Genomic DNA, 72,089 nt, shown 5'->3' with positions numbered 1-72,089 from the left:
ACCATTTTACAAGTCCTTAACATAGATGGAGGACCAGATTATTATCCAAAGGCCTGCTGGAACAAAGAAGTTTTAGCCTGCTTCCGAAAGCCCATCAAGGAGGGAGCCAGTCTAGCTTCTCCAGGAAGAGAGTTCCAAAGCACTGGAGCAGCCACCGAGAAGACCCTCTCCCATGTTCCCACCAAGCGCGCCTGTGAAGATGGTGGGGCTGAAAAAAGGGCGTCTCCAGAAGATCTCAAAGCACAGGCAGACTCATAATGGAGAATACGGTCTTTCAGATAACCTGGACCCAAGCTGTATAGGGATTTATAGGTCATAACCTATAAATTTGAATTGTGCCCGGAAACAGACTGGAAGCCAGTGGAGCTGTTTCAACAGGGAAGTTGTCTTCTCCCTGTAACCAGCCCTGGTCAACAATCTGGCTGCAGCTCTTTGAACCAGCTGGAGTTTCTGAACACTCTTCAAAGGCAGCCCCACGTAGAGCACGTTACAGTAATCCAATTGGGATGTAACTAAAGCATGTGTTACGGTGGCCAGGTCCGACATCTCTAGGAATGGGCGCAGCTGGTGCACTAGCTTTAACTGTGCAAATGCACTCCTGGCCATCACCGAAACCTGGGCATCCAGGCTCAGGGCTGAATCCAGAAGTACACCGAAGCTGTGGAGCTGTGTCTTCAGGGGGAGTGACAACAGCACAATGACAACATTGTGACAACAGCAACAGTGGCTTCTGTGCTGCACCTACCCAGTTTATCTGTTCATTCAGTTTCCAGACTCATAGGCAAGGCTCAGGGCATGACAGAAGGCCAGTAAATTAAACATGGAAGGGGAGGGAGGCCCTCAAATTTAACTGGGCAAAGAGATATTAGCAGGCTCCTCCATGCCGAAATAGCTCCATTCAGAGAGAGGCAACAGTGCCTGTCCTATCCATCGCTACTCTTCAATTCCCCATGACATGGATGGGCGAGGCCCAGCCAGGGGAGATCAGTTGAGTGGCAGCAATGCAAATGGTAGAATGTAGAGCTGGAAGGCGCAATGAGGCCAGGTTTCTGACAGGACAGGACAGGCAGCACCACAGGCTATTAGACCTTTGGTTTCATAACCTGTGGTCTTGTAAAGCATCCCTCACTGACTGACTATGCAAATCACTGACATCCCTTCCTCTTCCATATCTGGCATGGGCCCCTGGCTGAGTTCTCTTTAATTTAAAGCAAACCAATGAGTTGTTTCCTGGCCCACAGGTGAGGTCAGGTGTGCGTGTGTGTGTATGTGCAAACAAAGGAACATCACATACATGGGAAGTGGGAGTGGGGTGTTGCTTGTAAGGACAATTCCTGCCAGTCCCAGAATCACAGGGGAAGATAGACTCCTTATGTACACTGGCTTTTGTGGCATAACCCCCACAATGGAGATAGCAGCAGATGTCCTCGGAGAGGATTCGAAAGCGTTAAGGCCTTTGCTGAATGTTTTCAACCGATTTGGGCTTTGCTGGGTGTTTTCAAACCATTGTTCCTGTATTTAGGAAGTAGGGCTGTGCACCGCCTCGGATCCGAACCCCTAATCCGAAGCGGATTGGGGTGGTTCGGACCCTTCCAAACTGGATCCAAGGTGGTTCAGGCGAAGGCCAAGGTGGTCCAAACTGAAGCCAATTGCCTCCGAAGCTTCGGGCTGCCTCGGCGCTTCAGAGCCAGACCCGCCCCCCACGGCCCCACCAGTCTCTGTACCTGCTGCCTCTGCCACCATCTTTCTTCTGGCAGCTTCCGGTGCTGTCACCAGAAATGAAAGGAAGTAGGCCACGTGATTTTCATGCAGCCTACTCTCTTTCATTTCCAGCAGCACCAGAAGCTTCCAGAAGAAAGATGGTGGTGACAACGGAGGCAGCAGGTAAGCCTTTGACTGCCAGCTAACTACCCATAGATGATCAGTACAGTTCATACAAAGCAAACACCAAAAATTGTTCTAGGCAAATTCAATTTTGGTTTTGTACTAAGAAGAATGAGTAAGGGATTTTTTTTTCTTGATCTATTTTATTTTATTTTATTAAAAATATACATATATTTTTTTTAATATATGTTTCTATACCACTTTTCAGCCTCAACAAAAGGCCCCCACGAAGTGGATAAAAACAAAAGCAGAACATAATTGTTATGATTTTATTAATTACTAATATTTGTTTAATTAATATTAAAAAGCCATGTTTTTAAAATAGCCCAAATTATGAAAACAGCCTAACCAAAAACGATCAACCTGAGAGGTAGACAACATTAAGAGCACACCTAAAAAAGGGCAATTTTGGGTGCAATCCCATTCCTGTTTAGACAGAAAAAAGTTCTTCAACTCCCAATACCAGTATTGCTGGGAAGTGTGGGGCATTTTTCAGCATAAGATATCATCCTAAGCAAGCAATTCTGTGGTCTCTTGGAGAACAGCAAGAACCATAGGATACTTTGCAGTCTCCCTCCAGAGGCCAGAGACACTCTGTCCTGCAACCACTAGCATCATCACACCAGGGGTTAACATGCTTCCTACCTCGCTTTTCTGCCCATGTTTTCCTTCCTCAAGTTACTTCCTCTTTCAAGAAGAGGAAGTACCCAATGAACACAAGGCCCATTGAGTCTGCTGTTCTAATGGCGCTGCTTCTCCTGCACACAGCAGGAGAGAGCAGCAATGCTGAGTTTTTAAAAAACCGGACTTAATGAGGGTTTTTTGTTGTTGTTGTTGTTGTGCGAAGAAGGCCAGAAGGGGCGGAAGGCACATGAGAGGCAGACAAAATCATGTGAAGGACCAGAGCAAACTCTGTGAGTGCCCAGTAACGAGCGTGCAATAAAACGCTCATTGGATGGAGCTTAATGGGTGGGGGGTTCTGAGATCCAATCCCTCCTCCAGCCCTCATGGAGCCACCATGGAAAAAACTGTGGCACCTGCTTTTGAACTTGCTTCAGCGAGGTAAAAATGAGGGCAGGGTGGTGGTGGGGGAGGTGAAGGCTGTGATCCAAAGTATCCTGTGGTCTCTCCATCGTGCGTCCCCACCCACTGCAGTTGAGTAAGCTAGATGGGCTCAGGGACCCATTGACCTAAGTTTTAATTTTGTTGTTGTTGTTGTTGTTGAAGGAACAGCAGGTGAAATTGCATGAGGCCCAGCAGGGCATAAGATATTGTGATGCCTCCTAGATTGGAGACTTTCCTTCTAATGGAAGTGTAATCCACAAGATTGCACTCTCTCTGAACTTTCCAAAAGCTGGCAAGAGAGGCCTTCTGGGTTCCAGAGCATAGCTACCACTACAGAAGATATCCTGTCTCATGTACTTATCAGCCACAGTGCAATGGGATGTGGAGTGGTAAGATGTGGAACAGAGCTCCCCTAAAAACCTTAATAGGTGAGCAGAAGCATACAGGAACAGGTGATCTTTGAGTATGTGCCAAAAAAGCATTTTGCTCAATCACTTCTGTTTCCACAACTATATAGTTATATATATAGAATATATATAACTATATATTCTACTATACATATGTAGAACATGCCAGGAAAATAGTCTATAAAGAGGATCAAATAACTGCATTTCTACTTGATTTAGGAATGATTTAGTAGCCCTCATTTATGATTTAGGAATGATTGAGTTGTCCTAATTCAGTGGCCCAATTAAAGCTGCTTTTACAGAAAGTTATTAATTCGTGAAAGTCTCCTGAATTAATCGGCCAAACAAAGTGAAAACATGGGTTTAACATGACCAGCGGGCATTCCGTTTATTTATTTGTGTATACTTCAAAAACTCAATGAAACATTTAAGGTATTGGCATGAAACTTGCCACACATATTAAGAACACAGTAAGAAGCAGAGGCAGCAAACTAGGCTCCCCGGAAAAGTGCCAGGTTACAAGCAAGGAATTCAGCTCTGGAAAAGACTCCCTTTTATAGTCAGTTTCACCAGAAAGCTTGCTAATGAGTTGCAGCTGGGCAGGGTTGGCCCTACCATGAAGTGGTAGGAAGTGGGCACAGCAGGCAGCAGAATATGGGAAGAGCAGCACTCTCCCACTCCAAAGGGCCTGCCATTTCTTGGTTCTACTGGCTACCTCCATGGCTGGCCATGCAGGCAGCCGGCAAAACCAAGAAGCTGCCTCTTGCTCAACCACGCACCCCCGGCCTGCATGCGCGCCCACCCCGGTTGTGTGCCTTCCAACCCTGCTGGCCAGCCAGCTTACTACTTCTTCTACTACTACTATTTATTTCTTACCCGCTTCTCCATTTTGATCGAGGCGGGGAATAACAGTAAATATAACATACATGAAACTGAATTAAGAACATAATATACATTGTTAAAACATTCTAAAAACATCCTAAAATTCCACTGGATAGGCCTGCTGGAAGAGATCAGTCTTGATAGCTTTCTTGAATGCTAATAGACTGTCAAGCTGACGAGTCTCCTCCAGCAGGCCATTCCACAGTCTGGAAGTAGCAGAAGAGAAAGTCCTCTGCATAATACCCGTCAGCCTAACTTTGACTGACTGAAGGCAATTCTTCCCAGAGGACTGGATTGTATGAGAGAAGGCGATCCCGCAGGTAGCCTGGACCCAAACCATGTAGGACTTTAAAGGTGATAACCAACACTTTATACTTTGCCCAGAAACTAATTGGCAACCAGTGAAGAGATTTTAAAAGTGATGTAATATGGTCACCCCTAGGTGTACTGGTGACCAGCCTGGCTGCCATATTTTATTTATTTATTTATTTATTACATTTATATACCGCCCCATAGCTGAAGCTCTCTGGGCTTTTTACATATTTTGAACTAGTTGAAGTGTCCGGACTAGGCACAAAGGAGCGCATTGTGGAGCGCATTGCAGAAGTCAAGCCTCGAAGTTACCAGCGCGTGCGCTACCATCTTTAGGTTTTCCGACTCTAGGAAGGGGCTCAGCTGGCATATCAGCTGAAGCTGATAGTAGGCTCTCCTGGACATCGCATCTATCTGGGCTATCATTTGGAGCGATGGATCCAGAAGCACCCCCAAGCTGTGAATGCAGTCTTTCAGGGGGAGTGTAACCCCATCCAGAACTGGTTGACACACCTCCAAACCCAGGTTCTGGCCTTTGACAGCGAGCACCTCCGTCTTGTCTGGATTCAGCTTCAGTTTGTTTTTCCTCCTCCAGCCCATTACCACCTTCAAGCATTCATTCAGAGGAGACACACTATCCTTAGCTGACGCTGTTGTTGAAGGCATAGAGAAATATATTTTGGGTGTCATCAGCATACTGATAGCACCCCGCCCCACTTTTCCTGGTGAGGACATGTGCACCTACCTTCCCAGTGTGCTGCCTGTAAGGACTTTCCACCTTCAGGAGCTGTGCGAGGTCAGTTCCAAGATCTTTTGCACGACTCCTGAAGGCAGAAATAGCTTAAGGATAGCACGCTCATGAGGCAGACCCATGTGTCTGCAGCATGAAAAGTAAGCAACTTGGCAGCAGGCAGGCACACAGATCGGGGCTGGGGGCTGGGGGTGAGGAGGCACCGGTGGTGCATCAGTGGTGGCATGGCAAGTCCCCACTTTAGGCAGTGACCTGCTTGGGCCAGGCCTGCAGCTGGGAGTTGGGTGTCCCAGCTATGACTGCAATAAAACTAAGCCAAGGGGCTAAGCTTCCCCACTGAAAGCAATGTCTTGGTGTGCTTCCAGTACTTGTGTATCTTCCGTGATCCTGACCTTCTGCCTTGGAAACTAAACTTTCTTTGGCCTTCAGACTGGACCTGACTTGCCTCACCTTTGCCTGGATACTGTGCTCAGAGCTTTGCCTGGCATGACTTTTGGACAACTCCGTATCAGCTGGCTGTGATTAGAAGCTGCCTTGAAGAGGCCATTATCTGTCATTACTACTTCTGCTGGCAGGGCTCCCAGCCTAATTAAGAAGACTGTGTTTGGAAAGGTTGTTTGCTGAGACCAGATATAATCCTTCCTACTTGGAATAGTGAGTATTCCCTGCTATTTTGCCAGCAAGCTCTAGGGGTAGGGAATTCACAAACGTCTTTGGTGAATTTTCTGGCAGGGAAGTATTCTTAGGCTTGGGGCTGGACTCACCCACCCAGAATGGCCATTAGTTTCTTCATAGGCAGGAAGGAACTTAGAAGGGCTATAAAAGGCTTTTTGTTTGGGAAGAGACTTTGGCTGGTTTAGCAATGGTGTTCCTGGCACTTGTATAGTCCAGTGTACTCTTTGGTTCTGACTTTCAACTTTGTCCTGTGGCTCTATACCTGACCTGTTTTTCAAAACTGGACATGGAGATGGTGATCTGAAAGTGGGGGACCTCACATCAGTCCCTTTGTCATCATCAGAACACTGCTTGTCGGGGTTTAGACTTACAGCAGCTTTTCCCCCCTGCAAGGGTGAGGGACCTATTAAGATGGTCCACTCCCGGAGACTAATGGATCCAGATGGTTTCCAAAGGGCTCTGGGGAGTTTTCCAACTGATAGGACTGGCTCTCCGGTCGAAACCCTGGTTGATCTGTGGAATGCAGAAATGACCTGGGTGGTTTACACCATTGCTCCTGAGCACCCTCTCCTGAGTAGAGCTTGTACGGCTCTGTGGTATACCCCAGAGCTGAGAGCGATGAAACAAAATAGGAGACAGCTTGAGGGCAGATGGAGAAATCCTAGTGGATGCAATCAAACACTGGTAAGTGCCTATGGTAAGGTATATTCAGGGGCAGTGAGGGTGGCAAAAAAAAAATACCTTACTGCCACTATTGGATCATCAAACTGCCATCCAGCAGAGCTTTTCAGAGTTATCTGGGGACTATTACACACCAGCCCCAAGGACACTGTAGAACCATCTGAGGCCCACTGTAATGAATTCGCTAGGCAGTTCCAGAATAAAATCTTTGGCATCTGCAAGGACTTAGACTCCAGTGTTATAGCAGGTGAATCTAGTAAGGTATCCAAAGCACAGCCTTGTCCTGTTTTCTTGGATGAGTTTCAGCTGGTACAGCTCGAGGACATTGACAAGGAACTTGGACAGGTTTGTGCAACCACCTCTGTATTGGATCCTTGCCCCTCTTGGCAAATAAAAGCTAGCAGGGATGGAATGGCCGGCTGGGCCAAGGAAGTGATTAATGCCTCTCTGCGAGAGGGAGTGGTCCCAAGCCAAAGGGCCTTGGATGAGATCGGTTATCTGGAACTGTTTCAGTCAGGTTTCATGCCTGGTTTTGGCATGGAAACAGCCTTGGTCACCATATATGATGACCTATGTCAGGAGAAAGACAGGGGGAGTGTGACTCTGTTGATTCTCCTTGATCTCTCAGCAGCTTTCGATACCATCAACCATAGTATCCTTCTGGAACAACTGGCTGAGTTAGGAGTGGGAGATACTGCATTGTAGTGGTTCCACTCCTACTTGGCTGGTCAACTCCAGAAGGTGGTGCTTGGGGAACATTGCTCGGCCCTGTGGATTCTCCAGTATGGAGTTCTGTAGGGGTCAGTCTTGTCCCCCATGCTGTTTAACATTTACATGAAACAGTTGGGTAGAGTCATCTGGAGTTTTGGCTGTGGGGCGGTATATAGATGTAAACAACAACAATAATAATTTAATAATTTAATTTTATGCTTTTCATGGTTTTAATTTTTGTGAACCACTCAGAGCTTCGGCTATTGGGCGGTATAAAAATGTAATGAATAAAATAAAATAATAAATACATAATTCTCCTCTAGCAACTGCTTTTGGCTTAGCCCTGACATATTTAAACTATCATTGCATAAATTTGTTTGGTTTGCAGTGTTTATTGAGTGGCTGCATTTCTAAGCTTCCCACTAACCAATATTCTCTGTACTAACCATCCATGAATGCCCAGAGCCACAAGCTTCCCTGTAAAGCTTTGTGCTCTCATAGGCAGTTAGTGGAGTAGATGTCATCTTTGGAAAACATGGAAATTTTTGTTCATATAGGGCTTTAGAGGAGTTGAAGTATTACACACAACCATTGTACTAACCCTTATAATAACCATGTATGTCTTAGTATCACCATATTGCAGATGGAGATGAGGCTGAGAGACCACAGCTTGACTAAAGCCATCAGTAAATCCATATCTGAAGTATAACTTCCACGGGGGACCTCCCGTGAGACACCCAATGCCTGCCAGGCCACACCAGCTTTTGAGCTCTTATGATGGGGAGTGACACAAATGTAGGGTGACCATCTGAAAAGGAGGACAAGCTCCTGTATTTTTAACAGTTGTATTGAAAAGGGAATTTCAGCAGGTGTCATTTGTATATATGGAGAACCTGGTGAAATTCCCCTTCATCACAAGAGTTAAAGGTGCAGGTGCCCTTTTAAATCTGGCCACTCTAGTATAGTTCCTGCCCCTTTAACTGTTGTGATGAAGAGGGGATTTTGCCAGGTTCTCCATGACACCTGCTGAAATTCCCTTTTCTATGCAACTGTTAAAGATACAGGAGCCCTGTCCTCCTTTTCAGATGGTCACCCTACTCAAATGTATAGGTAGGTCAGCAAGGGAAGGATGGGAGGAGATAGACGCTTAAAAAAGCAAGCTGCAACCCCACCAACTCCCAAATTCATCAGCTACTACTTAAAATTTCAGCCCCCTGCTGTGAAACACCACGTCACTAAACACTGTCCTACCAAAAGGCCTCCTAAAAGGGAATGGGGTGCCTGCTGAAAATCCCAGTTTGGATTATCTAGTTTGGAGCACTTGTTTGCTTGTTGAACAAGGAAGAAACTCTCCTCAGAAAGCTAAAGCACATCTCGTTTAAAATACCAAGCGCTTCTGTACTTTCCATCTAAGGCCTATGGAGTTGTAACTGTGCAGAATAGTATGGAATAAATGGACAATAATGATGCCGCTAGACTTGGATACCATAGGAGATTCATTACAAAAAGAAGCAGCGCACGTTTTCAACTAGAGGTGGTCTGTCTGTGTCAAGCGTCATGATGTTTATAGTCTGAACTATAAATTTAGGAAATATTGGGATTTAGGAGGAGATAAAGGTGATGAATGTCCTTGTGGGACATCATCACACCTGTCCCTCAGCACCAGCCTCAAAATGAGCAAGGCCTTACAGGAGGAACCCATTGCCAGCCCTACTGCAGGGGATACTGACGCCACTCCCTTGGAAGATGCCTCACTCAGGGAAGCTATCACCCCACCAACTCCAGAACTTGTGAAATCACTATTTAAAATGACAGGATATTCTCAGTGTATAAAGTCAGCATTGTGCTCTAATACAGCCACTAAATGGTGCTGTTTCATTGAACTTTATGGAGATTGTCGAGAGGGGAAGTTTTCAGTTACAAATCATGTGGTTGCCATTGGTTGCTATCTAAAGAAGCCTGTAGCGAACACAGAAAGACCAGAGGGGAAAAGAGCCTCATAAGGATGCGGGTTTTTCCACTTAGAGGTCATTCAGATGGCTTTGGGCACCGGGTGGGTGGGGGAAATCACATTTCCTTACTGGGGCTCTCTTCCTGGTTCTCTTCTGCATTTGAAACAAGCAGAATTACATGAAGAAGAGAGCAGCAATTGCATGGCCTGTGCATTTCAATGGGACAATGCCCTCTAGTGGGCATGTTATAGCACAACCTTCCCCACACACAGCAGGAAATCCTGACAAACTTGACATATCTCAGATGAGTCGGGTTTTCTAAGATTTATTTTGTGACGCTAAAACTGAGAAAAGGAGCAGGAGATGCAGAGGAGGCCGATGGAGACTGATGGCTTTGTCAAAAAGACTTGTGAACATCTGTGAGTGGCCAGTAACGACTGTGCGATAAACCGCTTGTTTAAAGAAGCTCTTAATGTAGAGACGCCCCCAGAAACAAAAGTTAGCAGCAAATATGGGAACTCATGTTCTTTCTAACCCAGACCTTGGTTGGGGAAGGTGGTAAACAAACTGTCCTACCTGTGGGACTAGCCCACCTACCTACCACCCAACAGCGTCAGCTTGCTCCAAAGGCGTGGCCCAGACTGCTATTTAAGAACCAGAAGGTCAAGGCAGCGGCCAAAGGGCCTTGCCCATTTGGTGCCCATTCAGAGCCTGTTGGGGGCTTGTTGTAGTAGAAAGGCTAAAGTTTGTGCTAAAAATAGGGGCAAGGCTAGGGCTTCAAGGGCCATTTCAAATTGTGTCATGACTTCCTCAGTCTGTTTTACCGTTTAATGGTTTTAGACGGATTTCAATTGTTTTTACTGTTCAAAAGTTTGTTTTTAGCTTTTAAAGGTTTTAACTGGATTTTTATTTCCTCAAAACTTCTCAGACACTGAGCTGAGCTGGCAAAATTTATTTTGAGTACAGTCCTTACAAAGCACAGATGTAAGACTTTGGAGATTTTATCCTCCTTAGCGTTTGACTTACCCCAAAGGAAAAGGCAAACAAAAATGTCATCCTTTTTCCCCTTAAAAAAGAGCAGGAAAAGGAGAGGGGGGAAACAGCAGCAGCAGCAGTTAGCACCCATACCAGCGCTTTAGACTGGACTGTGGATTATTCATGGTACAGATCTAAAACACCAATTGAAACAGGGGGAACAAACCTAGCAACTGAAATTGCCTAAGCTGAAAGTTTAGCAGGTCTAACCCCTGGGTCCTGGAGTAGAGCTGATTTACTTCAGCCAAAACTAGAAAGTTCTTTGCTGAAATTCCAAAAGAAATAGCCAAAACATATGGACTAACCCAAGGGTTCAAGAGGGTGATGAGTCCCCTGAGGATACAAATTTTGCCTATTGCGCTATTATAAATAAATGGGATAAGACTTTTTTCCCAGGGACTTTTGGATTCAAAAGAAAGCATGCCTGAGAACCATATTGTCTTAATAACCAAGGAATTGGAGCTAATTAAGCAATCCCTGTCAGAATGCCATAGGCTGCTAACCACTATGGCTGAAATATATAAGGGAGTCATGAGGCCAGCCTGAAATGCCAGAAAGGAAATGGATCCATCTTTGTGGATAAAAGAGGGACATTGGATCAGATTACAGAGTTGGACTGGCAGATTCTGCATCAAAATGAACAACCACCTGAAATATCCAACCAATATGCTAACAATAGACCCAGTGATAAATATAAAGACCTGGATAGGGATGATTACTAGCTTAAAATCTTGACATGGAATATAGCTGACTAAGCAAAGAGACCCTGATATTTTGGATTTCAGATCCCATGATATGATTGCACTAAGGGAAACATGGCTTACTAAAAATATTGTTTTTAATGGATACTTAGGGCTCCATCACATCTACATTTTTCATCCACGGTTTCCCCCTCCATTTCTTCAGTGAGTCAAGCGCTGGGGCACTTTCACATCTGTGCGTTGTTGCGCTTTCTCAGCTCATGTACCTTTTCACCCGGAGCGCTACTATGCCGGTGGAATCTCCCTCCCCTCCCCCTATGTTTGCCCTTCCCCTGCAGTTAATTTTTTAATTTCAAAAAAACATTTCTTTATTTCTGCCAAATACAATAGTACAGCAGCCTGAAACTGCGCAATTACGGTAAAACAACACACTATACTTTCCCCTAGGATCATATTAAACAAACTCCAAGGTAGGGAGGCCGTTTGTACGAAGCAGGAGGGAGTGCATGGGCCAAGACTGTTGCTGCCCCTTGGCTTGGGAAAGGTTTACATGGGAGGGGGAGTGAAGGTTTGTTTTGCTTGTTTCAAAGGGTTTTGAAATCCACTTTTGGTATCCACTTTTTGGAATGCCAAGGGGTGTGCCATCTTCTGGACTATGCCTGGAGGCTGGCCTTGCATCTGTAGAAGGCAGGGCTTGGTCCCTTGCCTTCCGATATTGGCTGAAGGTTGTATTTGCTGATCCATCCCTAAACTATCTTTATCTTTTGCAAAGGGATGTTTTTACCAGTTCATGGTCCAAAGGTTTTATTGTCAAACTGCGTTTGTCTATCTATGGATTTTTTCCATACACAACATTATCCTTTGGCAAAATCTATTGTAGAACAACGGATTAAGGACATTGATTTTCAATATGCTGTGTCAAACGTGCATAGTTCCTGCTCTTCGATACACTTTGATCTAACTTTTGAATTTCCTAGATATGCCAGATACCCAAGTACTGGATACCCAAGTACTGCTATGCTTTTTCTAGGGCTAGATTTAACTGCCTCCCTTCTGCAATATTAGAAGGGCACTATCAGGGCATCCCATATGAGGATTGCTTGTGTTCCTGTGGTGATGAAACAGTTGAATTGTTAGGGCATTTTTTTAAAAAAATGTAGCCTTCACAGGGAGGAGCGAAATAGACTACTTCGACCTTTTATGAGAAAATGCCCTGGAAGGTCATCCCAGTTGAATTTTAAGATGCCTTTTAAATAATGTGCTGCTTTTAATAATTAGTTTTAAATGTTTTAATTAGTTATATGTATTTTATGGTGTTTGCATTTGTGATGTACCCTGCCTCGATCCAGAGGGAGAGGCGGGTAACAAATAAATAAATATATTATTATTATTATTATTATTATTATTATTATTATTATTATTATCTGAACAGTATTTGGAATACTTCCTGACAGGTACAAACAAATCAAGAAAAGGTTTAGTGGCTAAGTTCCTCTTCTCCGTTCAAAGGTCTCGTAAGATGTTTTCCTCACCCCAATTGTAACTTCTATGTTTGTTTTAATCTTTTGTATCAGGTGTTTTAACTATGCTTATATATTTTAAACATGTGTATGTTTTAATAATACACACATACAAATCCGATCCCTCTCTATTTAGCAGCTCAGGGCTCATCTACACCAAGCAGGATATTCCACTACGAAAGCGGTATGAAAGTTATATATAAAAGGCAGGAGCCACACTACTGCTTTATAGCGGTATTGAAGTGCACTGCAGGATCTACATTACTGCTTTATGGTGGTACTGAAGTGCACTGACAACTCTAGGGACCCATGACATGTCTTCACCAAGCAGGATATAACACTATGAAAGTGTTATGTAAGCAGTATATGGTACTGCTTACATATGGACCCCAACAGTTGTCAGTGCACTTCAATATCTCTGTACAGCAGTAGTGTGGCTCCTGCCTTTTATGTACAGCTTTCATAGTGGAATATCCTGCTTGATGTAGATGAGCCCTCAGCTACTAGGAGGAGAGCTTTCTCTGCTGTGGCGCCCCAGCTGTGGAATGAGCTCCCCAGAGAGGTCCACCTGGCGCCTACACTGTATTCCTTTCATCGCCAGTTGAAGACCTTTTTATTCTCTCAGTATTTTAAGAACTAATTTTAACTTACATTTAAATTTTACTGTTTTAATTCTGTATTTTAATCTTATATCAACTTCTGTGCATGGTTTTATCCTGGTTGTGCTTTTTATACTGTATTTTGTATTTGTGTTTTTAGATTGTTGGTTGTTTTATTGTGTTCTTCATGGTTTTAATTTTTGTGAACCGCCCAGAGAGCTTCAACTATTGGGTGGTATAAAAAAGTAATAAAATAAATAAATAAATGTTAAATAGTGATTTAAGGTGCTTGCAGTAGAAGTCATTAGCCCATTCTCTGCTCCCATTATCACTTCATGGTAAGTGTATCTGTGATATGCTAACATTTGGGGGGATTTGCTCTGTATAAACCACGAGACTCTTTGCCTCGGATCCATGTTTTTGCACTGTGGCAGCGCTCACAGGTGGTGGATCCGTGATTTTTCGGGTTCAGTTTGTGGAGGCAGATGTCCTCTGTGATTGGAAGGTGGTTTTGTGGGTGTCCTCTTTTTAAAAAATGAAATCAAGAGGATCCCTTTTTGCTTTCATGTACCCTTTCTTCTTAAAAATACAGGAGTTGCTTGGCTGCTTTCCAATTCTTTTTAACAGACCTTTTTCTCTCTCCGGACTGAAGTGAAACCAATGGAGAAATCCAGCTTTTTTAAATGTAGCTGTGATTGGGTAGCAGCTATTTCCAGCTCCGCACAAAAGATACCATAAAGAGAAGGCTCCCTGGTGTTTACTTTGTGTGAAACGTGGAAGTGTTCCGCCTCGAGTCCATTTTTGGCGGAAAGACGGGATACATATTTAATGAATAAATAGCATAATTTGAGTGTTTGTACATTTAAAGAGTTTGCACATTAAATCCATCTGTATGCTTCTGTAGCCCTTCTTTCAGTCCCACCATCTTCTCAGGCGCTCTCGGTGGGAACATGGGAGAGGGCCTTCTCGGTGGCTGCTCCAGTGCTCTGGAACTCTCTTCCCGGGGAAGCTAGGCTGGCTCCCTCCTTGATGGGCTTTCAGAAGCAGGCTAAAACTTTTTTGTTCCAGCAGGCCTTTGGAGAATAGTCTGGCCCTCCATCTATGTTAATGTCTTATAATTTTGTTGTGTATTTTAAACGTTTATGTGTCCCCCCCACACACACACCAATGTATGTTTTAAACTTTGTAAAGCCGCCTTGCCCAGCATTGGGCAAAAGGCGGGATACAAATAAATATAATAATAATAATAAGAAGAAGAAGAAGAAGAAGAAGAAGAAGAAGAAGAAGACGAAGAAGAAGACGAAGACGAAGACGAAGACGAAGAAGAAGAAGAAGAAGAAGAAGAAGAAGAAGAAGAAGAGAGTTAATAGAGCGAAAGGGTTCTCCGCGCCATTAATCGAGCGTTGCATTTGTCAGAGGAAATCTGAGCTCGCTTGGCTTTTGCTGAGACTGAGGCGTATTTTGTATAGGTAAATTTTGGCTGCCGATATTATTAACCTCCCACCTCTAGTGTGAAATATTTACAAGTGGATCCACGGCAGGTTTTTTGTAAGTTACTCTCATGATGCGACTACACTACACTGCAGAGTGGTTTGAAATTCCAGCCTGAGTCCCAGCGTGCCATCTTCAGAGCGAGCCGTGGGATTCCATCCTAAGACGAATCACTCTACCTTTTCAGAAGTCTATGGGGCTTTCATCCCGCTAGGCAAGATGGCGGCTGCGGACGACGTAAGAAAGAGGCGCCGCTTTCCTATTTTCCTGACGCGATTCCTGTTACGGGGAAGGTGGTGACTGCCGGTTGTGGAGGAGAATGGAGCGCACAGGCAGAAGCCGACAACCCGGGCCGGCAGGGGCCAGGTGCGAGGCAAGGCGAGACGAGGCAGGGGGTGTGGGGAAGGGCCGCCGCCGCCGCCGCCGCCGCTCGGGGCCAAGCTAGGCCCACCCTGGGGAGCGGGGACCGGCGGCTTCTCCGGGGCGGTCGTGCGAGCTGCTGGAGCCAGGAGCTGCCCCCTGAAGCCACGGCCGCGCTCGGAAGGTCCCTCGGGCATAACGGGCACGTGGGGATGTTTGTGGGCTCCGTTGAAAGCCGTGTCAGCTCGTGCATCTGGAAAGGCAACGGAACGGGCCCGAGAAATAGAAATGGCATGAGATGGTTTAATATATCGCTTTCTCTGTGAGATTACTTTAAGTATTAATTCCGATGTGGGGTTTAATAGGTTTGTAATAGGGTGACCATCTGAAAAGGAAGATAGGGCTCCTGTATCTTTAACAGTTGCATAGCAAAGTGGATTTCAGCAGGTGTCATTTGAATTGCATGCAGCACCTGATGAAGTCCCTTCTCCATCACAACAGTCAAAGCTGCAGGAGCCCTGCCCCTCTTTTATCTGGTCATTCTAGTATAGCTCCTTCAGCTTTAACTGTTGTGATGAAGAGCATATCACAGATACACTTACCATGAAGTGATAATGGGAGCAGAGATGTCCTCCTTTTCATAGGGTCACCCTAGTTATTTATTTATTTAAGCATTTTTATGCCGCCATTCAGCCAAAAGAGGCTCTCACGGCAGCTTACAAAAGTATTTCTTGACAGTCCCTGCCCACAGGCTTACAATCTAAAAGACATGACACAAAAGGAAAGGGGATTGGGAGGGAGGAGGAGAGGGGAAAGGAAAGGAAATTCAGGCACTACAATCTTAGTTGCAAAGTTCATCAGTGACACTTGACAGTTGGTAGCAGCAGGGAGAGGGCTCTCAGCTGGAGCTGGACCCAGGCACGATGGAGAGGTGCCTGGCTGCTGCTTCCTCCCTCACTGGTGTCCTCTGCAGAGATAGTTGGTAGGAGGAGGACCTACCAAATAAATAGGTAAATAAATATCTAGTTATAAGTATCTAGTTATAAGATATTCTGGTCCATAATGCCATTTCCCATTTTGTTATTTTAATTGTTGGCTTTCATGTTAGAAGACTTTTTAATCAAGAAAGCTTATTAACCACATCAGCAGGATCTAGGTCTATAGCTTTGTGCAGGCAAGCAAAATTCTACTTGTGGAGGGCAGTGGAGGGCCTCTCCTTCGGCCCCATGGCTTCACCGTAGATCTGTCTATGTTAATAGAGTGTGTGCAGTGGCATTAGAATTGTGTTCGGCTGAACTCAGTTACAGTACTTTATGCAGTCGGGAGCCCCATGCGTTCATGGTTCCTGATCTTATGGAGCACTGTATGTGCATCTGGCTGAGGATGGCTGTAGCACATGGGAAAATTGGGTTTGGAGGAGGTGGGGCTGAAATTGGTGTCCTCTTCTGTTCTTCACAATTTTTTCCTTAATGCCTGAATAGAGTGTATATATTTCAGGAACTGGTGTGGAAGAGCGTATGTGGCAGTGACTTAGTCTGTAAGAGAACAGAGGACTTTCACAGATAGTGGCCATTTAGGGCTCCATCACACCAGCGTTTTATCACACTTTCACCATGCTTGGTTTGCTCTTTTGCAGCGCAGTACTCACAAGACGTCGTGCCTGTCCTGCAGTCATCCTGCCTCTTCCCCTCCATTTTTCATGTTTTCTTAGAGCAGGGAAAGTCCAGTTTATTTCCTCCAGGTGGGATTAAAGCGCTCTTCTGTCCCACATATTGCTGTTCATGTGCCATGTCCTTTGTTGGGTGTGTGTGCTTTGAAGGGAGGTCTTGCTGAGGAAAGAGGAGGGCGGGGTGGTTCTCCTTCTCCAGCATGCTGGCTTATGCTGAGTCGGTTGAACGGGCTTTCACTGCTCCAACCCCATCCTCATTGCCTGCAGAAATGGCACCCAGCCGATGAAACATTGTAAAACTAGACAATAGGGGTGTGCAGAGCAAGTCTTCTCTGCCATGAAATCATAGTCAATGGGAATTAACCAAAATGCTTACAGCTCCCTCATTTTTAAAGATAAAGAGGTGGAACTTGGCACCATGATAGCTCTCAAGTATGGATTTAGGCATGCCAAGTTTGAACAAGATCCTTTCATCGGTTGGTTTTTTTAAATGATTTTTTAAAAAATCCCCTCAAACCATTCACCCACATAAACACACTCACAGCCCTCTTTGATTCTGTGTTAATCCACCCCTGTGCATTTATGGAGGATAAAAGCTCCCTCCATATATGCACAGGGGTGGATTAAAGCAGAATCGGAGGTGTGTGGGTGTGTTTATGTGGGTGAATGGTTTGAAAGGGAAAAGTAACCAATGAAGGGATCTCGTTCAAACTTGGCATGCCTGAAGCCTTACTTAAGAGCTATCATGGTGCCAAATTCCATCTCTTTATCTTTAAAATTGAGGGAGCTGTAAGCATTTTGGTTACGTCATCACATTGGCTGATGGGTCTGGGATTTTCCAAGGTCCTGTTTCATTGGGACTTTGACTGGGAAAAATGGGTGCAGTGATCCTATGTTGTTAAGTGTTATTAATTGGGATTGGGAGAGGGGGGATAAAATAACTGGGATGTACAGTGTGAAAACGGGGGATGCGTTGCGATATTTAAACACTGAAGAAGGGGTGGGGGCAGCTTTGGTGATGATGTTCCAACAAGGCATGGGGAAAAGAGTGTGTGAAAGTTGGGAAGCTGGCTTGACGTTAAGCAAAGAGGTGGTGAAGAAAGTTACCCCTGTGCTGTCAGGAAGACTCTGTGCCTGGCTTAAAAGTCCTCCTTGCTTCCTCCCCTTTGGAGACTTCTGCCTGTGACTCCCCAAACTTTAACTATTGTGATCACTCCAATGTTGGGAACACTCTGTATAAATAAGTACTTCAGGTCCTGAGTGGAGGTACCCACATCCATCATCTGACAAGAACCAATGAAGTGGAGGGAGAAGGGGCGGGGTGGGCGCAATAGCGGGAAAGCAAACAAGTGAAAAAAGAGTCCCCATGTATAGCGACGATTGTGAAAGGGATCAGCGCTTGCCCTGCTAATGAAACGGAGGTCAAAATCACAGGTGCATACCAGGAAAAAAAAGTAGGTGTGATAGAGCCCTTACTGGCCAGTCATACCCTATTCTGCCTTTCTGTGTGACTGCTGTTTTGACTGACTTTGTTTTTTATTCCAGAAAACAGTTTTTGGATCTGCCCTGGGAGGATGTCCTCTTTCCCCATGTTCTGTCATATCTACCTCTGAAGCAACTCTTGAGCCTGCAGAGGGTCAGCAAGGCATTCCAGACTCTAATCCAGCTTTACCTCACCAACATGCGCTGTTTTGATTCTAGCCAGGTATTATGAATTGTGTGTGTGTGTGTACCTGTATTCAGTCCAATGCAGAGTGGATGTGGCTGACGACTAAATTGTAATAAACTGAAACCAAGGGGGTATTGAGTTACCATTCTCTATGTGCAGTTTTAGAGTCCTTGGGTCAAACTAGGTGGAGAGACTTTTCTCGCCCAAACTAACTTGTGGAGGGGCTAAAAGGTTTTGAGCTTCAGCAGTGATTTCATTCAATAATGAATGTGTAAAAGGAAGCAGAGGAGAGAGAAAAATTACTCTTAAGAAAAGAAGTCAGTTCCTATATCTCTGATTTCAGTGTAGTTTAGTCATCGCTCTTCACAGTGATATTTGGGTATATAGAAGTTTTCACACCTGAAAATATTTTTATTGCAGAGATGAGCAATACAGGTGTCCAAACATAAAGTCTGCGTGGGGAACACTGGTCCCAATACCGATCCCCATAGGATCCCATGATTTACTTCCCTCCATCAGGAGAATTGACCATTTATTCCTGTTTTCTGCTTTCTGTTCTTTAACCAGTTACTGATCCATAAGAGGACCTCTCCTCTTATTCCATGACTGCTAAGTTTGTTCAGAAGTCTTTGGTGAGGAACTTTATCCAAAGCCCTGTCTACATTGGCACTCTCAGAGGATTCTAGATTAGTGAAATAGGACTTGCCTTTGCAGAAGCCGGCTATCTCTATGCTGTGTGTCACTTTCATGGCAAAAAACCTGGAGTATAAGCACATTCTTTTTTTGAAACCTCCAAGCTGTAATGGTTGCTCTTGCACAAAGCTCCTCAAACCTATCCACCTGAAACTTGGCAGGCATGATCCCTGCAGAAGGGGCAACTATTCCTGCAAATTCTGTCTATTTCTGCCAAGAACAAAAGGTTATAACAGCAGTCCCCCCCCGCTTTTTTTAAAAAAGTCAACATTTAAAGGCCCATAGTACAAAGCTCTATTTGTCTGAAATTTGGCATGCATAATCCCCTCATAAGAGGTCACTATGCCTTCAAATTCCATTCAAAAAGTTATGTTCATTCACTGATTTCTAATGATAGTCAATGGGTTGCATGAGGATTTGGATTTCCAAGTCAAAGCAGGTGGCCTCCAAATTGGTCTGAGCTGAATTACGCTGTTTTCGGAATTGTTGAATTAGGGTCCATTACTTCAGGGCAGGATAATTAAATCTGATAGTATTTCTAGGGTCTGGCTACTTTTGCTATTGTCGCATCCACATGCCATAATAAGGTCTGATAAAATTTCTGCCTTTAGTTGCTTCATAGTGAAAATGGTTTGTCCTCCTACAACATCATGAAGTCATCAACATAGTCCATAAACACTAGTTTCTGACATGTTTGGAATGGTTTGCATTCTTTTAACAGGACTATTAAATTAGATTAAATCCTTACCTGTGATTGGGGAACTACAGATGCTGCAGTGCTAGGAGCATTTCTGCAGTAGTTGTAACAATAAAATACTATTGTCAGGGGTGCTTAAACAAAACATAATTGTAGAAGGAAGAAAGCAGAAAGTGCAGGGTCAGAGAAGTAGTACCAATGTTGTGACATCAGGGTGAAGTGAACTTTAGACTTCTAGAATACCTTGATCATTCTAATACATTTTCTGTTGAAGAAAAGATGTTCCAGCCTTTGCCCACTTCACACCAACATCTGATCCAAGGAAACTCTTCTTCTGTTCTTCAAATAAAATAATATAGTATACACTAAGTTGGTCATTTGTATGAAGTTGCCCAGTTTGCATGATTTAGACAGCCTGCTAGTATAAAACAGATTTTTAAAGCAATGTGATATGTTAAAAGATGGTTGTGAAAGTCAGCACTGTATTTCTGCCCCATCAGCCCCATGCCAGGACAAACAAAGCCCAATTTAATGCTGGCAAAGAATGGATGAAGTCCTCAGTGTTCACATTTTTTTTAAAAAAAAAGCTCTTTATTTTATGATTTTCCTGAAACATATATTCGATGCCAATTAGCATCAATTAGTTGGCCATAAAAAGAGGGAGGTGCAAGAGGAAGGAAAGAGCTCTTGGCAGGCGTTTCAGATACTACAGTAATCCAGTTTGTCTTCTTGCTTATGACAGGTTGGACCTCACTTTCCAAGAGGTGCATTCTGTATTCTACTAAAAGACAATGAGGTGCTGCAGCAACTGGCCTTACGGAATTGCTCTGATTGGCTCTCTGACAAGGACTTGCTGCCTGTGATTGGTCAAAACCACCTTTTGCAGCAAATTGAGTTGAATAGCTGTGTACAACTCAGCCGGCATGCACTGGTTGCCATCTCTCTGAGCTGCCCCAATTTACGCCAGCTTTCTCTAGCCCATTGTGAGTGGGTGGATAGTCTCTCCCTGCGGAGTCTTGCTGACCACTGCAAGGAGCTTGAATCTCTGGACCTTACGGCCTGCCGGCAGCTGAAAGATGAAGCCATCTGCTACCTTGCACAGAAGTGCAACAGGCTGAAGTCCCTCTCACTGGCAGTCAATGCAAATGTCGGTGACACAGCAGTAGAAGAGATTGCCAAAGCCTGTCCTGAGCTGGAGCACCTGGACCTCACGGGCTGCCTGCGGGTCAAGAACAATTCCATTAGGTAACACATGCACACAGGGAGTAAAGCAATGGCATTTATGTATTTTTTGCACTCGTATCCCACCTTTCTTCTAAGAAGCTCAAGGTGGCATATGCATGGTTTTATCCTCAAAACAACTCTGTGCGGTAGGTTAGGCTGAGAGATGGTGATTGGCTCAAGGTTATCCAGTGGGCTTAGACAAGTGTGGGGTTTTGAGGCCTGGTCACCCCAGTCCTACTCTGTCATTTATCCCACTACACCTCACCAGCTCTCAACTGACTGGCTTTAATCAATATAAACTCTCCTTTACTAAGACAGTAAGTTATTGCTGCCTGTATGCAGACCTCCAAACGCACCTAGTGAGATTCAGCACTGAATAGCCAGCATATTAACATGCTTTGTTTTGACTGAAATCCTGAGCATTCTGGAAAAATGTAAATTTGGTAGAAGGATTGGTGTGGTAATGAGAATAATGAAAAAGAGGAACAGACAGGAGAGGGCTATGATGACAGCCATAGGGAGGGATATGTAAGCAACACACAAAAATCATTTTCATGAATATTACTCAAAAGACTGCACTCTAGGTAACTGCAACATGCAGTTGTTGTTGTTTTTTTAGCAGTTTTCATCAAGGAGTAAATAGACACACACACGCACACACCTTGATTAAGATAAATTCAAATGCATTGCACTTGCCAACCCTTGCAGCTTGGTTTTTTTTGTGTTGCTTCAAGATATTTCTACGGTTGTTATGCCCCGCAATGATACCTGACAGTTATACTCATTCCACTATGGATTTAATAGTAAGCAAAAACAACTTTTTCCTCCTTAGGCTTTTTCCCATTATGAGGAGGGCTAGATCTCTTAAAAATATATTAATATTTGTATGCTGCCTTTTATGGTCAAATCTCCCAAGGTGGCTTTGAACATATACATTCACAATATAAAATCAATATAAATTTAAAACCATAGAACATCATATAAATACAATTGATGAAAAACAAGAAATAATAATTAATAATAATCTCAAAGCATTCAGCCCAGTAAGAACAGTAAAATCAGATAAATATTAACTACAGTACCCCAAGAAGATCCTCATTCAAGAAAAGGCAGTTGTAAATGGGTTTTTAAAGGCTGCTTGAATGCCTGCAATTGTTGGGACATTGCATATTTTACTTGGAACAGACTTGGAGATGAGATTCTTGAAGCCAAATTTGGTGATTAATACTTCAGCAGGGGTTTGGACTTGATAAATTCATCAAGTCCTCCCGTACGGTCTGTTGTAGGCAGGGTCAATTTGATTATGTATTTTAAAATGTGATTTTACACTCTTGACTCAGGAGAAAAATCAAAAGTAAAACATACTGATAACAAAACTTATCTAGAACTTGGAATCCTTCGGCTTCTCAAAAGCAATAGTTATACCAGAGATGAGGGCTTGTGAAATGCTGTACTAAATGTACAGAGTTCTGCAGCTTGAAAGCTAGAATCCTCAACTGCAATAAACTATGCAAGTTCTGTGAGATTGCACATATGTACTTTATTAGAATACTTTGTTTTGGTTGCATTATTATTACTTTGGACCAATTTTCACAGGCCAGGAATGGAGAGGGATCAATAGTGTGTGCCAGGGACATACGAAGAGCAGCATTGGATCAGACTAGTGGGGCCGTCCAGTTCAGCATTCTATTCACACAGTGGTCAACCAGTTGTCTGACTCATGATCCTACATGTGCAAGAGGACCCTCCCACTTCTGTTGCAACTGGTGTATGTAGGCATACCACCTCTGATACTGGAGTTTGCATGTAGCCATCATTAGTAGCCATTGATAGCCTTATCCCCCATGACTTTGTCTGATCTCCCTTTAAAGCCATCCAAATTGGTGGGAATCACTATGATGGAAGATTGAAAAGAAGAACAGAAGAGAGATACAGGCAGTCATAGAATAGCAGAGTTGGAAGGGACCTACATGGCCATCGAGTCCAACCCCCTGCTTAATGCAGGAATCCACCCTAAAGCATCCCTGACAGATGGTTATCCAGCTGCCTCTTGAATGCCTCTAGTGTGGGAGAGACCACAACCTCCCTAGGTAACTGATCCATTGTACTGCTCTAACAGTCAGGAAGTTTTTCCTGATATCCAGCTGGAATCTGGCTTCCTTTAACGTGAGCCCGTTATTCCGTGTCCTGCACTCTGGGAGGATCGAGAAGAGATCCTGGCCCTCCTCTGTGTGACAACCTTTTAAGTATTTGAAGAGTGCTATTGAAAAGAACATCCTGCTCCTTCCCTGGTTACTGGAAACCTCATGCAGCCCCCTCCAAGGATATTTATAGCCATTTTTCTGTATATACTTCTTGTTTTCTTATAAACATCTGGCTATCCTCCCATGGAAATCGCCAATTTTTTTACGGAGATACAGAAATAAGAGTTCCCCAGAAAATCAACTATCTGAGGTGCACTTTCTAAATCTAATTCACTATCTACTTGTTTTAGCTCCTGCCCTGGTTACCCATGCTCGCCTTCTATTCCATCCTGTCCCATTATCTTATCTGACATACTTGTTTTCGTCATTAAGGCCTCTTGCTACTCAACTAAAATAATTCAGGAAAAGTGCGGTGAAAAATCACAGATAAGCACATTATTCGTAGTTTCCTTCTCTTGCCATAGTGAAATAATCACTCTGAACTCACTCCAAAACTCACAAACACATTTACACAAAACTAAAAAAAAGTATTAAAATAGAATATATTAGGTGTGGGGAATAGAGAAAACAACTGTAAGCTAAAAGCTCCTCAACAATATAAAGTGGAGTCCATGTAGTCACCTCAACACTATGGACTAAGTTCATTAGACTTCCACTTTCACCATCAGCCTTAGTCCTTTGGCCGAAAGCAAGGCTCACACCTCTGGCACGTTGAAGCATAATATATTGACTGCAAGACAGGGCCAACACACACCTGAAGGCAGCCTAGGTAGAGCAGCTTCTCCTAACAGTCCTCTCCCCAAAAAGCCTCAGGTGGACTCTAGCCTAATATATTGTCTGTGGAGGGGTGGAGCAGGGCAAATGTGCACCTTTTGGCTTACTGATGCTCAGCATAAAACAAGGCTGGTGATGAGCTGCAGGAAGTCACAGTCTCAAATACGGTTTAAGTGGTGCTTGTGAGTGGAGGAGTGGGTGGTGATAGCCCTACTGTGCATCTACTGCGCCCGACGGTTTTACTCCTAGCTTCATATCCCTTGATCTGTAATAATAGGAGCAAAAGGATTTTGAATTATTGGTGAAGACATCTGCTTTCCGATCAAATTAAATTTGCCTAATTACATGATTACAGATTTCTTGTACCAGAACTGGCTTTTTACAGCTGGATTTCACACCTGTTTCAACCTTAAAACTTAAACTGCCCTAATCTCTACCAGCCTTGCTGGTGCATATGGAGCTGCCTTACAACAGATGAATTATTGATCTACTCAGTACTGACTACTCTGGCAGTTGCTCTCCCGCTACCTGAGATCCTTTAACTGCAGGTGCCAGGGATTGAATCCAGGATTCTGCAGGTGCCAGGGATTGAATCCAGGAACTGCAGGATTCTGCACATCACCCCTCCCCAACTCATCTCAAAGTGCTACTCTAGAAGTCAGTTAATGCTGCCACGAGGAAACCGTGACCTTGACTTTTTACATGTTCTCTTTTGGTAGGACCTTGGCAGAGTATTGCCCCAAGCTCCGTGCTTTGAAGGTGAAGCATTGTCACGATGTGGTGGAATCCAGCCTAAGCATCCTGCGTAGTCGTGGTGTGGCGCTGGATGTGGAACCTCCGCTGCAACGTGCCCTGGTTCTTTTGCAGGATGTGGGGTTTGCCCCATTTATCAATCTCCAGAACTAATGAAAGAAAGACACTGCAGTGCTCCTTGGAGAGTGCCTTTCAGATACGGCTATTGAGAAGTCCCATCGTTGCAAGTTAGGCCTCTCCTGAGCTCCTGATATCCTTTTTGGCAGCCTGTGTGTGCACTGGAACAAGCACATTTGCATTAGGATGGACCATATATGACTTAGCTGCATCATGATGGCTGACTGGTGTGATTAAGGGCCTTCTAGAAATGGATTGGGCTTGTTACTGTGAAGTGGCTGCCAATCCCAAGTAGTTACAACTGCCTTTTCATATCTATCTCCACAGATAAATGAAAATCGGGTTGGTAAAAGTTATAAAGAATCTAATCTGAGGCACAGCTCACTGGAGATTGAGAGTAGATGACATTAATACCACTAGCAAAGTCTTGCCCCACCCTCCTTAAGAGTTGAAGAGAACCTTTCTTTTTTGAGGTTTGCAATGGTCCATTGTGCATGTAAAGGCTGCAGAGTAGAAGTTTTCTGGTGCCAGAGTGATAAGAAGAGCTGCATCCCCCCATTGTCCTCCTGCTTTTAAAGACAAAGGTGATGCACACCTGTGTGTGTATGTTTAAAGGAGAACTACACAGACTTTCACGTACGCCTTTTCTTTCTCACAACTATAAGGGAGAATGGAGCGTGAGAATGAAATTACTAGAGTCAGTTTTACGCAAAGGCTTGAGAAGTAGCTTTTGTGCTCTTTTGTGCTCCAAAAGCAGACCTTTTGGGTTATACGTGAAGTGTGGACGGAATCCAACAGAGGGCTTATGTCCCTGCCAATTCTCTTGTGCCCTGCAGAATCTGTTGTCCAAGTGGGTCCTGCTGATTCCATTGTGTAAACAGGACCCACCATTTTGCACAAGAGAGATTTAGTGCTTCCCAGAAGTCCTGGAATGAGTGGAAATGCTTGTTTGGGATAGGTTGGAGATCTCTGCTGACCTGACTTGTTCCTGAAACAAGCACTTTCACTTGTTTCCAGTTGCCCTAGAGGCGCTAAATCTTCATTCCACAAGTGGGGCTTCTCCATTAGATTCTTCCCCGTTAGGTCTAAATGCCTCGATAGATTCTGCCCTCAGTCTCCAAGATTAATGTGGAAAAGAAAAGTACCTTGTGGTTATCAAGATTTTTTAGAATACTAGACTGCATCTACAAGACTAGTTCCAAAAAGACTACTGTGACTAATTGGGTATAGTTAGGTCATTTATTTGGGGAGGTAGCGTCTTTTCCTCTTGTATAGTGGAGGCTCCAGCAGCTCAGGATGTGGAGCTGAACTCTCATATAACCTTTGGGAGGGTAAATCCCAGTGCAGGACACTTACTCTTTTATAGGTCACCATAAAAAGAAAAAGAGGAATTTCCCCTTCCAGGTAACTTGCAATATGTAGAGTTCTCTTGCTTTGAAGTTACTTGCTCAGTAGATACCATTCTGGAAGGGGTATGTTTGTGATCTGGAGAACAATTACATAGGTTGACTTTCCCATGGACTAGATGGATTTTGTTCCCTAACTCCGTGCTTTTCAGGGATGGGACTGCTTCTATTCAGCCCCTAAAATGCTGTGATCTGAAAGTTGGTTTTTGTGTTCATGGAGCTGCAGTTCATTGAATCAGTAGGGAGCAAACTGCTTGTTTCTTCGAGTGTCCCAAGGATTTCTCAGCGACTGACTGTATATCTGGAAAGCTTTAATAGAGCACTGGCTCATCTTGGTTCTTGAAGGAGCTCTTGCTGACATATTCAAACAACCTTGCAAAATCCTGCACGTACATAGAATAGAATGCCCTGATGAAGCTAGCACCTGCTCTGTTAGTGGAAATGAACACACTCTTCATGAAATGGGGCTTTGATTCCTGTCAATGGTAGCAAAACACTAGAGTTGTGAGCTAAGACAATACAACCTTTTATGCTGCTGCCCTTACCTCCACCTAGTAAATTTCTCTGGTACGATTTGCCAACTTCTGCTGACAAGATTTCTCCAGGTTACACACATACAGTTTGTATGTTTTCCAGGCCTGAGGCTATGGTAGATAATGGTTCAGAGGACTGAGGATGGATGATACCTTTCCTAACTTTTCTTATTTCAGCAATCTGCTTGCACGGGTTTGTGCTACCTACCTACCACCATTGTGGGTGCTGACCTGTATGTTTTCTGATCTTCACTATTCACAATCACATATCTGAAACACAAACAGTACATGACAAAAGTGCTTGTGAGGCTTCCTTCTGAGGTTGGCCTTCCTAAGAAAATGCAAATCAATTGCTGATGGGCATGGCCTCCGTTGTCCCAAATGTTCAGAAACCGAAGTACCAACCTACAGTGAATGGGGAACCTGTATAACTTCCAACCACCTAATTTCAGTATGCTTCACAACCAGTACAACACAGGAGTTTCTCCTGCATTCCTGAGTGGTGGTTGTCAAGGGGTAGCTCTGTCACTGTAAGATCATCTGTTAATTATCTTAAGCACCCTGCTCATTCCCTTCTTATTTGGACCTCCTTTTGCAAGATAAAGTGTTGCTAAGATTTTGAAAAAAATCCAGATTAGTTGTGGTATTAATCTGTGAAAGCTTGTGCCACTATAAATCTGTTAATATTTAAGGTGACATTCTTTTTTGTAGTTATTTTTGAGAAGTGTAGAGAACCCACTTAGTTCCTTTGCAGTATTAGGCTTCACCGTACTCAGTATGGGCTCTTGTGACTAGCAAAATGGAGGGTTCCTTTTTAGGGGAGGGGGCTGAAGGAAAATGGGAAGGGGAAAAACATTTAAATCTCCTGAAGTTTGAAAAAATTAAATCAAATGTGAAATTTCTTTTTAGACTTTGATAAACTAAGACCTGAAACTTGTTGCTGTACTTGAACTTTTGCTTTCTGTACCAAGAAATACAGAAATCAAATACTTCAAATACAAGTTACAACGTTGACTTCCCTATGAGCTTCAGGTTTAGTTAGTCCTGTGTAGAGATATCCTGAAATGTAGAGCTCAAAACAGCCTGGCTACTTTTGTACCCAGTGTGTTACTGTCACACATGTTGCTGCATGTAACTGAGACTGAAGCCGCTTCAAGGAAGCACGTTTGCTCCTCTCCTCAGTTGTGATCCATTCCAAAGGACTAGAATGAAGGATTTGCAATGAATGCACAAGACTTGCAATGAATGCACACAATCCATGTCTTGAGGCAGCACCTAACTAAAGTAGGAGTCTTTCTTATGCAATGTATTTTTCCGAAACACAGAGCAGAAGACACTTGAACCAAAGGGTGATGATGGGTAGTTCTGTAACTAGTTGTGGCACCAGAATGTCGCACTTCTTTGCTCTACTGTAGGTTAGTAGTCAGTGTTCAAAAAGCTTTGCTTAGCTGCCTCAATGTCCAAGCTAGAAACATCCCACTTTTAACAGTCTCACATACTTCAGCTCATCACTAAGGTGGCTGTTCTGACTACAAGTAGTGTAGCTATTTTCGATTATCCAGTAGATCCAATCAGAGACAGAAGGCAACACAAAACTTGCAAAACATACAGGATTGCCCTAAATGTGCATGTTTGAAGAAACATTCATGTTTAGGGCAATCCTGTATGTTTTGCAAGTGCATTCAGGAATGAAAATAGGTATTCAACAGGAATGGTGGAGAAAATTCTAGAAGTATTTAAGCCCTGCTAAATGCACTCCCCAGTACTCCAGGGCAACTCAAACATGTCAGCTTTGTACTATGCAATATGTAAAATCTCATGTGGGGAGCAGACTGCTTGAAGAGAATTTCCCCTGTTGCTTTTATGACATGTAGAAGGACATTGACAGGTTAGAACAGGTTCAGAGGAGGGCAACAAAGATGATACAGGGTCTTGAGGACATGCCCTATGAAGACAGGCTGAAGGAACTTGGGATGTTCAGTCTGGAGAAAACAAGACTGAGTGGAGACATATTAGCAGTGTTCAGGTACCACGGAGAGGATGATCAAGAACTATTTTTCATGGCCACAGAAATCAGGACCCAAAATAATGTGTATAAGTTACAGCTACCTAGATTCTGATTAAATATAAGGAAAAAACTTCCTGACAGTAAGACCTGTGGAACAGTATAGGTACGGAGGTTGTGGGTTTTCCATCTCTAGAGGTTTTTAAAATGAAGCTGGTCAGCCACCTCCATAGATGGTTTAATTATTTTTCCTACACATTGCAGAGGGTTGGACTAGATGATCCTTGTGGTCCCTTCCAACTTAAAAGTTCTATGATTCTATGAAATACCACTCATATCTTTGATATTCTCTACTCAGTTACAGCTAGCTTGAATGTAGCAGATAGTTCTGCCATGTGATGGTAATCCCATATGGCAGGGATAGATAATCTGGTGCCTTCTAGATGTTTTGGACTACAACTCCCATAATCCTTGCCCGCTGGCCATGCTGGCTGGGTCTATCAAAGTCCAAAACATCTGGAGGGGCACCATTTCCTCATGGTAATGTTCTGGGGGCTGCATGACAGCAGTAGATAGAGCCAAAGAAATATATTGGATTTGCACACATTACCACCCCATCAATCCACGCTGCCCCCACCAAATAGCTGAAGATCTCTGGGGAATTTACAGCAACTCATACGACTATAAAATGCAGCATAAACATTTAAAAATACAAAATTTAAAACACTTTAGAAAGCTAAAACCAATGTCAATAAAATACTAGAACTATTTAGATGACTGGAATAAATACCCCATCCTGTGCTATCAAATGCCTTGGAGTCGAGGGCAGTATTGACCTGGTGCCAAAAGGATGACAATGTTTGTGCCAAGTGAGTCTATCGATCTTGTCTCCTATGTCTGTTTATTCTTTTAGTAACCTGTAACTGCAAGGAGAGATCCTCTGGAGGTTTGGGCTGGAATGTCATGAAGTGACACTCGGCTCTATCTTTCACTTCCATCTACTCATCCCAAGAGGCTGTGGAACTCTTGGACCACTCTGGAAGCAGTGTTGAGAAGTATGAGGACCATAAGGTTGAAACCTAATTGAGACAAGATAGAGATGTTGTGGGTAGGGAAACTGGTGGAGGCTTGTTACTGACCTTAGAGGGGGTTGCATTCCCCCTGAAGATCCAAGTAAGTAGTTTGAGAGTTCTTTTGAATTTGGCACTAGCTGGGGATGCTCAGGTAGCAGCAATGGCCAGGAATGCTTTTACCAGCTCAGAATGGCATGTCAACTGTGACCCTATCTGGAGAGTATAGACCTTGCTCTAGTGACACCCAGGCTGAATTACTGTAATGCACTCTGTGGGCGGCTGCCTTTAAAAACAGTTCAGAAATTTCAACTGGTACCAAATTTGATTATTCAAGTATTGGTAGATACTGGGTTGTTGGATCAGGTAACACCTGTCAGGTGCACTGATAGCCACTGTGTTTCCAGGCCCAATTTAAAGTGTTGGTACTAGCTCTTAAAGCCCTAAATAGTTTGTGTCCAACTTACTTTTTTTTTTATTATTATTATTATTATTATTATTATTATTATTATTATTATTATTTAGAATATTTATATACCGCTCCCCATTGAAAAATTTCGGAGCGGTGTACAAGATAAAATGAAAATAAAAACAGAATAAAACAGTTAAACCAAAATTTAAAAGAAGCAAAAACAGAAATCCAAGGCTGCATGTTAAAGAAAGGCTTCTTGGAATAAAGATGTTTTCAGGAGGCGCTGAAAGGAGTACAAGGTTGGCGCCTGCCTGACCTCCAGAGGCAGGGAATTCCACAGGAGGGACCACCACGCTGAAGGCTCTTCCCCTGGTGGACTCCAATCAGAGGATGAATCAATGTGGAACCACCAGGAGCATGCCCTCGGATGACCTCAGTGACCGGGCAGGTTGGTAAGGGAGAAGTCGCTCCGGTATCCTGGTCCCAAGTTGTTTAGGGCTTTGTACACAAGTACTTTATGGATTGCCTTCACCCATACCAAATTACCCATACTTTGAGATCAGCATCAGAGGTCCTACTTGTGTGTGTGCGCCTACCTGTCAAAGCAATGACGTTGGTAGGCACAAGGGATAGAGCCTTCTCAGTAGTGCCCCCTCCTACACACTTGTGAAACTGTTCCAACTGATGTCTGCCAAGCCCCATCATCGCAGACCTTGTAGTGGGCCCTGGAGACTGACCTGTTTACCTTGACCAGTAATTGAATTAGGACTTTATTGAATGCCACTGTGCATATGGTGCTATCTGGCTTTGTTCAGTTTGATTGTATTGTTTTTATTGTATTTTGTGGCTTTACATTTTCTTGTATACTGCCTTGAGAGGGGCTACCTTAATAGCCAGCCTATAATTTTTCCAAATAAATTCTTTAAAAAGACCTCCAGCCCACAAGCTTCCTGTGAAATCTCTTCACTTTGACATAGTTTTCAATACGTTAAAGGAGACAATCATATCCCACTCTTTCTCCCATAATACTTTCTCTAGGGTTAAATTTCTTTCTTTTTTTATTGTGAATATCAACAAAACTTTTTAAAATTGTGAATATCAAGACCTATCTTTTCACTTGCTGAGGTTTTCCACCATGCCAGCCTTTTAATTGAAGAGGGAGGAGGTCTGTGGGGATTGGTGGTGTTCCAGGGCCCAGTATGAATTCAGATTGGCTCAGAAATTATCCAAGCTATTTCCTTATGTTTGGGAAAGTAGCTTGGGATGTGAGCCAGGTGTGGGGAAGCTCAGCCATCACTAATATTCAAATCTGTACCACACTTGATAAACTACAGAGGATTCAGAAGAAAAAAATAATGGGGTATTGATGCAAGTTGTATGGAGAGAGTATGGAGAAAGAACTTGTGTGTTAACCCTAGAGAAAGTAGTTTTGTTGTTTTTGTAGTTTTTCTAGAATTCTTTCTCATTTTTATTTTCATTATTATTTGGGAGAAACAAATATTAGCACACGAAAGGGGCAAAATATATTTCTAGGTAGGTGAGCTGTATCCCTCCCACATGTTAAGATGTCTGTAAGAAAAATAACAGTGTATCTCACACTAAAACTGCCATCCTAACCATATATTCTGAAATAAGTCATATATTGATAAATTTAGGGTTTTTGTTTGTTTATTTTTAAATATAGCATGTATTAGCCAAATTCAAATTACTGTAAGGAAAAAGGTTTCCAAACGAGGTAGAGTCACTACACAAGCATTTCCTTGACGTACAGATTAAACAGACAGAAAACTTTCTTTAGAAAACTGTTACTTTTGAACCAGTGCAAGCAGAACCAGGGAGGTAGACTCTTAGTGTAAGGAAAGTAAGAGCAAACTGAGACACCTGGGCCCTGTACACCTAGGAAACCCAGTGCATGTGACGTAATAGTCCAAAAGATGAAGTTCTTGAAGATAAAGCTGGGTGTGGTTTTTTAAATTATTATTATTGCAATCCATTGCCTTTGTAATATGGAATAAAATAAATAACAGGCATTGAATATGGTACAGAGAAAAAAGAGGAAGACATGGAGAAGGTACAGATTAATTCTTTCCTCCCCCTCTCATTTTTCCTGGCCTACTGTCCTGAGAAAAAAAGGAAGAGATCCATGGAATAAGCAGATGAATTCTTCTAAGGGTGTTCTTGCTGCTCTGGCTGCTGGTGCCAGAGTAAGAAAATAAAATAGGGTGACCATATTTTGGAAACCAAAAAGGAGGACAACATGGCCGCCCCCAAGGGGTGTGCCCACCAACATGTCCAGCCCCAGTGGGCACGCTCCCTTGGGGGCAGCCATGTTGTCCTCCTTTTTGGTTTCCAAAATATGGTCACCCTATTTTATTTTCCTGCTGCCTCAGTTTGCCTGTGCATGAAATGGGCTTCTTCCCACCTCCCTTTGCTTTCAGTAAGTGAGCTTTGCCACAAACTGCTTTCTCTGTTATTTGGGAAAGGTTTCTGGTGTGTGTGTGTGTGTGTGTGTGTGTGTGTGTGTGTGTGTGTGTGATCCCTTTGGCTTTTGGGAAACTTTGAATAACCAATGAAAAAATTAAAGGGGGCTTGCCCACCCAAACGTGGCCTTGGTCACATGTCTGATTTCACAGCACACAATTAAGACAAACCTGTTCTACATAATATCTGAATGTTAAAATCACTGGAATAAAGAACAAGTGAGACATTCAATGTATCAAAAATTAACTTCACTCATTCCTACTTTTGTAGCTTTTGCTGTACTTTGAAGCTTTTGCTATACTCTGTGTGATAGTCTCCCCTTCCCTCAAATATCTTTTCTGACTGCAAGTCCTTCACTTGATGACCATAGTCTCACCTTTCCTAACATTTAACACTCTTTCCTTATCACCTTTCTCATATCCATACTCACAAATTCAGCATACTGCAACCACTGAACAAATGAAGTAGTTGACAAGTGCAGAAAAATCTAGTACAACAAACAAGCAAACAAGCATTCAGAAAGAGTATAAACTACTATTACCCTGCAAACATTAGCCATGGAACAAAATGGACTGAAGGCTAGCACCTCTTAGCTTGTTTCAACTTCAACCAGACATAAAAATCAACAACAACCAAGAAAAACACACCTACCTCATTGACATAGCAATACCTAATGACAAAAATGTTGCAGAAAAGGAAGAGGACAAGAGAGAAAAATACACACATATGGCTATAGGAAAACGTTACAATTATTCCATTAGTCACATCAGTCACCAGCATCACATCATTATTTTTTTTACAGAAACCTTCAGAAATTAGGCGTACCAAAATACATGCATGCCAACATCCAGAAAACAGTCATACTTAAAACATGTTCAATAATCAGTAAATTTCTGAATCAGTAAAAGATGGCATGACTTGGCAAATGAATATAGGATTGCAGCCTCTTCACATCTATATTCATCTAGAAAAACCACAACGAGCAAGAAAAGAGATTAATGATGATGATGATAATAATGGCAACCCTGTTAAATTTTTAAAAGATTTTTAAGAAGGATGAACAATTATCAGCCATTGTTACAAAATAAATGTCATGCCAATTATATCAAACAAATTGGAGAGGAAAATCTATGGGTCAAAATGCATTATTTAATAGAAATATCACCTCCAAATCACCCCCCTCAACTCACACACAGAAAACTACAGCCCTCCCCCCCCCCACTGCAAACATGCACATGCATCCAGGCATCTCATTCAGACATCAATACACTTACACAATGCCAACACACACACACACACACACACACACACACACTCAGGATCACCCACTCCAAAACACATGCGCACACACATCCATTCACTCAACCACCCCATGCACCCTATTCACCCATACACTCTCTCTCACACACACCTTAGTCTTACCTTCTACTTGCTCCTTGCTGCTCCTTGCTCCTACTGCTGCTGCTGGGCTGGCAATTGCACCAGCCCAGCAGAAGGCTAGATCGGCCCTGGGAGGGCTGAAGGACGCATTCCTGGAAGTCCGGGAACGTGTCTTACAGCTCCCCCAGGGCCGATCTAGGCCTTGTCCTTGTCCTTCTGCTGGGCTGGTGCGTTTTTCTGGAGGTCTCTGGCGTTTCCCAGTGCATCTGGTCACCCTAAATAAAACTCAATGACTGCAAGTGTGTGTGTGTGTGTGTGTGTGTGTGTGTGTGTGTGTGTGTGTGTGTGTGTGTGTGGTTGGGTTACATAATTGCAACATACTGAATTCCCAGAACCAACAGAGATCAGCCTTTTTTTTTTTAAGTGTCTTAAAAAACCCAATTTATCCAGGATATGTCACAACACAGAGAAAGGCATTTATAGCCAAGCCCAAGATATAAATTAATGGGAGACCACGAAATCCATTTCACACATAGGCAAAGTGAGGCAGGAAAATAAGTAGCTTGTAGAATTCAGCTTGAAGGGTTAATTCTGAGAAAAAAGCAGTGCTATTATTAGATGCTCACTGTATAATACTCTCATACCTTCAATTGGAGCAAAACTGAAGGGGGAAAAAACAAGTCATGCACCAATATCAGGAAATTAGTTTGTGTAGTCTGAACCAACGCATGCTTACTTGGAAATAATTCTCATTGTTATGCTTCCTATTTTAAGTGTAACTGCTTCTCTCAGAGAAGTCTGCTTCTGGAGAAGGGCTGTTAAGGCCAACTTAGAGTCTGAGAGAAAACGGAGAGATCTTTGGCAGCTTTACTGCCTCCAGTTTTCTCATAGTAGAGAAAACAGAACCGGCAGTTCCCTCTGCAACCAGCATGTTGGTGGAGCATGGCAAGGGCAAAGGTACACTCTTAATGTTACAGTATTGATGCTGGTAACAAATAGCAGATTTCTACAAAGCCAAAGATGTGACGGCCTCTCTTCCATTCTCTCCGGATTTCTAGCCAATCAACATTCTGCCTCATTCTTCTGGGCTTTAATTCAAAGATGCAATTTCAGATTGTTGGGATAACGAATTCTATAGCAAAGGTTCTGGCTTATGCTGGCCCAGTACCTGCTGTCTTATTTACTATTACTGTGCTTCTTTTTTGTGAGTTTCAGCTTTCAATACTAATGTTACAATTTGGGGAGGAGGGCAAATGATCCACAAAATGGCTACCCTTCCACATGTTCATGCCTTTTTTCATGCCTCTTCTCTGCAGACGCTGTTTCCATGCTGCTCTTGTGGCTTTGGTTCCTTCCCCAGCCACCCACCCCGTTTTACTTGACATAGTTTAATCATTGCATGACCCCAGCCAATCAGGAACCACGTAGGGAATAAGATGACATCATGGCACTATGTCGCCAGATCCAGCTATGTGACAATGTCATGACTCATTGCGGGCAAACAAAGTCTGCCCATTGGCCTCATCCTGAACGGCAGAATGGCAACTGGGTGAAAACTCCTTTGGTTTTGCTTGCAGTTTCTTTGCATATCTCGATATGAACCTCATCCATTTGGACAACTGGATCAGGAAGAAGGAGTATTGGCCCGGTTGCCTTCCCGCTTTCTTTTGATCTCTTTTTGAATTGTTTTGCACCTTTGCACAGAGGAGCATGGAATGTTGCCCAATGCAGTGTGTGTGTGTGTGTGTGAAGGGTGTGGGTGAGTGCAGATGGGTGTGAAAGTCTTGTGTTAATGAGCTCTCCACATTTGGCTCAGCGCTGTTTATGACTGCGATCATGTCAACAAAGGGCAGTGCTGCATTTGAACACTGGATGTCACTCAAAGGCTACATTATTAGTAGCAATGTGTATCCAAGGAATAAAATCAAATGTAATAACGAAACTATTGCTATACATAACAAAATGTTCCCTGGAAAAACTAGGAGATGAAAGATTTGGATTCACTTCTGCTGTAGGATATCAGCAATTTTTAACTCTTCTGTTCGATTCTGGTTTAAATGCTAAATTTCAAAAATAGTTCAGTAACTAGTTCAGCCTCTTTAAAAGAGTTCAGTTATATTTTATACAGATTAGTGGCAAACTAATATAATTGACAATGAATATAAATACAATTGCACCCCACCCAACATGCTATAGTCATGTACTAATGCCCCCTGAATTCAATCAGTCATATTTATCCATTCAGAAAACTGATTGAATTGCAATCCCTAAATATTCTTTCTGCAGTAATGTATATAACAAGAACAGGATTCACAACTTTATCTCATTTCAAGTATTGCTGATTTTTAGTAATACTATTATATGCATCAGTGGTGTGCCACATTTGGAATACTTGATATTATCAAGATATCCTAGAAGAAAGGGTTAAAGAGTTGGGCCTTTTTAGTTAGTGAGGGAAGATATGACAGAGGTTTTCTTATAACTAGTTGGAGAGAAAAGATCCAGAACATTTTCTGCCTTTCATGATACTAGAACTCAGGGACACACGGTGAAACTCATCAGCTGCATATTCAGGACGATACATGGAGAAGAAATGGTTTTTTTTATAAATAGTGCATAATTCACTATGGGGCCACAATATGCTTTTGGAAAGGGAAAAAAAAAGGATTATGCAAGTTCATGAATGACATGCCAGACTACCAGTCATGATAGTTAAATGGAACCTCTCTGTTCAGAGGCAACAGACTTAACATGGTTCCTCTCTGGATGCACGAATTATGGTGCTTCTAGATCAGGCTTTTATTATGCAATTGCTCTGCCTCATTCATGGCATCTTATAGGTGGTCCAGCCATTAAGGAGGAAGAGATGGAATAGCTGCACAATATCTTTTGACTGGTAGCACCATGAGTCTTCCATCTGGAAGCACTCTTAGAATCCATGGACAGGACTCAAAATTCACATAAAGCAGAACACTGTGGGTTCCAAAGAAAGCCAGGCTTGAGATCAAGTAAATCCATGATCATCAATGCAAACCCCACCCACCCATCTCTCTTCTCTTCTCTTGTGTTCCATTCAGATGCAAAAGTCAGTGGGGCATGGAATCTGGCTAAAGGACTCATCCAAGGTGCTTCTGACTAGTTCTGAGAGAAAACGGGAGTGGATTCACTGCCCTCACTGACATCAGACCCACCAGCCACCCCTGCAGTCTAATGACAATTCAGTTCAAATGAATAATCAATTAACTAGTCACAGGCTTTTCCTTTTTGCATTTCATTGCTGTTTTGCAATGTTACCTCCTATATGCACGTGTGTGTCTGTCTGTCTGTGTGTACACACCCAGCCACCCACCCACCCATGACAATTGAGGTTCAACACTTCATGCATCTAATGAAGTGGGCTGTAGCCCACAGACAAAATAAAATAAGCCATAACAAATGTGTTAATCTTTAAAGTGCCGTGTTGCTGTTGGTTTTGCTGTAACAGATTACCCTTCTAGATGTTTTTATCAACAAGGCCACCCAAGCCCTATGCAGAAGATTTCAGGTTTTGTTTCATTTTGGTTTTTTGTCAGCAACATCCATTTTCAGGGACTCTCTTTGTATTAGCGTTGATCTACAGGGGAAATAGAAAACATGGCTGTGTTGTTATATACCCGGTTGCAATTTCTGCTCCAGTGACTGAGTGTACATACAGAATTTTTGAAACATGGCCATTCTAACTTATTTTGTCTTCCTGTCAATACCATGACACTTGTTCAAATTATGGGTCGATATCAGCTGATCTTTTTATGTTAAACTTCTATGGAATTGCTACTCTTATTGGAGATGCCATTTTTCTCTAGGCTATATTTAACTCCGGTTCTTTGGAATGGAAATTTGGAGGAAGGAGTAGGTTAGATGGAATGATTTTTTCAATATTTTTTTTTAACGGATCTCTTTCACAGAAAGGAATATACATATGAGCAAGAGAAGGGCGAGGTGAGCGATGGAGGGTGGGAATGTGTCTGCAGTCAAGTAACATTATGTAATGAAATAGCACAGCATTTTAATTCCTTAAAAATCCTATGCAGAAGTAAGTCCTACAGAATTCAGTGGGACTTACTCCTGGGTAAATGTGTATAGGATTGCAGCTTAAGTATTCACGTTATTTATTTTGTGGTTTTTAACCACAAAAAACATCAAAAGGCCACATTTGATTGTGAATTTTTAAACACACACTTTTATGCCCTTCTGCTTGGATACATATGTATTCAGTGGTGTAGTGGTAAATTCAGAAGTGTAGGTGCTCTTTAAGCCTATGCACATTTTCCTGGGAGTAACTCTCATTGAATAGAGTAAACATATTGAAATATTTAGCCAATTTCGGTAAGAGTTCTTGGTGGGTGGAGACAAAGTAGCAAAACAATTGATGTTCCAACAAGATAACCCCAAAGGGCAGGAGAGGGACAGACAGGCATGGAGTCACATGGAAGGGCATGAGAGCCATCTTTCGCTTCTTCTTTGGGGTAGGAAGAGGACTCAACAGGGCATGAGGAAGGAAAACAGCCACGAGATGCCACCAAACATATGTAAGATCAGTAGCTCAAGATTCTCCAGGAATTTCTTTGCTCAGTACTGGGAAAGAACACACTGACCTGGTTGGCATGATCGCCACAGCCCACCGTGATTTATTAATCACTGTGAGTTGTGATGCCCATAGGCACCAGGTTGGCAATCCAAGCACCCTACCACCACCATGGTTTCTCCTTACATGCAAATCCACTGAGGATGGCTTGTTAGGGTGGTTGACAAGCCACCCAGAATCAATGGCTGTTTTAGGGTTGTCAGTGGGTTATCAACCACCCCAACAACCCGCCCTTGCTGGGTTTGCATATTAAAAATGGCAGCTGCCATGGCAATGAGAAGCCCTGTGGGGAAATTCACCCATGGTGGCTTCTCCTTGCGAACCAGACCTTTATCTACAAAGAGCAGGTTCCTTTATAAAGCCAATGGACCTTAATTGCCCATTCAGGACCAAACCACCTTAAAATATTTTGCATTACAAGAAGCATAGCAACATTGTATTGTTGCTGGGAAAATGCATTTCCCTTCCTAGCTACTGTGAGGATGGCAGCTGTGAGCTCAGAGAGGACAGAGAAACCTTCAACCTGGCAGGCCACATCGCCATCCCTGCTGGAAAGTAAGTGCCTTTGTGTTGGCTCTGTGCAGCTGCCCTCCACTACACCGATGCATTCTTTTACCTAGTTTAATATGTCAGCACGCTGTATGTCTGTGCTTGGGTGTCCTTAAGGGGAAAAAAATAACCAAGAATCTCTGAATGCAGGTTAGCTTGTATGGAGAACAATTATCAAGTGACCTGGCAATGCACAGTTATAAGGCCTTTCTAGATAGCTTTATTGTGCGAAGAATGTTCCATTCTTACTCATTTATTTTGGGTGCTATAAATGTTTTAACCCCTGCTAGTGCATTCATCTTGGGGAAAGCACATTTTCCTGTCCACACACACTATTTTGTCATTGGGAAAATACCTCGTGCACTCCTGGCCAGCCAGCATTTCCATCGCGGTTTGCCGTGGCCACTCAGAATATGGTCTTGTGGTTGACACAGGCTCCTATTGGTTTGTGCTGTGACATTATTAACTAAATTACTATTGAGTGTTGACATACTGTTCCCCTGAAATGCTTATGTTATTTTGGTGAACTTTTAAATGTTTTTAAAATGTTTTGTTCTCTTTTTGATGAGCCACATGAGGCCTTTGATTTAACTAGCCTTTAATATTGGATTAAAATGTAGTGTGTATATATGTTTAACACACAAATTTACATTTCAAATTAAATACTTGCTCAATCATTACATCTGTTTTCTGGTAGCTAAGACACCTGTAAAACAAACTGACTGGGTTCGGATGACACAATAGTCAATGGTGGATTAATAGTCAACCATTGCTTAAATAGTCAACCGTTGGCTGTTGTGTCATCTGGCGAGCCTTTACCATACCACGGTTGGTTATTTCCTTGAAAAATATCAATGGTGTGCAGATTTGACTATCAGGACAACCATTGATTGTTTTGTCGTCTGTCGGGCTCCACTGACTATTTCACATGCCTACAGAGTCACAAGGAAAGAGCGACAAACCCCTGCTGCTCTTGCCCAGCGGAGCTCTATAGGCATGTGTCAGCCATCCTGGGAAGTGTGTGGGGAGCCGTCGATTGTGGTGGACCTTGGGTGGGCCGCCACGATCAGCATCTCACCACGCACTTTCTGAGACTCCCATGTCCCGTTCCTGGGTGGGGCGCCACAATCAGTGCTTCCCCACACACTTCTCAGGAGGTGCATTTCCCGTCCCTAGGTGGGGTGCCAAGAATGGGGAGGGCGGGGCACAAGCATCTCTCCTGCGGCTGTCAAGATGCTTGTGTCCCACCCTCCCCGTTCTCCCCAAAGTGGTGGCGAATGGGGACAGGGTGGGGCGCAAGGATCTCTCCTGAAATTTGAAAGCCACAGGAGTGATCTTTGTGCCCCCCCCATCCTCACTCGCCACCACTTTGGGGAGAACAGAGAGGGCAGGGTGCAAGGGTCTCTCCTGTGGCTTTCAAATGGCAGAAGAAATCCTTATGTCCCCCATTCCTATTTGCCACCACTTTGGGGAGAATAGGGAGGACAGAGTGCAGGTATCTTGACAGTCGCAGGAGAGATACTTGTGACCCGCCTTCCCCGTTCTCCACGCCCCACCCAGGGATGGCACATCCCATGAGAATACCCCTTTGTGCTGGGTTCTGAAATTTGTGCTGGGGAATTCTCATGGAACCAGTGCCGCTACTCGGTGGGTAGGGCAGAGAGGGGGTGGGGGTGGGCAATAGTCAACCTTGTAGTAATAGTCAACTCCATGGATGACCATTACCATGTCGTGTGGGGAGTACCCCCTAAATAGTAATCTGTGGAGTTAACTGTTGTGTTGTCCAAGCATTGCTGCTGTTTTGATCTGGTTGAGCTTTTATATTGTATTTTATATTAAGGTTTTATACTGTTGTTTTATACTTTGAATGTTTTAATTTTTGTGAACTGCCCAGAGAGCTCCGGCTATTGGACAGTATAGAAATGTAATAAATAAATAAATAAATGTGGCCATTGTTGATGTCTCTTGAAGACTGATAAATTGAGATGAAAGTTCAAACCCAGTTCAACATGCCAAATACGTTTGATTCCAAAAAGGCTTTGAAGCAAAATGATAGCATGAACACGTTAACATTAAACATGAACTTGACCACTGCAACTATTTCTTAGGAGAGAAAATATAAAAACACTTTAATATGATATCTCGCTTGAGGACTGCAATATCAGAATGAAAAGTTCTCCAAACATTTGCTCAAACCCACAAATATTTTAAGTGGGGTGCAAAATCCATCATAAAACAATAGCTAGGCCAGATTTAGAGACCTGGGGCGCTGTGTGACGTCCCAGCGGGGAGGCACTCGTGCATCTTTTCCAAAGGGGATGGAAGAAATAGCACTTCTGTTGTTTTCTCTCTTCCCTATCACCCTTTGTTCTTCTTTTCCTGATCTGAAGCTCACTTAATCTGTTCCTAAAATAAGAAAAGTCAAAATTGGTAAATAGTCTTACCCTCAGCGTAGCTAGTCTAAACTTAATCTTTGTAGCAAACCTGACCCTTCCACCTTTCTTCTGTTTGCTGGCATAGCACAGGACATGGAGCTAGGTATTAGCCCCAGGTTGGGCTGGTGCTACTTTAAAGCTAACAGACAAACTCTTTCTTTCATTATCTGGAATTTTTTAAATTTCAAACATGCTTAATTTTATTTATTTTTCTAGTGAGCCATGTGTTGGAGCAAAACTACAGGGGTTGGGGATAATGGAAGTACGACAATGGAATCAGTTACCTAGGGAGGTGGTGGGCTCTCCCACACCAGAGGCCTTCAAGAGGCAGCTGGACAACCATCTGTCAGGGATGCTTTAAGGTGGATTCCTGCACTGAGCAGGGGGTTGGACTCAATGGCCTTGTAGGCCCCTTCCAACTCTGCTATTCTATGATTCTATGATCTGCTTAGTGCAGCACATGAGAATAGCAGCTTAAGGACAGCAGTGTTGTGTTTGAACAGAGAGTAACGGGGGACGCTTCCTCTCATTTCCTAGTAATTTTTGCTTCTCTCTCTCCCCACCGAGCCCATACATTTAAAACTTTTGCTTGGATGAAATATAATTGACAAACTGGAAGGATTGTTTTCAAGTGCACCTACTAATTGGAAAAGATGTACAGTGATGAATCAAGCATTAAGAAAAGTAAGCTTACTCCAGACATTGCAAAGAATTAACTAAAATTGCTTGTAATCTCAAACCAGTTTTGCAAATAATAATAAATAATTTGTAGAACAAGTGTGCATGAGAGACAGGGTTAATATCAAATATAGATTCTGAACTACTAATATTGAATATCTGATATAAAATAATATAAATACCACCTGTAAATTATAATATATTATATGTAGAATTATAATATATATAGGACATCAAATGGTATTGATTATAAAAGCCATTGTTTTGTCCAGTCATTGTTTGTAAAACACTGTTTTCAAATTATCAAATGTAGTCAGATATAAAATGTCAGAAATCAATTACCAAATGCCATCAGTTGTCAAACATCAAATACTACCAGATGCTAAACAGGTCAAGTACCATAATCTGTCAATTGTCAACTAGTCTCAGTTATCAAATATCAATGCCAGTGGATGTTAAATATTGATACTGAATATCAGGTACTGAATTTTCAAGTAGTATTTTACATAAGAATGAACAGTGAATAATGTTTAGGCAGATTTAAGAAGGCAAAAGATTTCTAGCTATAGAAGCTATGTGTATGTATTGGCTGATCCCTGCATCATGTTGATCCTCTCCTATACTATCCAACAAACTATAGTAGATTTGGGAGGCACTTGACATTATGAACCATTTGCAGGCTCCAGGACATCTTACCCCAAGCACACTCCACTCAAACAAACAGGCCTTTGTCTCTCCTGAGCATTTAAGAGCTGTTGCTTCTCAAGACAAGGGGCCAGAACCTCTTGTGACAGGCAAGTGCTCTCACAAGAGGCAACTAAAACCATTGTTCCTTCCCATTTGCCTCCTGCAATGAAATCACAGAGCACATGGCATAGGAAATCCTCTTTGAGCCTGTCTTCATTCTCACCACCAGCCCTTTCCTTCATCTTGCCTTTGGCTTTCATCTTCCTCCACTTAGCTGTTATGCCTCTCTTCTCGCCCCTCACCGCCACATCCAGAGGTTTATCAGACGAGTGTTTTATCGCCCGCTTGCTGCTGCCCGCTTACGGATGAGCGCGCATCCTTTATTTTATTATTTTTATTAAATTTTATTGAACTACTACATAAAATACAAACAAACATAACAATTTAACATACCATACAAAAGAAAAAGAAAGTCCAATACATAACAGATTACTTGAATATATAATTGTTAACATATAATACTTTATCCATAACATAATCCAACATAATTCAACATAATCCAACAGGGCTCCCCCTTCCCTTCGGGATCATTCCTGTTTCCAAAATCTTAACACCTCTTCTGCTGGTGGTTTCCCACTTCCCTTAGAAAACACAAATATTAGGAACTGTTTCCAAATTTCCTCAAAATCATTCGTTTTTGCTATACCTCTTCTCACTTTAATGTTACATGTCAATTTGTCATTAATAGCAATATCCCATACTTCTTTATACCATTCTTCAATACAATAATCACCTTGAATCTTCCAGTTCCTAGTTACAATTAACCTTGCTGCAGTCAGCAAATTTGTTATCAATTCCTTAATTTCTTTTTTACATTTTAAATCTTCATATAGTGAAAGTAATGCAACTCTTGGTGTTTCTTCTATCTTCATTCCAACAATTTCTTCAATCTCAGAAAACACCACCTTCCACAATTTTTGCACATATTTGCATTCCCACCACATATGTAAATACATTCCTTTCCCCCCCCACAACCTCTCCAACAATTTGCTGAGTGCTGCTTGTTTATCTTGTTTAATCTAACCGGGGTTAGGTACCACCTCCATATAATTTTATAATAATTCTCTTTTATTCTCACTGACATATTTCTTAACACTCTTTGTCTCCATAATCCTTCCCAACTCTGCTGTCCTATTTGTACCTTCAAATCTGTCTCCCAAATCGATTTTCCTGAGTTGTCTATTAACCCTTTCTCAAGCAATATTCTGTTGCTTGAGAAAGAATATTAACCCTTTTATCACTTTACTTTCTCCCTTATCAATTTCTTTTTTGACAATTAGTTCCTCAAACTTCGACAACTCTCTACAATCTCCATTTCCTCTTATCCAATTTTTAGTCCATTGTTCCAATTGCCAATAGCTTAACCAGATTAATTTTTTATCTTTTAAAACCTCTTCCAACTCCCCTCTTGTATTCATCCCTCTTAACCATTCCCTTAATTTCATTTTATTTTTCTCTATTAAAACTTTGCTTAATCTATTCTTTAAATTCCCAGGGAAATTCTTTAACATTATTACCGGTGATAAGAGGGAGATGCTCGAAAGCAACTCCCTTTTATATTTACTCCAGATTTCCCAATGGAACTTTAAAAGAGGATTACCTATACTTTCCACCCATTTTTTACCTCCTTCCCTAAAAAATACATTTTCCAAATTCAAGTCTATATTATTTGTGGTTTTGTCCTCCATCCAATCTAAATCTCCTACTCCTAAAATTGCTTCTGCGATATGTCTTAACCTATTTGCTACATAATATAGGTTAATATTTGGGAGACCCAATCCTCCCTTTTTTGGCTTAAATACCAATTATTTTTATATATCCTCGCTTTCTTAACCCCATTACAATAATTATTTATAATATTATGCCAACTTTTTAACTCTGATTCTGAGATTTTTATTGGTAGCATCCTAAAAATAAAATTGATCTTTGCTAAAATTTTCATTTTTATTAATGCTATTCTTCCAAACCATGATATTCAACCTTCAAATCCCTTTTTCAAACTACTTAAATTTTCCTTCTCTAAACTCTCCAAATTTTTTGTAATTCTAATTCCCAAATATTTAATCTGTTCTTTAACTCTCATTTCCATTTCTTTTCCTTCCCAATCCTTCTCTTCCTTTTTAGTATAATTAAATAACATCAACTCTGATTTTGACCAATTTATTCTTAATCCAGTAATTTCTTCAAATTCTTTCAAATGCTGTTTAATTCTTCCCATCTTTCCAACTGGTTTTTTAATAGTTAACAAAGTATCATCCGCAAACATATTCAATTTTATTTTTTTAATACTACCTATCCCTTCTATCTCCCCATCGTCCCTTATTACATTTGCCAATAGTTCCATAACCATTACAAACAGGACAGGCGAGAGTGGACATCCTTGTCTTGTCCCCCTGGCTAGTCGTACTTTATCAGTAAATCCATCGTTTACTACCACTACGGCTGTATTTTGAGAGTATAATTGTTCTATTATAGCTTTAAATTTGTTTCCAAATCCCATTTTATTTAAAACCATCTTTAATGCTTTCCAGCTCACACAATCGAAGGCCTTAAAAATATCCAACGCTAGTACTCCCACTTTGACTTTTTTACCTCCTGTATTACATTTAAAACTCTTCCCACTAAATTATGCATTTGTCTGCCTACTACAAATCCACATTGATCTTCCCCTATATATTTAGCTATAAATTTATTTAATCGTTTTGCTAAAATAGTTGAAAAATTTTTGGCATCTTGATTTATTAATGAAATAGGTCTGTATGAATCAGGGACAGTCAGATCCTTATCTGGCTTTGGAATTAAAATTATTAACGAATGTTCCCATGATTCTGGGATCCTCTCTCCTTCCAATATAGCTTTATATAGCTTCAATAATTTGGTACTAAAAACGTTTTAAAAACTTTGTAATATTCAGGTCCTAAACCGTCTACCCCGGGTGATTTACCCACTTTCAAATTCTCTATAACCTTTTCAATTTCTCTTTGAGATATACTCCTTTCCATTAGGTCTTTATGTCCTGTTTCCAATCCCTTCTTTATATACTTTTCCATATAAACTTCCATCTTCTTCTTCTGAGTGTCCTTTTCCTTATATAGTTCTTGATAAAATTCCTGATTTTTTTTTATTTTACCCTTCATTGTGTGACAATAATTCCCTTGTTTATCTTTCACTATTCCTATCCCATTCTTAGCCTTTTCCTTTTGTGTGAGTCTAGCCAGCATCTTAGAGTTTTTGTTACTGTTTTCAAAATACTCTTTTCATATACATTAAATTTTTCTGAACTAAATTTTTATTCTCTAACTCTTTTTTCTTTGCTTGTAATTCTATTAATTTATGTTTATTTTTAGATTGCCAATATTCTTTCTCCAAATTCTTAATCTCTTCCTCTAACTTTTCCTGCATTGCAACCTGTTGCCTCTTTAAGTTACATGTTTCCCTAATACAAATCCCTCTTGTTACAGCCTTCATGGTATCCCAAACAACTGCCCTTGCCATTCCTCCCTTTTCATTAATTTCCCAAGTTTCTGACAATTCCTTTTGCATTTTTTCAACCACTTTATTATATTTAAAAATCTTTGTATTCAGCTTCCACCTAAACGCTTTTCTATAGTCCTTTCTAACTGTAAAATCTAAACTTACCAGTGCATGATCTGTTACTTTGATTACCCCCAATTCCATTCTACAAACCTTAGTTGCAAACTCCTTAGAGACAAAAACATGATCTATCCTAGAATAAGATTTATGAACTGGAGAATAATATGTAAAGCCAGGCTCCACCCCTTTAAGTAATCGCCACCCGTCAACAAAATCTTTTTCTTTTATCAATTTATTTAATATAGTAATATTATTCCTCTTTTCAGCACTAGTGGGGTTTGACCTGTCCAATCTGTTGTCCATAACCATATTAAAATCTCCAGCTAAAATAACATATCCCTCCTTAAATTCTTCTATTTTTCTAAATAATTCTTTATAAAATTCTCTATGTCTCTCATTTGGGGCATAAACATTAACCAGCATATATGTTTACCTTCAATTTGACCCTTTATCAAAAAATATCTACCTTTCCCGTCCTTTTTTATATTCTCCAAATTAAATCCACTTCTTTTAGAAATCAAAACGGCCACTCCATTTTTTAAAGTCCCCAATGACTTTTCATAATAGACTGACCATTTCAAGCGAATTTCATTTACACCATCCTTGACTTGATGAGTTTCCTGCAAAAAAATAATGTCAGATCCTTCCCTATTTAGCATTTGCTCAATTCTCCTCCTTTTCATGACTGCCCCCAGACCTTTGACATTGAGCATTGTTATCCTTATATTCTTATAAGTTTTTTCAGTTTTTTGATGTTCTTTCAGATCCCTTGTGCTCTCAAACTCAAATTCACACGCATAAAAACATAAAACCCCTTTCAAACTTCTCCCTCCCAACCAACAATATCCCACCACTCTTTTTTTCTATCTACCCCTCTCCATCTCCCCTGTCCCCCACCCTCCCCCCACCTCTTTTCCCCCCACTAAGTCCCCGTGAGTCTATCACTCCGGCCAATTTATTACCCTTGGGGGGGAGACGAGCCCACAGTCCCGAAGCAGCAAGCCTTCTATTTTAAATTTACTTCTATTTTGTCATCTCAATATTGTAAAAGTCACTTCCCACTTGCTCCAGCACCTTCATCTCCTCCTTCCGTTTGAGTTGACATGGCATCCACATCCAGACTCAATTTTTTTAAAAGCTCTTCACCCTGCTCCAGGGAGGTCACTCTGCGTAGCTTGCCAGCATGCATAAATCTCAAAAAAACTGGGTACTCCCATGAATACTTCACTCCTCTTCTCTTGAGCTTTTCTGTGATTGGCTTAACACTGCGTCTCCAGTTAACAGTTTGTTGACGGAGATCATTGTAAATTTGGACTGAAGAATCTTGAAACTTCATCAATGTTATAGATCTTAATTTTATCATGAGCTGCTCCTTTTTAAAATAATTGCCAAATTTCATCAGGATATCTCTTGGAATAGTTCTGGATCTGCTTACACCCACTCTGTGGACTCTGTCCACATCTTCATTGTTAATTAACAAATCTGGTATCATCTCTTTAAACCAATGCAATAATAATGTTCTCAAATCTTCTCCTGAAAGCTCTGGGAAGTTCTTAATTCGAATCGACGATCGTCTACTCTGATCTTCTAGCTGAATCAGCCTGTTTTCGTGCTCTTCAAACTCTAAATTATGCTTCTCTTGAAGCAGATCCATTTGCTTCCCCAGTAAGTTTACTTCTGATTTAAGTACTTTGATATCCTTATCATTTTGAGCTATCATGGTAGTAAGCTCATCGATTATCTTGTCCACCTTTTCACTTATTTTGTCAATTCTTTCGAACAGTGCATTGTTATTAATCAGAATAAATTCTTTGATCTCATCCAAGTCTGTTGGCTTTTTGCCAGATTTTGATGCCATTTTAATGTTGTTGCCTGAATCTGCTTCTGCTTCAGATTCCGTTAAAGATAACTTTGTGAGTCTAGCGGACGAATGATTTGAAGGATGGGGCCGATATCTTTGCCAAACAGGTTTAAATTCCTTTTTTTCTTTCTGTCTCTTAGGGTTAGACATTCAACTCGTAAATCACATTACCGGGCAACAGTCAGCTGATTTTTAAAATCTTTCTTTTTCTGATGTTAAAACAAACAAATTCATAAACTTGCTCCACTCTTCTCTTTCTCTCTGCACTCCAACTGTCAGATTTATTGCTCGCTAATTAGTCACACTGATATATGTTGTTATTTCTACTCTCCCTCTGCTCTCCGGCAAGCAGTTACTGCGCCACGCTGTTAAATCACACAGAACAAAGTCTATACAGCTTTAAACAGCACCAATCTTTTACCAGCCGATGGCAGAGAGATTCATATGCTAGTTCATTATAAAATCTTGCCCACTTGTTTGAGATGAAAAAGTTTATTGGCTTCCTATTCAGGAGCCTAAAGAAGACCTACCGATTCATGGTCCGTCAGGCTCCGCCCCCATGCGCGCATCCTTTAGATGATGATGTCCAACTCCTGCGCGCCTCCTGCTCCTCTCGCTAATTTTTCATCACAAAATAGACCCCTTTTAAACTGACTTTTTTTTTTTTTTAAACACAACCAAGAATGTGCCGCAATCTCCTGCTGTGTGCAGGAAAAGTGGCGCCATTAAAATGGCCCTGAATGGGCCACATGGGCTTTGTTTACTCCCTCTTTCCCCTTTGGGCAGAAGAAGAAGTAATGAGGGACAAATGTGGCAGCAGAGAAGTGATGGTAAAGAAACACAATTTTCTCCTGTGTGATGACGCTCCCAGTCTCTCTACTTTCATTCATCCTCAGTCCTCAAGCTTGTAATGACATAATACATTTTCAAAGGCATGGAAGCTCTCTTGACTTCCTCTCGTTTCACATGTAATTCACATGTGTATTTCCTTATGTTGTACTTTTGTCAATGGCAAATCATCACATTTATATTCCACATTTCCTCCAGAGATGCTCAATAAAGTATGTATTGTTCTTCCCCCTCAATTTTATCAGTACAATTCTGTGAGGCAAGTTAGGCTGACAGATTGTGACTCTCCCAACCTTCATGGCTGAACAAGGATTTGAACCCAGATCTCCTTAATACTAGTGACACTGTAACTACTATACCACACTAGCTCTCCCCCTCTCCACATCCCTGAAAAACCACTTTTCAGGTTTATGGAGTTCCACAGTTACTTGTAAAAATCTAAAACACCCCAATTCTGCTTGAAATGCAACTAGCACAACGGTGAGTGGCGCTTTTGGGATAGTAACTAAAAGGCAAAAAGTGAAGTGCTAGGAATAACAGAAGATATTTCTTTTCTTTGTTTGTCAATTTTATACTTAGGGCTCCTTTTTTCCCTTTTTTTTGCCTTGTGGTTCTTTTGTGACAATGTGCTTTCTGTATTTTGTTTACTTACTGCAAGAGTGTTGAACCTCTTTCAGCCTGAGGGCTGAATTCAATTTTGGAGAAGCTGTCAGGAGCCACATTCCAGTAAATATCAAAAATGCCAGCAAATTTTTGCTTAAAGCTCTTAAGTAATCCTCAGGAGAAGCATGTCATTCTTTTAGAATGAGGGGAAAAAACATGCAAAAGCTGGAAAAACACGAAATGATTGGCAGTCCAGGGAAAGGGGTGTGGCTAGGAAAATGGGGTATGACCATCTCAGGAATCCCGGAGGGCTACATTGAGACCCCAGGAGGGCCAGATTTTACCCACCAGCCTGAGATTTCCCCACCCCTTACTTACTGGATAATACCTCTGACATCACTAATAATGAATACAACTCCTCTCCCTTGTCTCTTCAGATTTTTTTTTAAAGATAGAGTTCTGCTCATTCTACTTCCCCAAGTAGGAGAAATTCCAGGGATGCAGCACTTAGCCAAGTTTGCTTTCCTTTGGAAGGAGGTCGCTGAATACTTTTGGCTGTTTTGTAATATTTGGCTGTTTGGTAATACTTTGAGATCTAGGTTACATCATCCATAGCTGGGCAGAGGAAGGCCCCTGTCCCCTACTGTGATAGGTTTTCCCTATTCAGAACATCCCAGAGTGCGCCTGTATCAAGAATCTATTGTCTAAGTATTAGCTTCCATTGAGACGCATCACCTGCCTATCCTGGACTATAAACACTCTTTTCTAAGGTCCAAGATTTTGGCCAGGTGTTGCTTTAAGGCAAACTCACAATGATTGTTCTATTCACAGAAATACTTTACTTTCTTTTTTGCATGTACTTTGAAGAAGCCCTTTAAAATAAAAACAGGTACTCTTTCTGCTATTTCAATAACCTGGATGGTGTGTGTGTGTGTGTGTGTGTGTGTGTGTGTGTGTGTGTGTGTGTTAGTTTTCTTTGAGAGACCTTCTATGTATTAGCCAGTGGTGCCTCTAGATAATTTGAAAACCTAGAGGGGATCTACACTAGTCAAGTTAGAACATGTCTTACCGTTTTTAAGTGTGTGTTTGGTAGTATTTCATCACATGACGTATAGTTTGTGATGTTTTATTGTTGTCTTTTCTCTGGTTTTTATTTTGAACTTCTCTGAAATAAGTCGTTCTATTTGGTATGATGTGGCGGATTTCATCGTATTAAATGGGTTTCCTGTAGTTCTTAATTAGCCAATCGCATTCCTGAAGGGCATGTTAATGTAATTTCTGCGCCCAAAGTTGGAGCCGTTTTTTTCTTTCAAGCCTCTTTTTTTGCAGCCACTTCCAGTTTCACTTTTCAGAGGCTGCTGTCTGGTGGAGGATTTGGAGGATTACAAATGGATTTATTTTCTTAATGTGGCCAAAAGGAATGCATTCCCACGGAAAGAGAAAAGTAAGTAAACGTTTTTAAAACTGCTATGTTTTAAATCGTTCAAAAACAAAACGTTCAATGACTGTAAAAACAACGTTTCATATACTAGTGTAGATCCCCACCTGGACTTAATGGTCTTAAGGAAGGCCCCTTTACACAACTGTGTGTTTTACTTCATCTGGGAAGCACACAACGAAGATTTATCTTCTCTCCACCCCAACTGCCATTCCATGCTTTACAACAGCTTCTACATTCCTGATATGTTAGAAAATGACAAAACAGTTTGCTAATTCTGATTTTTTTTTTAAAAAAAGTGTACTATAGATGGATAGATAGATAAGTTTATTTATTTATTTATTTATTGCATTTATATACTGCCCCACAGCTGAAGCTCTCTGGGCGGTTTACAGAATATAGATACATATTCTAAGCATGTGTAGTTTTGCTTTTTAAACTCATTTAAACCATAGCACCATCATGACTGTAGGAATAAAATGGAGTTTGCTTCCACTGCCACCATCACCTGGCACTCTCTGGATTGTCTTTTGGGGCTGGTTTTTTTTTTTTTTTGCAGAGTTCTGGTCTTTGGCCCCAAGGCCCATCATCCCTAGCTGCACCACTGTAGGCAGCAAAGTCCTTCCTTGTGATGAAAAGGCAGCTGCATTTTGCATGATCACTGAATCCTCTGCGACAATGTAGGCTCATCATCATCATCATTATTACTATTATTATTGTTATTGTTATTACAATTATTGGCTGAACATACCCTGGAGTGTGTGAACTGTGACAGACCTTGAAAGCACATCAACGGACATTCAACGGCATCTCTGGTGTGTGTGTGTGGATCTTGAAAAACAAACATATTATAGCACTTTGAAATGAGTGGATGGCATGAAAGAAATTAAGTTTTTAGAAGTATTATGACACAAGCGTGGCAATGCAAGGTCTGAGTTGTTTATCCCATGACCAGTTATGTGCTGTATGCTCACCCAGTTTAATAATTTTCTATCTTGAAGTTCCCTGTGTTCATTTTTGAAGTGGTTAACTTTAGAGGAAGATTCTGATTTAGATTTAACTTTAAAATTTCCCCATAAATCAGAGGATGATTCGATTTCCTTCAAAATTGGCATGAATAAGGATGTATTTAAAAGCTATCATGGTGCCCAGTTAGATGTGTGTAGCTTACAAAATAATGGAGATACATGCATTTCTGTAATTGGTGGGGGGGATCTTTTTAAAATTCTCCCAGAATCAGGCATGATCCCATTTCCTTCAAAGTGGCCATGCCTAAGGATGTATTTAGAAGCTATCATGGTGCCCATTTCCCAGAATCTATTATTCCCTAGAACACTCTAAATGGTGCCCAGCCAAGTAGTGCTCTCTACTTTAAGCGGACATTCTGGGTGCTCAAGAAAAGGCTGCACATGTGATAACGATGTGATGAGTGGACTTCCCAGAGCAAAGTGTTTCTTAGTCTATTTATGTTATACATTATAATTTAGCATGTACAATTTTTGTAAATCTACATCCTCTTTTCTCTTCTGTTGGTGATGTACTTTCTTGTGTGTGTGTGTGCAATGTGTATGTGCCCATTCTAAAAATAACACAGGTACTTGCCTCTGAACCCCATAAAGAATTTTGCTTCATATTTTGTGCTGTTGCTAATGTTTATTTCATAGAATTATAGAATAGCAGAGTTGGAAGGGGCCTACAAGGCCATCGAGTCCAACCCCCTGCTCAGTGCAGGAATCCACCCTAAAGCATCCCTGACAGATGCTTGTCCAGCTGCCTCTTGAAGGCCTCTAGTGAGGGAGAGCCCACGACCTCCCTAGGTAACTGGTTCTATTGTACTGCTCTAACAGTCAGGAAGTTTTTCCTGATGTCCAGCCAGAATCTGGCTTCTTGTAACTTGAGCCTGTTAGTTCATGTCCTGCACCCTGGGAAAGATCCTGGACCTCCTCGGTGTGACAACCTTTCAAGTATTTATTTATTACATTTCTATACTGTCTAATAAATGAAGCTCTCCGGGCAGTTTACAAATATTAATGTTACATTGTTGGCTTTTAAAATATTGTTTTGTTATATAAACCATTGCAATCTTTTAGAAACTGAAGTATATAAATATTTAATAAATAAAAAGGAATAAATAAATTTGCTTTCTTGTATATTTCAGACAGGCTGTCAGCCTCTCCATCTCCCCACCACTCAACACTTTGCAAATTTATCCAATTGAATGTTTGTTTTAATTAAACATTTATTTATTTATTACATTTTTATACCGCCCAATAGCCGAAGCGCTCTGGTCGGTTGACAAAACTTGAAAGTTGCTTTAGGGAGGGGAGAGAGGTGGTTTACTCATGCTAAAAATGCTGGTCAAGCAATTTTCTATGCAAACAGGTTCTGTTGTTTTTTCCAAGCTCAATCCTGCAGGAAGATGGTGTGATTGACCAAAGCAGGGTTAGTGTGTGTGTGTGTGCGTACGTACATGCATCCGTGCGTGCAGATCCCTTGGACTATGCATGTAGCAAATTCTGTCTGTCTTGCAAATGCGGAAGTATTTCAATTAAGGCGAACCAAAATCCTCCCCTGAAACAAACTGAGGCTGCCATTCTCCCCAGAAGCTCCCATAATAGCAATGCGTCATCACGTAGTGGCACTGCTTTGGTGGCCACCGTTCAGAACTCCAGCAGTGGGTGATGAATTTTGCCCTCTCCCCATTTCACTCCAATCTAAAAATTTGCAGGGGTTGGTTCCTCTGCTCCCCAAAAATTTAAGCAGAAAGTTCTTGCCTTAGAACATTCAGCTCAGAACTAATCTGAACTATTTTGGCACATACTTTGAGCTGTCAATTGTGAGTCCACCACACCATGCCAGTGGGCTCATCTGCCTTCCCTTTTCCATCTTTTTGACATCCCAAACAATTCTTCCCGCAATCCTTTTGTTCTCTTACATGGCTCCCATCAGTTAGCAAGGTATGATGTCTCCACACGTATAACATAGGACAATCCTTACACTCTCTCCCCACCCCGCCCCCATCTAGCCCTTGGTCCTTGTAGATATGGAGACATAATGAGAGGAAACTAGAAGCCCCAACCCAAACTCTCGCTGATTGTCTCAACAGTTGGCCTCCAGAGTCATGGTGGTGGTGGAGAATACCCCTAATTAACCACCAGACAAAGGAGCAAGCAACTGGGACCCAGGAATCCCAGCATTTGGCCACTGCTGGTCATGCATTCATGCTGCTTCTTGGTCAGCCTATTCCATGTAGACACCTCCATCCCCCACAGCCCCCCTTTCAACCCTCCTACCTCTCTGGCATGTGGATTTTATGAATGAAAGTTTCTGACAGTTATGGGTTTGGCAGGATCCTATTCATTCAGCCAGGGAATGTGTGACCATCAGCCTTCATTAGAGATTTCTTCTAGTCAGCTGAGAGCTCATTAACTTAAAGTGGCCTCTTGTTTTAAAACCTCTGAGACAGAGGTTGGAGGCACAGAGAAAGGGGAGGTGGGGTGGGGGCTGAGGCCCATTGTTCCACATGCCACCGCTCCTGCGAGATTAGGTGCCCTTAGAGGCGTGTGAGAGAGGCTAAAACAACTTTAATTAGTTATTTTCAAAGATTTCTCTCTCCCTCCCCCTGCTTTTGTGTGTATCAGAGAGGGTTCCCCCCCCTTCTGTGGTGTTTTTTCTGCATGAGGGCACTCCTTGTTATTATGCTTAAATCCAGGTCCTTATCCTTTTGTCTTGCTTCCAACAATAGAAGGGCTTGCTTAAAAGCTTCTTCCTAAATTCCTGGAGATCTGCTGAAAAGGAAGACCATGAAAATGGGGATCCCTTTGGTACTGATGCCTTTTTAAAGGCTGCTGGGGGTGGAGTAGGGTGCCAAAATATTTTTTTTCCTGTATTAAAAGCAGGGGAGGGGGCTAGGGGGCTGGTGCAAACATTGGCTGATATGGTACTTTATGGAGATAACAGAGGTGAGGCTGCACCCAAACAATGGAGTAGATCACGGTCGTGCCAGTGCCTCAGTCAGCCCTGGAGGCGGTTTTTCCAGGTTGCTCTATTTCCTCCAGGCCTAAATAAATAAATAAAATAAATAAGGCCTCGGCCTCAGAGCAGCAGCAAATTGACATTGGTACTATTAGGGTGACCATATTTTGGAAACCAAAAAGGAGGACAACATGGCCGCCACATGGGGGTGTGCCCACCAGCATGTCCAGCCCCCAAGGGGGCGTGCCCACCAGCATGTCCAGCTCCCAAGGGGGTGTGCCCACCAACATGTCCAGCCCCCAAGGGGGCGTGTCCACCAACATGTCCAGCCCCCAAGGGGGTGTGCTCACCAGCATGTCCAGCCTCCAAAGGGGCGTGCCCACCCAAACATGGCCTTGGTCACAGGTCTGATTTCACAGCACACAATTAAGACAGACCTGTTCTACATTACATCTTAATGTTAAAATCATAGAATCATAGAATAGCAGAGTTGGAAGGGGCCTACAAGGCCATCGAATCCAACCCCCTGCTCAATGCAGGAATCCACCGTAAAGCATCCCTGACAGATGCTTGTCCAGCTGCCTCTTGAAGGCCTCTAGTGTGAGAGAGCCCACAACCTCACCAGGCAACTGATTCCATTGTCATACTGCTCTAACAGTCAGGAAGTTTTTCCTGATGTCCAGATGGAATCTAGCTTCCTTTAACTTGAGCCCGTTATTCTGTGTCCTGCACTCTGGGAGGGTCGAGAAGAGATCCTGGCTCTCCTTTGTGTGACAACCTTTTAAGTATTTGAAGAGTGCTATCATGTCTCCCCTCAATCTTCTCTTCTACAGGCTAAACATGCCCAGTTCTTTCAGTCTCTCTTCATAGGGCTTTGTTTCCAGACCCCTGATCATCCTAGTTGCCCTCCTCTGAACACGCTCCAGCTTGTCTGTATCCTTCTTGAATTGTGGAGCCCAGAACTGGACACAATACTCTAGATGAGGCCTAACCAGGTTGAATGGAGAGGAACCAGTACCTCACGTGATTTGGAAGCTATACTTCTATTAATGCAGCCCAAAATAGTATTTGCCTTTCTTGCAGCCATATCGCACTGTTGGCTCATATTCAGCTTGTGATCTACAACAATTCCAAGATCCTTCTCGTTTGTAGTATTGCTGAGCCAAGTATCCCCCATTTTGTAACTGTGCCTGGAATAAATCACTGGAATAAAGTATAAGTGAGACATTCAATGTATCTGAAATTAAGTTCACTCATTCCTACTTCTGTAGTTTTTGCTGTACGTTGAAGCTTTACTGTGTGCTCAGCTACACCAAGAAGGGTATTCCACTATGAAAGCGGTATATAAAAGTCAGGAGCCACACTATTACTTTATAGAGGTATTCAACTGCACTGCAGGAGCTAAACTACTGCTTTATAGTGTTACTGAAGAGCACTGACAACTGTTGGGGCCCAGGACACATCTACACCAAGCAGGATATAACACTATGAAAGTGTTATGAAAGTGGTATATGGTATGTGTCATGGGCCCCAACAGTTATCAGTACACTTCAATACTGCTATAAAGCAGTAGTGTGGCGCCTGGATTTTCTATACCGCTTTCAGAGTGGAATATCCTGTTTGGTGTAGATGAGCCGTGTGTGTGATACAGTCTTTCCTTCCCTCAAATATTTTTTCTGACTGCAAATCCTTCACTGGATGACCAATCTAACCTTTCCTAACATTTAACACTGTTTCCCCATCACCTTTCTCCTCACCTCTCATTCTCTCTTACTGTCAATGATGTTACGCTTACTCCGGTCAAGGAAGCTCGTAGTCTTGGCTTTATATTTGATTCCTTGCTCTCCTTTATTCCTCATATTGAGGCAGTAGCTAAATCCTGTCGTTTTTTCCTGTATAATATTGCCAGGATTCGATCATTTTTGTCTGTCTCTACTGCCAAGACTCTTGTTCATGCATTGGTTATTTCTCGGTTGGACTACTGCAACCTTCTTCTCACATCAGTCCGTTGGTTTCTGTTCACCACTCTGCTGCTAAGATCATCTTCTTGGCTCGCCGCTCTGACCATGTTACTCCACTTCTGAAATCTCTTCATTGGCTTCCAATTCACTTCAGAATCCAATATAAGCTTCTCCTGTTGACCTTCAAAGCTTTTCACGGTCTAGCTCCTTCCTATCTCTCCTCTCTCATCTCACACTATTGCCCCGCTCGTGCGCTCCGCTCCTCTGACGCCATGCTTCTCGCCTGCCCAAGGGCCTCTACTTCCCTTACTCGGCTTCGTCCATTTTCTTCTGCTGCCCCTTACGCCTGGAACGCTCTTCCAGAACATTTGAGAACTACAAATTCAATCACAGCTTTTAAAGCTCAGCTAAAAACTTTTCTTTTCCCTTTAGCTTTTAAATATTGATTTTGTTCTGACTTTATACTGTGCGTGTTTACACTTCCCTGTGCCTGTTTGCATTCTCTTTCCCTCCTTATTGTTTACTATGATTCTATTAGATTGTAAGCCTATGCGGCAGGGTCTTGCTATTTACTGTGTACTCTGTACAGCACCATGTACAGTGATGGTGCTATATAAATAATAATAATAATAATAATAATAATAATAATAATAATAATAAGCATAAACTACTATTAGCCTTGTTACTGACTCCATTTTGAAGTGACCCAAACCCCACCTATAGACTGGGAGCATTCACAGAAGGCCTAGGTCGAGTAACCATTTCCTGATAGACGTCTTCAAATGCCTTCTCCAGAGACAAAGGCAGGGGTAAAACTAAGCAGAATATGAATGCTGGATGGCAAGAGTATTACCTGGTCATACACATGCTAATGTAGCCCTGTTGCTGAACTCTAGGCTGCATCAAGTACAGCCATCATCCCAAATCACCCTCTTTTGTTCCCATAGCAACTAGACCTTTAAACAAGATAATACCAAGACCCCCTAAAGGGGGAGGGGAAGAGAGGCTAGCTTCTTCTTTTTGAGTTTACTACAGATTTCAGCTTGGGAGAGCGAGCTGCCATGCTTTCCCTCGCTAATTCCTTTCCTCTTCACCTAAGACCAAGAGTTGCAATGCTCCACAGTTCTGCTCTACAAGAAAGGGCTGCAGCCCAAGGAGAGGTATATTGTCTTTAAAGATTCCCTCTACTCTTTCCCCTACTGTCTCTGTGTGTATGCTCTTAAGTCTCAAAAGGTCTATTTTTCAATCTTGAAACTGCTTCTAAGCCTTTACTTGGTCAGCTAATTTCCCCAAAACTAGCTTGTGCCTTTGTATTTGTTTCAACCTCAATAAATGTGCCATTGTGGCATTATCCCCTTCAGTGCTGTAAGTTTCTTGAGTTAGAATCGCCTTACTTCGCCACAGACGCTCTATTGCCAATGTCAAAATATTCCTTAGAAGTGGGTGTAAGTCTCATTAGAACGTGTGCAAGTTTGTACACGGGTCTAATGAGAGCACATCACATAACAGATCTGGTGGAGAATGTGGGCAGACACGTGTCTGCTCATACACATTCACTGTATGAATGCTTTCTTGTATTCTGTTTCCAGTGCTGGGTAACACCAATGTGTTTGAAGTAATATTGCATGCAAAATGTTTTGCTTAGCCTAAATGTTTGCTAGAACTGTGATTTTAGAAACTGCTTTTTAGAACTGCAAAAATTAGAATTGCTAGAATTGTTTTGCAAGGCCTTGGTTCTTAGAGGGGCTCTCCTTGTGCCTTACAAGGGACTACCCAATGCGTGTAATTTTTGTCTACTCTCTGGTGGCTGTACTTTGAGACTATTTAATAGATTAGAGAGAAAACTAGGTTAATTTTTAAATTTAATTCAGGTTTGAGGTAGACTCTTCTTGCCGTTGGAGGCTCTATTTTTGAAGTTTTTCTGGTATGAACAGGTTGCTTATCAGGAAGCAACAGCTGGTTTGCAAACACAATGTTTTCTTTATTAGACTTTGCTACTAGTTATTTACTGTGTACTCTGTACAGCACCATGTACAGTGATGGTGCTATATAAATAATAATAATAATAATAATAATAATAATAATAATAATAATAGTTCAGATTTATGTTGTTTTATGTAGCATTCTTTAACATGCTTTATATTTTTAATTTCTATTTCTGAGCATGCCATAGGAGTTTCTTTACAACTTGGCATGGCAGAAACATTCAATTGGGTTTTCTCTTGAACTTGAGATTGAATTGGGGGAGCTTTTAAAACTGGTTGTTCTATGGGCTTACTTGGCTCTGTAAGTGAAGCTTCAGTTTCTCTAGCAGTGCACTAGACACAGCAAGAGATTGCTTAGGAGAGTTTTTGGGGGCAGTTACAGTATTGCTTCTCTCTGTAGCTAAGGTTTTAGGGAGAGTCTGCATTTATTTTATTTATTTATTTATTTTAGAGTATTTTTATCCCGCCCTTCAGCCAAAAGGCTCTTGGAGCGGCTTACAATGTATCAATAAAGAAGACAGTCCCTACCCTCAGGCTTACATTCTAAAAAAAAGACATGACACACAAGGAAAAGTGTATGGGGAGGGAAGAGGGAGAAAATAAAAATAAATTAAGGAGACTGCTTAGGCTGGTGGGAAGGCCCTGCTCCGTCCTCTCATCTCCCAATGGAGGGGCAAACCAACAGCTCCATCTTCCCCACATGGTGAAGATGTTAGCCCTGTGGGGGGGGGGTTCCAACTTAAGCAGGCTCCGATAGTCCCTGCCTGCTCCAGTCTCCCTCGCATCTTCTTCCCCACAGGGTGAAGATGGCAGTTAGCCCTGTGGGGGGGGGGGGTCCAACTGAAGCAGGCTGTGATGGTGCCTGCCTGCTCCAGTTCAAGAGAAAACCCAATATAAATTTATCAACATAAATCTGAACTCTTATTATTATTATTATTATTATTATTATTATTATTATTATTATTTATATAGCACCATCACTGTACATGGTGCTGTACAGAGTACACAGTAAATAACTAGTAGCAAAGTCTAATAAAGAAAACATTGTGTTTGCAAACCAGCTGTTGCTTCCTGATAAGCAACCTGTTCATACCAGAAAAACTTCAAAAATAGAGCCTCCAACGACAAGAAGAGTCTACCTCAAACCTGAATTAAATTTAAAAATTAACCTAGTTTTCTCTCTAATCTATTAAATAGTCTAAAAGTGCAGCCACCAGAGAGTAGACAAAAATTACACGCATTGGGTAGTCCCTTGTAAGGCACAAGGAGAGCCCCTCCAAGACAGAGCATAGCATTTGCCTAACTAAAGCTGAGAGTGTCCTTTGCTTGCAGTCCAAAGAATGGACTGTAAAGCCCCCTGACTATTAGCCTTTTTCAATTGCAATTACTCAGTCAAGCTTTGCACAAAGAGCACCAGTAACTTTCAGAGTAATTGCTTTAGTTTTCTTTATTCTAGCCAGCCATGCAAGTATGTTTAAAGAATAAGAAATGTTGCCACCCCCAAAGCCCCCTGATTGAAAGTTTCACTCAGCTTTAACTAGCCCTTGGCAGCCTAGCCGGACTTTATACTGTTAGTTTTACCCTACCTTGTGTCTGTTTGCATTCTCTTCCCCTCCTTATTGTTTACTATGATTTTATTAGAATATAAGCCTATGCGGCAGGGTCTTGCTATTTATTGTTTTACTCTGTACAGCACCATGTACATTGATGGTGCTTTATAAATTATTATTATTATTATTATTATTATTATTATTATTATTATTATTAATAATAATAATAATAATAATAATAATAATAATGATAATAGCCAAGAACATGTGCAGAGTAAAAATTTAGCCTCTAAATCTTAAGGAGAAAAAAAAAGATGCAGATTCATCTACATAGTTATTGTTTTGTTATTGCTCTTCATCCAGCGATCCACGCGTCTTTGTAGTTAATTTCCTCTGCAGGTTTTTGCAAACACCATCATAACCCTAAAGAGATGCAAGAAGTCTTCTCAGAAAAGTAATAATGAAAGATGGAACCCAGATGAACTGCAGTACAGAATACCAGAGTCCAGATGACACCAGTTGCAAGAAAACTTGCTTTTGAAGAAGCTCTAGAAATTTCAGTCCCATCAAGAACTGATATCTCAGATGAATAAAAATAGAACTTTGAGTGAAATTGTTTTACTCCTGTATAAAGAATGATGTGCTCTCTTCCAATTGTTGTTTTCCCAAAACATTTATAGTGTTAATATTGTGAAGTTTACCCCATGCTTCCCTCCTTAATAGCAAGTTTCTTTGTTTATCCTAGTACATTCAACTCTTCTTCCATTCCCTCCACCAGCTAATCACCATACATAGGCAGTCACACATAAGCAATAAGCAAGAATGAAAGAATCATATAAAATGTGTTCCCCCACCTCAGAAAGAATATGTTTAAGTGCCACAGTTTTTATACTGTCAGTAGTATTGTGTATTGCCAGATTATCACTTTTGTGTTTTCAGCATGAACATGTTTTTACAATACTGTATCCTGTTTTAAGGATAAATTCTAATTGGCTATAAAGTCTAATTAGAAAGAGTAGTGACTATGATTCTAGGCCAGTGAAATAAGTCTCCAGTTCCAACCTGTATAATTGTTGTGAAGATGCCACCAATAAGATTGGTTTATCATCAATGGGGGGAGTGGTTACGAGGCAGCTCCTGTGAGCAGGACGGACTTTTTTGTACACGGGTCTAATGAGAACGCATCACGTAACAGCCTGCAAATGTTAGCCATGGAACAAAATGGATTAAAACTTGTCTTAGCTTGTTTCAACTTCAACCAGACATAACAGTCAAAAACAACCAAGAAAAACACACCTACAATGAAATTGCAATACCTATTCTGAATCAGTAAAAGACAACATGACTTGGCAAAGCCCCAAACCACCACAAGCAAGAAAAGAGAGATAGATGATGATGATGGTGGTGGTGGTGATGATGATAATAGCAACGCTGTTAATTTTTTAAAAGTTTCTTTAAGAAGGATGAACAATTGTCAGCCACTGTTACAAAATATACGTCATGCCAATTATAGTAAACAAATTGGAAAGGAAGGTCTAGGGGTCTAAAATGCATTATTTAATAGGAACTTCACCTCCAAATCATCCCCCCAACTCACAGAAAACTACAGCCACCCCCACTGCAAATATGCACATGCATTCATTCAGTCAAACAACCAGGCATCCCATTCAGACATCAATACACTCACACTGCCAGCACACGTGCATGCACACACACACACACAGCATCACTCACTCAAAAAACATGCATACATGCATTCACTCAAAGACCCCATGCACTCTCACACAAACACACAAACTTCAGTCTCTTACCTCCTCCTGTTGCTGCTCCTGCTGCTGCTGCTTCTGCACTGGGGGGAGGGGGGCTGGAGGCTGCGTTGCTGGAAGTTCCTGCAGGCAGCCCCCAAGCACTCACCCCACTCACTACCCACCCCTTGCGGTGTCCATCTTGAATCTCGCCCAAACTCATGCGAGATCTTGGCTGCTGGCTGGGTCTCGCTGAGTTCCCAGCCAGCTGCCGAGATCTCGCGTGATTTCAGGCGAGATTCAAGATGGCCGCCACCACTCACTAGGGAAATTTAGGCCTGGTAAGACAGTTGGGGTTTATTAAGGCTCCCCCGGCTTCCGTTGGGGCCGGACAAAAGGGGGGGGAACAGTATTTCCAGCCGGACGCAGATTCCCCCCCCCGTTTCCCGGGCGTGTCCGGACGAATCCGGACGTTTAGTCACCGTAGGTACTATACTGTTGCCATGATGAGAGCCATTATTTGAGGCTCTATATTATTGACTGCTTGTTATGTGCCTTGGTTACTCTGGGGAGGGATGAGGAGGCCCCAATTCGTGTGGTCATGGGAGGATGTATGGCATTGCCGGGGGGATTACAAGTAAGTTACAAAGAAGAGCAATTAGGCACCTTATGCCTGTTTCTTCTTCTGTTTCCCCCCACAGCCAAAGAGTTCCTGGTTGCCTTACCAGATTTTTTGATGCTGCTGCTGCTGTATGCCAGATCAGGCCACCAAAAAATATCTGTGATCCACAATTTGATTGTGGATGAGGGGGCTAACCTGGTATGTATAACCGAGACTTGACTGAAATAATGGGGAAGACTTAGAGCGTCATCACACGGGGGGAAATCACGTGTGTTTACTGTTGCTTCTCCGCCTGCGCGTTTGTCCCTCATTACTTCCTCTTTTGAAAGAGGAAGTAAACAACGTGCGCGTGGCCCATTCGGTGGGCCGTTTTGATCCCGCTGCTTCTCCTGCTCATAGCAGGAGATAGCGGAAACTTCCATATTTAAAAATAAGTTGGACTTACTGGGGAGTTTTTTTGTCGTGCAAAGAAGGCTAGAAGGGGCGGGAGGTGTGCGGGACGCAGATGATGCCATGAGAGGGACCCAGCAACGAGTGTGCAATAAAACGCTTGTCCGATGGAGCTCTTAGCCTCTCCCAATGTGCCCACCTGTATGCTTGGTGCAGCACCAACATAGACTTGAGGGAGGAAGTTGCTGTAGTCTGTAGGGATTCCCTCTCATTCTCCAGGCTTCCTGTCTGTCTGACTGCTAATCTTGAGTGGTTGTATCTTATGTTGGGCACTCGGGACAAATTAGGGATTCTGCTGGTGTATCACCCACCCTGCTCCCCATCACTCTCCCTGCCTGAGCTAATCTCAGATTTGGTGTTGAGGACTCCCAGAGTTTAAGTTCTGGGGGATCTTAACATACATGCTGACGCTGTGGGATTTAGAGCAGCTTCGGACTTCATAGGTACCATGGGGCTGTCTCAATGTGTCATTGGCTCAGTGCATGTGGCAGGAGACACTCTTGATGTGGTTTTCTCAGTCAGGCAGGACAATGGTGACCAGAACCTGGGGGATTTAATATGTATTCACTTGTCATGGTTAGGCCATTTCCTGTTGAGATTTAAACTTTCAGTGGCATTTCCTCTTTGTAGGGGTGGGGGATATATTAAAATGGTTCAACCCCAGAGGCTAATGGATTCTGAAGGACTCCTACTGATGCCTTGGTCACTCTGTGGAATATGGGTGGTTGATATGATTGGGCCTAAGCACCCTCTCCCTCTTTGCAATGCCTAGACACAGAGCCTTGGTATATTTGTGAGCTGAGGGCAATTAAGCAAGTCATAGAATCATAGAATAGCAGAGTTGGAAGGGGCCTACAAGGCCATCGAGTCCAACCCCCTGCTCAATGCAGGAATCCACCCTAAAGCATCCCTGACAGATGCTTGTCCAGCTGCCTCTTGAAGGCCTCTAGTGTGGGAGAGCCCACAACCTCCCTAGATAACTGATTCCATTGTCGCACTGCTCTAACAGTCAGGAAGTTTTTTCTGATGTCCAGCTGGAATCTGGCTTCCTTTAACTTGAGCCCGTTATTCCGTGTCCTGCACTCTGGGAGGATTGAGAAGAGATCCTGGCCCTCCTCTGTGTGACAACCTTTCAAATATTTGAAGAGTGCTATCATGTCTCCCCTCAATCTTCTCTTCTCCAGGCTAAACATGCCCAGTTCTTTCAGTCTCTCTTCATAGGGTTTTGTTTCCAGACCCCTGATCATCCTGGTTGCCCTCCTCTGAACACGCTCCAGCTTGTCTGCGTCCTTCTCGAATTGTGGAGCCCAGAACTGGACACAATACTCTAGATGAGGCCTAACCAGGGCCGAATGGAGAGGAACCAGTACCTCACGTGATTTGGAAGCTATACTTCTATTAATGCAGCCCAAAATAGCATTTGCCTTTCTTGCAGCCATATCGCACTGTTGGCTCATATTCAGCTTGCAACCTACAACAATTCCAAGATCTTTCTAGTTTGTAGTATTGCTGAGCCAAGTATCCCCCATCTTGTAACTGTGCCTTTGGTTTCTATTTCCTAAATGTAGAACTTGGCATTTATCCCTATTAAATTTCATCCTGTTGTTTTCAGCCCAGCACTCCAGCCTATCAAGATCACTTTGAAGTTTGTTTCTGTCTTCCAGGGTATTAGCTATCCCACCCAATTTGGTGTCATCTGCAAATTTGATCAGCATTCCCTGCACCTCCTCTTCCAAATCATTAATAAAAATGTTGAAGAGCACTGGGCCCAGGACTGAGCCCTGCGGTACCCCACTCGTTGCCTCTCCCCAGTTTGAGAAGGTTCCATTGATAAGTACTATTTGAGTCTGATTCTGTAGCTAACTGTGAATCCACCGAATAGTTGTTCCATCTAGCCCACTTTTAGCTAGTTTGTTAATCAGAATGTCATGTGGTACTTTGTCAAAAGCTTTGCTGAAGTCAAGATATATGACGTCCACAGCGTTCCCACGGTCCACAAGGGAGGTTACCTTATCAAAAAATGAGATCAAATTTGTCTGACAGGACTTGTTCTTGACAAATCCATGTTGGCTTCTAGTGATCACCGCATTGATTTCAAGGTGTTTACAGATTGACTTCTTTATAATCTGCTCCAGAATTTTCCCAGGGATGGATGTCAGACTGACTGGTCTGTAGTTCCCAGGTTCTTCCTTTTTGCCCTTTTTGAAGATAAGGACAACGTTAGCCCTCCTCCAGTCGTCCGGCACCTCACCCGTCTTCCATGATTTTGCAAAGATAATAGACAAAGGTTCTGAGAGTTCTTCCGCTAGCTCCTTCATTACTCTAGGATGCAGTTCATCGGGCCCTGGAGATTTGAACTCATTCAAGGAAATTAGGTGTTCTTTGACCATTTGTTTATCAATCTCAAACTGTAATCCTGCCCCCTCAACTTCTGCTTCACTTTTTCCAGGGGGGTCATAGACCCGCTTTTGGGAGAAGACTGAGGCAAAGTAGGAATTGAGCACTGTGGCGTTACACCCCACAAGTCAATTCCAAATATATGTCTGCAGTTTGTAAGTCTGTGGTTTTTAGAATGTTGGCCTGAGTGGGCGGAGTTAGAATGTCTTGGGAGGGGGAGGAGTGATATATATAAGGGAATGACTGAGGGGATTGTGAGTTCTTGTTCTTGTTCTTTTCAGGAGATCTTTTCAGGGAACCTTTTCATGGAGACTTATTAGGTACTCTTAGAGTCTGTAGTGCTCTCTGTATTTATGGTACTTAAGTTCTGGGAAATTTGAGAGTCAGTGTAGTGAGTGGTGTCTTTAGAGTGTGGTGTGCACGTAGTGGAAGTATATTAATCAATACTGATAATAAAGAAAGTTCAAGAGTGATTGTGTGAGAAAAAGGAAAGCGCAAATGTGAAAGAGTGACCAGATTGTATGAAAGGTTTCAAAAAGGTTTTTAAATGTTGTTATTTGAAACAAAGCTTATGAACTTTTAAAAATAAATTTTGATTGTTTGTTTTAAAACTACCACAAAAATCCCACGTGTCTGTTTGGTGTTTATCATCTTAAGTTTACACATTCAGCACCCACTCTGACAATCATTCACCTAAGCAGATATAACTCACAGCGCATTATTATATATATTAAAATCCATTCTCCATTTTAAACCCCTTTCTCCACATAGTTTGGAGGAAGGTGGGCTTTATCCCTTGCTTCAGGCGTATCAAGCGGTGGTGCTTGGCTTGAGCAGGGAGTAGCCTCGGCCGGGTCTGTTGTTCAGAGCCTGTGTTGCCCCATAATAAGTGGTGGCAGACGTGAGGTCTGGTGTTCAGAGCCTGTGTCGTGGCATAATAGGTGGTGGCAGCGGTGGGATCCGAAGTAGACTGTTCATTTATAGTGACAGAAGTCAAAAAGGATTTTATTTGTGAACAGGACAGAGGGTGGTTACTGTAAAGCACCTCAGAGGTCCTTAGCTGTGAAAGTTACATATTACCTAAGTCAGAGGTTGCGCTGATACAATTCTCTGACAGGATATTTTTGTCTGTGGTGAGATACATATTATAAAATATCAAGTTTACCACTCCTGACCTCAATTGAAAACTCCCAGTACCATTTTATTTATTAAGGTTAAGTCTCTGTCTGATAAAAATGGAAATCTTAGCTTTGAAGAAAGATGCCCTTTCAGACAGATGTAAAAGTTTAAATTTGCCAACTGAAGGAAAGTCAGTTGATGAAATGAAATGGGCTCTTATAGAATATTACAGAGTTCATGCTGCAGTTGAAACTGAGGTAAATCCTCTGAGGCAAGTGCCTGTAGAAATGTCTCCTCAATACTTGCAGCTAGAAAGGGAGAAATTAGAACAACGAAAAGCTGATAGACAACTTGAATTAGAAAAGATAAAACAGCAAGAGGCGGATAGAGAATTGAAGAGAGCTGAGTTGGAACAGCAAGATGCAGATAGAGAATTGAAGAGAGCTGAGATAGAACAACAAGAAAGGCTGAGGGAAAAAGATCGTGAGGCAGAAATAAGATTAAGAGAAAAAGATAGAGAGCTAGAGCTAGAACGACTAGCTTTGGAAAAGAGAAAATTTGAGCGGGAAGATCAGAGGAGAATGGAGGAAGGGGCTAGACCTCCCAAATTATCTCCTAAAGACTTTACCCCTTATGTTGAGGGGCAAGATCCCCAAATTTTCTTCAATACCTTTGAAAAAGCAGCCATGATGTGGGAAGTAAAGTCACAAGATTACATGAAGTTTATCCCTAACTTGATCAAGGGAGACCTGGCTGAAATTTATAACAGTTTTCCTGTGGGGGAAGCTTTAGATTTTGCCTCATTTAAAACAGCAGTTTATAAAAGATTTCGCTATAGGCCTGAGTATTTCCGGAAGAAATTTAGAAACCTTAATGCTGTGTCATCCAATTTTTTTGTGGAGTTGGGACACAAATTAGCAGATCATTTTGAGAAATGGATCACCTGCGCTGAGGTGAAAACCAAACAAGATTTAGTTGATCTGATGATTAAAGATCAATTAATTTTTCAAATCCCTCATGAAATAAGATTGCTGGTGAGAGATAGAGACCCAAAAACTTATCAAGATGCAGCTTCCCTGGCTGATCAATTTTCCTTAAATCGAGGCTATCATATGACCAGCAAGTCTCCTAAAGAAAATAATATTAAACCATGGTATAAACTTAATGGGGGTAAAAAGGAGGCTGAAGTAAATAAAAACCAGTTGCCAACGGAAAAGGCGGGAAACGCCACCAAACCTATGTTTGGAAATACAGACCTCACATGCCATCATTGTGGGTTGGTGGGGCATATTAGACCACAATGTCCCAGGCTGAGGGAAGAGAAAAGTACCTTAATTAGGAGAGTGGATATAAATAAAGATGCTGAACATTCCCAAAGTTCCCAGTGTTACACATTAGTGTGGGAGGATGTTTTAATAAATGGTAAAAAGCATAAAGCTATTCTAGATACTGGAGCTTGTTTATCTCTGATTAGAGCAGACCTTGTGAGGAGGGAGGAGATTATTCCTCACAGAAAAATTAACATCAAACCTGTGACAGGGCCCATAATTGAAATTCCTGTAGCCGAGATGGAGGTTACATGAGGGGAGTAACAGGGAAATGTATTTTGGGTGTTAATTCCTGTCAGGAGGAACCTCTAATCCTAGGTACTGATATCATGGGGTTAGAAGGTAGAAAAGTTTTTATTATTACATGTTCACAAGCAGCAGTGGAAAGCTTGTCAGACAATTGTAGCGAATCTGGAGAGGCTGAGGGCATGCCTCCTCAGTTGCCTAGCAACCCACCTGAAGGAACTGCTGAGCCAAGAAACATCGTTGCAAAAACTGATACCACGTTTGCTTTAAACACAGGAAATGATCCCAGCTTGGAAGTTTTAAGATCCAAAGCTGAGGCACAAGAAACCTCTTTTAATGACACTCAGAAAGAACAAGTTTTCTGGGATCGGGGACTCCTATACCAAAAGTGGTTGCCCAAGAAAAAACAAGGAAATTGGGGAGCTGAAAAGCAGCTTGTGGTACCAATACCATATAGGGACCAGCTGCTGAAATTAGCTCACGACTCCTTTTTGGCAGGCCACATGGAGATAGGTAAAACCCAGAAAAGGATGATGACTAATTATTACTTGCCAAATATTTTTAGGGAAGGCACAGAGTTTTACAAGTCCTGTGAGAGTTACCAGAGGGTGGGGAAAAGTGGGGACAAAGTCAAGGCTCCCCTAAATCCCCTACCACTTACCAACCAACCCTTTTTAAAAATAAGACTGGACCTGGTAGGACCCTTCCCTAGACCTACACGGATGGGGAAAAGGTTTCTATTGATCATTATAGATTTTGCCACAAAATTCCCAGATGCTGAAGCCCTTAGAAAAGTTGATGCCTTGTCAGTGGCAGAAGCCCTATTAAAAATCTTTTGTTGCTGGGTTTTTATCCATAAAATTTGGAGTGATCAAAGCTCAGTTTTGTTTTCTAATGAAATGAGATGTTTGTGGAGGTGTTGTGGTGTCAAACATATAACATCCACTGCTTTCCACCCCCAAACAAATGGGCTAGTTAAATAATTCAATGACAAGAAAGAAGTTATAGAGCTGGCACACACAGGTTTGGCTGGAGCCCAAACCAGGCAGAAAACTTGGTGTGATGAGGGGACTGGAGACCGGAACTTTAGAATAAGAGTTGAAGTCATGGTCTTCTTTCCCAGGAAGAGTGGCCAGTTCGAGGCTGTTTGGGAGGGACCTTGCATTGTTCGGGATAAGACTGGAGCCCATCCTCCTATTGAGTCATCTACTTGTGGGGTGGATAGAGGAGTACCAGAGGCAATAAAGGAGAAGTTTGTTCTGACCTCGGACTCTTCAGAGGTCAGAATTAGAGCCATGCTGATGCAGACAGTGGACAGTGGGAGACATCTCGTGGCCTATTTCAGCGTGGAATGGACAGAGAGAGAGAAGAGCTGTTCTGCTGTCCAGCAAGATTGTCTGGCCATCATTTGGGCTATGGACAGAGTTGGGGCATGCGTAGAGGGACAGCGGTTCATCATGAGAGCATATCGTCGAGCGCTGTTGTGGCTGCAACCCATAGAAAGCCACAACCAACTTTTGCAGCAGTGGTCGTGGCGGATCCGGAGCTTCAACGCGGAGATCCAGCATGTGGCAGGTCGGGAGAACATCATCGCGGATGGACTGTCTCGCCAGGAATCGTCCAGTTCACCAGTAAAGTGAGACTTTGTTGTGGACATTGTGATGCTCCTAGACTTTAAAATTGGAGCCAAAAGGTGGACTAATAAAAATGTAGTTCTTATGCTTAGTTTGATTTGCCAAGAGGTTTGTATGTATATATATATTGTTATTACTATTAATTGTTATGTATAAATGTTTAACCATTTTATTTCCCCAAACCCTATGTACAGGTCCAAGTATTAAACCAGCCCCATACTTGGGTTTTTTTTAAAAAGGGGGGGAATATGTGGCGTTACACCCCACAAGTCAATTCCAAATATATGTCTGCAGTTTGTAAGTCTGTGGTTTTTAGAATGTTGGCCTGAGTGGGCGGAGTTAGAATGTCTTGGGAGGGGGGAGGAGTGATATATATAAGGGAATGACTGAGGGGATTGTGAGTTCTTGTTCTTGTTCTTTTCAGGAGATCTTTTCAGGGAACCTTTTCAGGAGACTTGTTAGGTACTCTTAGAGTCTGTAGTGCTCTCTGTATTTATGGTACTTAAGTTCTGGGAAATTTGAGAGTCAGTGTAGTGAGTGGTGTCTTTAGAGTGTGGTGTGCACGTAGTGGAAGTATATTAATCAATACTGATAATAAAGAAAGTTCAAGAGTGATTGTGTGAGAAAAAGGAAAGCGTGAATGTGAATGAGTGACCGGATTGTATGAAAGGTTTCAAAAAGGTTTTTAAATGTTGTTATTTGAAACAAAGCTTATGAACTTTTAAAAATAAATTTTGATTGTTTGTTTTAAAACTACCACAAAAATCCCACGTGTCTGTTTGGTGTTTATCATCTTAAGTTTACACATTCAGCACCCACTCTGACAATCATTCACCTAAGCAGATATAACTCACAGCGCATTATTATATATATTAAAATCCTTTTCCATTTTAAACCCCTTTCTCCACATAGTTTGGAAGAAGGTGGGCTTTATCCTTTGCCTCAGGCGTATCAAGCGCCTGAGGCTTGGCTTGAGCAGGGAGTAGCCTCGGCCGGGTCTGTTGTTCAGAGCCTGCGTCGCCCCATAATAAGTGGTGGAAGATGTGAGGTCTGGTGTTCAGAACCTGTGTTGTGGCAAGCACTTTAGCCTTTTCTTTGTCATCTGTAATCAATTTGCCATCCTCATTAAGCAGTTGAACCACCATTTCTTTCCTCTGTCTTTTACTACTCACATATCTGAAGAAAGCCTTTTTATTACTTTTAGCATCCCTCGCTACTCTCAGCTCATTCACAGCTTTAGCCTTCCTGATGCCATTTTGGCACTTCTGCGCCACTTGTCTGTACTCTTCTTTTGTAGCCTGGCCTTCCTTCCACTTCCTATATGTATCCCTTTTTGTTTTCAGGTCATCTCTAAGCTTTTTGTGGAGCCACATTGGTTTCCTCTGTTGTCTTCCATCTTTTCTCCTGGTTGGAATTGTTTGCAACTGTGCCTCTAAAATTTCCTTTTTAAAATACTCCCACCCATCCTGCACTCCTTTTCTCATTAGGCTCATTTGCCATGGGACCTTACTTATTATAGTTCTTAGTTTATTAAAATCAGCTTTCCTAAAATCCAGAGTATGTGTATTTATTTATTTATTTATTTA

The 72,089-nt window shown here is 42.1% G+C and overlaps 1 protein-coding gene across 2 annotated transcripts; it reads left to right on the top strand.

Annotated features, from left to right (window-relative positions):
• The first annotated feature begins 14,950 nt into the window (after window positions 1–14,950).
• Window positions 14,951–27,513, top strand: FBXL15 (F-box and leucine rich repeat protein 15). 2 transcript variants are annotated; one of them, XM_063131684.1, is made up of 4 exons: window positions 14,951–15,032; window positions 18,241–18,331; window positions 20,497–20,999; window positions 24,676–27,513. In XM_063131684.1, the coding sequence occupies exons 1-4, from the start codon at window positions 14,986–14,988 to the stop codon at window positions 24,860–24,862; spliced, it is 828 nt and encodes a 275-aa protein (XP_062987754.1). In that variant the 5' UTR covers window positions 14,951–14,985; the 3' UTR covers window positions 24,863–27,513. The 2 variants fall into 2 exon arrangements, with proteins under 2 accessions (XP_062987754.1, XP_062987753.1); XM_063131683.1 differs by having other exon boundaries at window positions 18,241–18,400.
• The last annotated feature ends 44,576 nt before the right edge of the window (window positions 27,514–72,089 follow it).

This window comes from Elgaria multicarinata, chromosome 8, assembly GCF_023053635.1.
Source record: "Elgaria multicarinata webbii isolate HBS135686 ecotype San Diego chromosome 8, rElgMul1.1.pri, whole genome shotgun sequence".
NCBI classification, from domain to species: Eukaryota; Metazoa; Chordata; class Lepidosauria; order Squamata; family Anguidae; genus Elgaria; species Elgaria multicarinata.
Note: the sequence above shows the minus strand (reverse complement) of the source record. Positions and strands in the feature narration are given on the sequence as shown.

Excerpts from the sequence above, each read along its gene's own strand:
- FBXL15 (XM_063131683.1), top strand. The coding sequence starts at position 14,986 with ATGGAGCGCACAGGCAGAAGCCGACAACCCGGGCCGGCAGGGGCCAG. Across the intron at positions 15,033-18,240 it reads CCCGGGCCGGCAGGGGCCAG|AAAACAGTTTTTGGATCTGC; the intron begins GTGCGAGGCAAG and ends TTTTTATTCCAG. Across the intron at positions 21,000-24,675 it reads GTCAAGAACAATTCCATTAG|GACCTTGGCAGAGTATTGCC; the intron begins GTAACACATGCA and ends CTCTTTTGGTAG.